Raw genomic sequence first — 61567 nt, forward strand, 5'->3', positions numbered from 1 at the left:
ACGCTAAAAGTTAATTTTAGAGTTCACAATTGGAATAAATTACCAAGACAAGATTGCACTAAGTAAATAGATACTCAACATGTCAAACTTTAAATTTGTGTGTGCCTGTGAAATGGCAATAAGCTTCAGTAGCCTATGTTTTTTTTTTTTTTTTTTTTTATAGACGTTGCGTTTAAAAGTCCCCTATAGGTCATCAGTTAATGGAGGTCTGGTGCTAGAATAGTTGCTCTCACTTTGGCGTGCATGGCGATTATGTAACATGTATTGCAATCAACGTTTTCATGCATAGGCACCCTTTATGTGTGCGTTTATGTTTGTGCGTATATATGTGTGGGGCTCAAATTTTTTTTTGGGGGGGGTTATGTGCTTTTTTTATTTTATACAATTTTATTTTTTTTTTATAATTTTTTGTTTTTATAAAGTCTCCTATGTGATGATTTTTGGTGATAGATTTTCTTTAATGAGACATCAAGACCTTGCTGCATGTTTCCTCTGCTTCACTGAGTGTAATGCAATGCAGATTCCAGTGTGGCAGGGAAAACTGACATTTGGACCTGGAAGAGACAACAAAAACATTGCCTTCCGGGTCAGCTGCAAGGAGGGGCGCAGTTTGCCGTTTACCGGGGTGTGAGGAAGCAATCGCAGTGCAGCTGCCCGAATGTTTCCACCTTACAGGCAGGAGTCTGCTTGTTCGATTTTTGATAGCCAGCCTCCGGGAATGTGTAAAGCCCCTCGCTGTCAGGTCCATATGATGTACGGATCTGGCAATGAAAGGGTTAATCTTACAAGTGCTGGGTGGTCATGATTGGTCTTGTCTGTTACAGGATGATGACACCAACTTCCACATGGATTTCATTGTAGCTGCTTCTAATCTGCGGGCAGAGAATTACGACATCCCACCTGCAGATCGCCACAAGGTAAGTAATTGGTTGGGTTCCTGATCACCTGATGCTTATGTGCAATAAAATCAAAGCCCTAGAGGTCAGGGTTCCGCCCTTAACTTATTTCAAGGTGTAACTAGATTTTTGAGTGGAATGAACCTTCTGACTTTGTCTCTGAGCGACAGCATGGAATGATGGCTTTCTTGGGGTGAATGTCTTAATTTTTCATTGAGGGTGAAAAGATTATTTTAACATGTATAATGTGGTCTGTAGGTAAAACAGTACTCTAGATTATATGCTGTACAGCCGATGGTATTAAAAGTTTGGGGATAAAACACCTTTATTGGAATTAATGGCTGCTGTGTGACAGATTTTCATTTGTCCCATCTTATGTTTTTGCAGAGCAAATTGATAGCTGGGAAGATCATCCCAGCCATTGCTACAACCACAGCTGCAGTGGTTGGCCTGGTGTGTTTGGAGCTCTACAAGATCATTCAGGGACACAAGTCACTGGAATCCTTCAAGAATGGGTTCATGAACCTGGCTTTGCCTTTCTTTGGCTTCTCTGAACCCATTGCTGCCCCCAAGCACAAGGTAAGGCCTCTGCTAGGTCTGGGAAGTACTGGTGAGATCTGTACCTTTTTTTTATACCTGGGCCTATCTGACAGTTAAGACTGATATTTGTGGTGGGTAGAGAGATCCAGGTCATGGGCAGTAATGGGGCACAAGCCCTGCTTTGCTTCATCCATAAAAAAAAAAACCTCTTTAAAGCACATCTCTGGCCCAGTTTTTTTTTAAGCCCTGATTATGTTGACTGTGACATATCTTCCTTTTCTAGTACTATGAGAATGAGTGGACTCTGTGGGACAGATTTGAGGTGACTGGCATCCAAGACAATGGGGAAGAAATGACACTGAAGCAGTTCTTGGACTATTTCAAGGTGAGTCACTTTCCTAAGTCTTACATCCTTGAAAGACAAGGAACCTAATGTACAAGTTGCTTTTATTTTGCGTATAGTAAGGGCAGGCTTTCTTAACTGTTTGCCTGCAGCCCCATAGCAGATGTACTGATACAGGGTGGCTGTGCTGTGCAAAATCATGTAAATATTTGTGATTTTGCATTTCCGCGCACCGCCCTACTTATGCTGCTATTGGCTCCTGAGGATGTCAATCACCGGGACTTTGTGATGGTCAGCGAAGCTGAGAGGGGAGAGATCTGTGTGTGAATAACACAGGTCTCTCTCCTGTCAGCATGGACGTGCTGCTTTCCATCTCTGCACAGCACAGAGATAGAAAGCAACAGGTCTTCTTAGTAAAACACAACACAGTACACAGTCTAATCACTCCCTAACACACAGTTAACACTTTTGATCACCCCAGATGTTAACACCTTTCTGCCCAGTATCATTAGTACAGTGGCAGTGTATTTTTATTGGCACTGATCACCGTATTAGTGTCATTGGCAGTTCCCACTCAGTGTCAAAATTCCTGCCGCAGTCAAGCTATTAATCACCGATTGCTGCCATTGCTAGTATACAAAAATAAATCATAATTCTAGTATATTTACCGCCATTTGTAGACGCTATAACTTTTACGTAAACCAATGAATATGCACTTATTGGGATTTTTATTTAGCAAAGACGTAGCAGAAGAATACATTTTGGCTTAAATTTATGAAGAAACCTTTTTTTTTTTTATTGGATGTGTTTTATAGCAAAAAGTCACAAAAAGTGTGTGTGTGTGTGTATATGTATATATATATGTATATACAGTGGGGCAAAAAAGTATTTAGTCAGCCACCAATTGTACAAGTTCTCCCACTTACAAAGATGAGAGAGGCCTGTAATTGGCATCATAGGTAGACCTCAACTATGAGAGACAAAATGAGAAAACAAATCCAGACAATCACATTGGCTGATCTGGAAAGAATTTATTTGCAAATTATGGTGGAAAATAAGTATTTGGTCACCTACAAACAAGCAAGATTTCTGGCTCTCACAGACCTGTACCTTCTTCTTTAAGAGGCTCCTCTGTCCTGCACTCATTACCTGTATCAATGGCACCTGTTTGAACTTGTTATCAGTATAGAAGACACCTGTCCACAACCTCAAACAGTCACACTCCAAACTCCACTATGGTGAAGACCAAAGAGCTGTCCAAGGACACCAGAAACAAAATTGTAGACCTGCACCAGGCTGGGAAGACTGAATCTGCAATAGGCGAGTAGCTTGGTGTGAACAAATCAACTGTGGGAGCAATAATTAGAAAATGGAAGACATACAAGACCACTGATAATCTCCCTCGATTTGGGGCTCCGTGCAAGATCTCACCCCGTGGGGTCAAAACGATCACAAGAACGGTGAGCAAAAAACCCAGGACCACACGGGGGGACCTAATGAATGACCTGCAGAGAGCTGGGACCAACGTAACAAAGGCTACCATCAGTAACACACTACGCCGCCAGGGACTCAGATCCTGCAGTGCCAGACGTGTCCCCCTGCTTAAGCCAGTACATGTCCGGGCCCATCTGAAGTTTGCTAGAGAGCATTTGGATGATCCAGAAGAGGATTGGGAGAATGTCATATGGTCAGATGAAACCAAAATAGAACTGTTTGGTAGAAACACAACTCATCGTGTTTGGAGGAGAGAGAATGCTGAGTTGCATCCAAAGAACACCATACCTACTGTGAAGCATGGGGGTGGCAACATCATGCTTTGGGGCTGTTTCTCTGCAAAGGGACCAGGACGACTGATCCATGTACAGGACAGAATGAATGGGGCCATGTATAGTGAGATTTTGAGTGCAAACCTCCTTCCATCAGCAAGGGCATTGAAGATGAAACGTGACTGGGTCTTCCAACATGACAATGATCCCAAACATACCGCCTGGGCAACGAAGGAGTGGCTTCGTAAGAAACATTTCAAGGTCCTGGAGTGGCCTAGCCAGTCTCCAGATCTCAACCCCATAGAAAACCTTTGGAGGGAGTTGAAAGTCCGTGTTGCCCAGCGACAGCCCCAAAACATCACTGCTCTAGAGGAGATCTGCATGGAGGAATGGGCCAACATACCAGCAACAGTGTGTGCCAACTTTGTGAAGACTTCCAGGAAACGTCTGACCTCTGTCATTGCCAACAAAGGATAAATAACAAAGTATTGAGATGAACTTTTCATATTCACCAAATACTTATTTTCCACCTTAATTTGCAAATAAATTCTTTCCAAATCAGCCAATGTGATTGCCTGGATTTGTTTTCTCATTTTGCCTCTCATAGTTGAGGTCTCCCTATGATGCCAATTACAGGCCTCTCTCATCTTTGTAAGTGGGAGAACTTGTACAATTGGTGGCTGACTACATACTTTTTTGCCCCACTGTATATGTGTATGTATATATATATATATATATATATATATATATATATATATATATATATATATATATATATATGTGTGTGTGTATATATATATATAATATGTATGTGTGTGTGTGTATATATATGTGTACACACACACACACTTTTTTTCTTTCAATATATGGTAGTTTTTTGTTTTTATAGTGGAAAAAAATGCAGAGGTTATCAAGTGGCAATGAAAGAAAACTCTGTTGGGGGAGGACATAAATTTAATTTATGTACCGTGTTGCATGACTGCGCAGTTGTCAGTTAAAGTATCAGGATCAAATAGCCTTTTTTATACAATGCGAAGCATTAGACCCTTGGGTTTCACAGTGAGTATAACAAGCATGCTTTATTGCATGTACAGACTGATTTTACTGTTGTGGGTTTAGTAAGACTTTTAGGATAATAAAACATTTGATCGGTCACTGCCCACACAGCTTGCAGTCTGGAAGCCAATTATCTTGCCACAGTGTGTGTTTGTGCCCATTTCTTCCAACTAACCAGTAGAAAACATACCAATTCTGTATGAGGTTTGTGCTTGGAAATGGGTGTTGTGGGTACGGATATTTAAACTCATTGTGTGCTTTCCTTCCTTCTTTCGTTCTCTCTTTGTTTTTTGTTTTCCGTTGTATTTTTTACTCCTTTGATTTTTCTGTTCAATTTTTTCGGTCTCCTTATTTTGTCAGAGGACTATCTGAAACTGCCCAGGTTTACTGACCAATGGAATATGTTCTACCCTACTGGGGTTGTGTTCTCTTGTTTATAACATCATTGGTTGATGCATTCTTATGTGCCTATATACTCGATTAATCTGTTTGCCACAACTCACCATGTAGGTGGGCTATGTTTCCTATTTTTCTGTTTACACTTTCTACAGTTTTTCAATAAAAATATTGAAATACAAACTCATTATGTGAGAAGGCAGTAGTGTGTAGTAACTCAGCAGAACTTAAGTGTGGAAGACCCCAACTCTCTCCTTAATAATCTAAACTAAATCTCAGATCACATGTTAGAAGGTGGAGGCCAGGGTAACTGATACAAGTGAAAATACTCAGCAGTTTGCTGTCCTTGTTTTCTACCAGCTAGAACGGACTGTAGCCTGTTCGGCTTGTAGGTTGGACTAGACAGCTTCTCTCCTGTGTGCTCCCTTTCTTCTTTCCTCTTGTGATGCCTGTCCTCTACATTCCCCTCTGTTACATATTCCCCATTGTCTGACTATTTATATTGAGACTTTGTTTATTGAGCCACCCCATATCCGTATTTTTTTTATACGTTGCTCTTGCTCATTGAAGAGCAACCTGATGCTGAATAATATCATTGATCAGTGGTGGCCAGTAAGGCCTTCTCTGCTGGTCAAAACCGTGCCTAAAGAATCACTGACTTACGGTTTAATATATTTGTTCCATGAATGTTCTCTTCATTTCATAGCTTTTCTTTTGGTTTCACTGCTTTCAGTAGTGGTAGAGCTTTTACCCAATCATATTTCAGTCAAGATGGCCACCATGTGTTGCCAGGGTTAAAGAAATCTGCCTTGAGGCCTTCAGAATCCACTGTGCAGGTGCCTGTAGCTGACAGTAAATGGCAATGAAACTGTAGCTTTAACCAGTCATATTTTGAGTTTGTGACATCGGGCCTTATAGCCGATGTTTGTGACATCGGACCTAAATGTGACAGATCAGAGGTAACCTGATGTAAATGGAAACAGCAGTCAGCTGCGTATACCTCCTTCTGTAGCCTCCTGGGATATGTGAAGGTTTTATATAAATAAAAGATAATTATTGTATGCACCCCTGTTAGTGGTAAATGGTTTGTCTCATCCCTGTAAACTAATACATCTGCGCGAGAGCTAATTTTTTTGAAAAACAGACTTGCTTACTAGATCAAAGAAAATTAAAAGACTGACAGCTTTAAAAAGAGAACCAATGCAGCCATCACATCTAAGAATTGGTTAGCTGCAATATAATTTTTACTTTTGGATTTAGTGCCGCTTTAAGTAGTTTTGCTGCTGCATAGGTAATCCAGGACCTGCTTTTTCCCCCACCATTTTTTCCATTCTGAGTGTTTTAGGTTACAGCCAAAATATGCATGGGATTTTTCCAACCAATTCTGCTCCAGACAAATGAAAGCACTTCTCACTCTCTAGGCCTGATCGATTTTAGAGATGTTGGAAGTGACAGTCTACGATTGGTCTTTGTAGGCTGTATCCAATGCTGGCATCTTTTGTTTTGAAGTAACAATCATGTGTGTGTTCTGTCTGCAGGATGAACACAAGCTTGAAATTACAATGTTGTCCCAGGGGGTCTCAATGCTGTACTCATTCTTCATGCAAGCTGCTAAGCTGAAAGAGCGTCTCAAGCTACCGTACGTATCACACTTTTTCATAAATTCTGTAGCTATAAAGATTAGCCTCATTTATCATGAGACTACTGCCTAGGGCAGTAAGTTTAGAAGACAACCTCCAAAAGTATTTTGTAATTTGGTGCTTTTTTTCTTTTCATTCTGTAGTTATTTGGTGTACTTGATATATTGGATATATATGTTCTAGTAGGGCCTTCTTACTCCCCTCCTTGCCTATTTAACACACTTGTTCTGTTTGCAGGATGACTGAAATTGTAACTAGAGTGTCAAAGAAGAAGATTGGGAAACATGTTAAAGCTCTGGTGTTCGAACTGTGCTGTAACGATGATCTTGGAGAAGATGTGGAGGTCCCTTACGTGCGTTACACCATTCGCTGAACATAGAATACTGGTTTTGATGCATATGTCAGGGGATTTGAGGCGGCATGGAAAAAGGGCACTCTACCCAAGTACCCTTCTAGGAGTGCCCATTTCAGGCTCGGTCTGCTTCCCCTTGATGTATCCAGATTCATTGGCCCAAGAAGTGCCAGCCTGCAACACATTCTGTTCCATGTCTTTGTCTCGTTAACTTGTTTCATTCTTGTTTTGTTAGCTGTGTAGTGCACACATTTGCTTAGTGTTTCTAAACACAAGACTTTTAGATTTGGATGGAGTGGAGAAGGGTTAGAACCTCTGTCGGGGTTTTTTTTTTTCTGTCACCTCTGGGAAGTTTAACCCCCTCTAATTGTTCTGGGGACCATTGTCATAGTGACATATTGTGATGGGAAATCTAAAATGGATGTGTCTTCACATTGGAGGGATTTCTCACTTCACGTGTCTCCAAGGGAAAGCACCTAAAATTGAATGCAAACAGAAAAAAAGCTCTCGTACTCTATCCAAAACTACCAAACAAAGTTTTGAATTTAGATATACTTTAACCCTTCATACCTGCTGGCAGAAGGGTTAATGACTGACTGGAGCTTATCCACGCAGAGTTCTGGTTGTACAGCTGCATGGGGGAAGCATCCTTGTCTTGCCCACTCCACCACCCAGAGCGTGCCAGTGATCTGAGGGCCTTATCTTATAGAAATGTTTCTTTATACTGTGAGTTCTGAAAAGAAATTAAAAAAGGTATAAAACTCAAGCTGTTGCTTCTGAAGTCTTTTGTAAGTGTCTGGTCCATCTTACTGAAAAGGTGCATTTATAGAACTGCAAATTAATAGTGTGTATGTAAACCAAGGGCGGCAGAAGCTTTTGCCATAATGTGTTTTGTCATGATTGCCTCCAAAGTTTGCTCTCTTTCAGCAAAGACAGCGCTCCACTGTCCCTGGCTATCTTTACTGGGGCTTCTGTTAGCCATGGGCTGCAAACTGCCCAAGACAGTCAGATTTGTAGAATGCCCTGAAACATCTCTTATCCCAAAGAATAGTTGTGCCAGTACCTCCATCAAACAGGTTCAAAGGATTGTACTCAAACCTGTATACGGTACCAACGACCAGTAGGAGTATTGATCCTGTTCTGAGCTTAAAATCTTGTTTAAAATTTTTATTTATTTTTTTAACATGGAGTCCGCAAGGTCAGTAATTTCCTCTCTACATGTTCCCATTTATGCACCTTATCGTTTTCAGCCCTTCGCAGTGGCAAGCAATCTTCAAGTTTGTTGCAATGCCCTGTCCTCTGCTCACAGAGTATTCACTAAGGTCCTAGCACCTCTTCTCACCCCTCTCAGAACTTGGAGCATCTAGGTCAAAGGCTATCTAGACTTTTTCTTGAAGGACATTCACAGAACAGTTTAGATGCTCCAGACTTTTGATTGGATGATCAGTTTCTAAGAATGCTCTTCAGCTTTCTTCAAGCAATGTAATACATGGGTCTGGTCCTTGACACCTGCCATGCGAACGTTTTTCTTTCCAGAAAATAATTTTTTTATTTTTTTTTGGATTTCATTGAGATTAAAGCGACATCCCACATTAAGATTCTTTTGAGAATTTTAGGTCTCACGGTAGCCTCTTTCAAGACACTACAATTTTTCCCAGTTTCATTCAAGAGCTCTCCAGAACACATTCTGTCAACCTGAAACAGACATGAACCTTCTCTCGACCTACTTATGCTCCTGTCTAGCCAAGCAAGGGACTCCCTGTTTTGGTAGATTGTAAACACAGCCCTAACAATATGGAGGTCTTTTTCTTTCCTATCATGGAAAAGTGATCACTAACACTAGTTTTTCACGCTGGGGGAGGAGTGTTCCAATCTCTTGTGGTTCAGGGAACATGGTCACGGGTGGAAACCAAGCTCCCTATCAATGGCCTGGAGCTCAGAGCAGTTTGGTTGGTTCTACTGGGCCCCCTTTCTGCAGGAACATCCATTTGGTGCGGTCTGACTATTGCCAGACTGCACAGAATGTCTGTGTCCTACATAAGCCATCAAGGGGGCACCAGGAGTCATGCAGCCTTAGAGAAGACAAGCTAGATTATCTCTTGGACAAACTCTGTTCAGTGATCTCTGCCAAGGAATTGAAAGCTGAATACCTCAGTCGCAACCACTGCCTGGATCAAGGGGAATTGGCCCTTCACCTAGACATCTTCAATCTGATGTAAAAATTATGGGACTTTGGATGTAGATACCCTAGCCTCCAGATTCAGCAAATGTCCCTTGTTTTTAGCCAGGACCAAGAATCCTGTAGCCCTGCCTTGGATGCCTTGATAATTCCCTGGTCTCCTTTTCGGGCTAACTGAAGCCTTCTCTACAGTGCAAATTCTGCTTCTCCTGCTCCAAGAGATAAAGCAAGGGAGGAAAACTGATTTTAATTGCACCAAACAGAAAAACCTGGTCCACAGACATAATCAGATTTCTAGCAGAAGATTCTTGGCCTCCTCCCAACAAGCAAGATCTGCTATCTCTAGGCCCTCTATTCCATCCTGCTGGATAGTCTCTTGCTTTAACAGCATGGCTGTTGAAGCTCAAGTCTTAAAATATAGAGGGGGCTAAGTGTCTGTTCTTGCCTTACTGTAAACAAGAAAAGCAAGTTCCAGGAAGATCTATTGTACCTGAAAATTCTACTTTGCCTAGTGTGAACACAGGTACTTCAGTCCCAAAGATTCATCTGTGTGACAGTCTGGCTTTCCTACAATTGGGTCTTGAACAGAACCTGGCCTTGAGTACCCTTTTAAAGCTGTAGTAAAGTTTGCTTTCCCACTTATACCTACATTGTTTAGGAGATAATTACATTTGTAGTGGCCAGTGACATCACCGGTGCACTGTGCTCCTAATGGACAGCACTCTTGAGTGTGCCATCCATTGAGAGCAATGTGCCGTGATTGTGACTTACATGTGCAGAAGTTACTTAATCGTCATTCAAGTGGCTGGAACATAGGAACCCGGCAGGAAAACTGGGTGAAGATGGAAGCCCTCTCAGCGGTGACAGTGCTGCTAAAGGGATCCGCTTTACAAGCAAGTCTGTCATAATGTGCTAGTCTGAGGTGCACAATATGTTGTAAACCTCCAAGGGAACCGCTTTAAAGGAGAGGTCTCAGTCCATTCTTTTTTGAAGACCTACTTTCACTCCCCCCATGTAAAACTTTCCTTCAAGGTGTATCTTGCGTTAAATCTCCATTGAAGCACCCTGTGCTTGCTAGGTATCTCAACTTGGTTCTCTCTGCCCTGCACCTTTTAACTCATCAGGGATATTCCCTAAGAAGATCTGTCCTACAAAGTTGTCTTTTTGGTTCCCATCACATTACTCTGAATTGGCGGCCATCTCCTGTAAGGAGCTCTTCCTCATACTTCATATTGATAAGATTATTAGTGCCTGGTCAATGAGGATATGGTCCTACCATCCTTATGCCTTGCTTCAAAACCTCTTAAGGAAATCTCTCTACATTGCATGGACCTAGAGCCATTGAAGTTTACTTTAAAGCTACAGCTTCTGTGAGACAGATTCCCCTTTTTGTCCTGTTCACAGATCCTCATAAGAGACACTGTTTTCCAAGTGTACCATCACAAGGTGGATTAGAGCGCTCAAGGACAAATCTCCTGTGCTTGTACCTGCCCATTCCACGAGAATAATAGGAGTCTCGTGGATATTTTGGCACTAGGCCTCTGTACTCTAGCTGTGTAAGGCCCCTACCTGGTCCTCTATTCATACTTTCTCAAGGTTCTACCCAGTGGATGTCTAATCTTCTGCAGATGCAGCTTTTGATCGCAAGGTTCTTGCAGCTGCGCTTTAATGTTGAGTCTTTTTGACGCTTGTTGGCCAGGAAACCCTCCCTTAAATTCCTTGGTTATTCTGCTCTGCTTTCTACAAAAGTGAGGATTCATGGAGTGGGTTAGGGGTATAGGGTGGCACCCAGGGGGCGTGTTCTTGCAGGCTCTGCCAATGTCCAGATACTTGAAGGTATAAGCCTATAACCCAGGCTCTATGAATACCTTCCTGTGTTCTGTACTGTACTCCACAAGATAGAATTTACAGTTAAGTCAAAATTCATTTTGCTAATCATACTTTAAGGGGCACAGGATGTATTCAGGTAAATAATTATGCTGTTGCCTTTCTGGAGATTGAACACGGGTAAAGAAAATTGTTAGTGGTTTTTTTTTTTTTTTAATAAAGACTTTTTTTTTCCTACCAAGATGCTTCAGTTGCTGCAGATCCACTGGGGGTCATGTTTTTAAGCTTCTGCTTCAGCTGATCGGCATAGCCTTGAAGGCTGAACCCGAACCCCAGAAGCAGAGTAGGCTTTTAGTGTGTGCTCTAAACACTGGCGTTTGTGCTGGAGGCCCTACTAGACACCCTTGTGTAATGTGTTAGAGCAGTGGTTCTCAACCTGTGGGTCGCGACCCCTTTGGGGGTCAAACGACCCTTTCACAGGGGTCGTCTAAGACCATCGGAAAACACATATTTCTGATGTGTAAAGAGCAGCTGCTGTGTAGAAAGCAGCTGCTGTGTTGAAAGCAGCTACTCTGTTAAAAGCAGCTGTTGTGTTGAAAGCAGCAGTATTGGAGGTAAAACGACACTTCATGAATTATAATTACTGGGTAAACAATTTTATGGTTGGGGGTCACCACAACATGAGGAACTGTATTAAAGGGTCACGGCATTAGGAAGCTTGAGAACCACTGTGTTAGAGGATCTCAGAAACAGCTAAAGTATTAGCAGGCTCCTTGACTTGTAAAGCATTTTTCAACTAAGAGGTTAACTCTTGGCTATTGGTGGCTGCAACACTTTCAGTTGCATGCTAGTGGTGGAAGGAAGCCCCCATGCTATTTTGAAACAATTACAAATAGCTTATTACTGGTCTGTGCAGCCACATGTGCACACCATTTTTTCTGGAGACTGCAAACACATCTAGCCATGGACAGAATTTAACACTTCCTGCTCTGCAGATGCGTGTGAATACCCCTTTTGGGAATCCCTCAAATCCGTGTTGCAGATCATAAACTGGCAGTGGACCACTGCCAGCTTAAAATCTATCAACCTTTCTGGGGGTTGCAGCATTCTTTTTAAAAGACACTGTCCCCTGCCTGAGTTGCAGCACTCCTCAGACTCCTGTATAACCCCTTCAGGGGTGACTCCCTCCTTTTTATCCAGGAAAGAATTCTGGGATATTATGGCTAAATTTGTGGGGAAATTTTAAGCCATGTTTGGTGCCGGGGCAGAAGGTGTGCATCCTGGCCCTATTCTCTAGTGTATCTTTGAATTCCCTGGAGCTGCAGATGCTCCTGCATGATTGAGGATAAGGAATGTACTCTGTTTTGATGACTTGGTACATGAGTCGTCAGTCTACCTCCATCACCTCAAAACTTAAGAATACTATTTGTCTTAAATCAACAAGGCATATATATCTAGCTCTAAAAGTTTCTGCGTTGGCCAAACCAAAGGTTACCAGCCTGTAAAACCTTTACTGCCCACACACTATTATGACCTGTCTTTTGTAGCAAGTGACCTAATCCAGAGAGAGTCTACTCCCAAACATTTTTCTCAGTAAAATCCTATTGATCATTGAAAAGTGGGTCTTTCCCATAATGGATCTGGCCATTTCCAGTGGCTAAGTGGCTTGAAGCTTCTTCTGAGGCCTTATGCTCTCACAGGCCCTGCCCTTCAACTGGGCATTGCTACAATGTCCCTGAGATTGTGGCAGCTTGGTCCAAGTATGTCTTGGGATTGCAGATCTGTTTTCCAGCAACTGGAGCTTATGGCCCTTCACTGTGCTTTTATGGGTTGGCAGATATTGTACACCTAATATCCAGAAAAAAAATCTCCTTTTGGTACACAAGTGGAGAAGTTTATAGCTCAGTTGTGCTCAAAAGGTTTCATACCTTTGGAGAATTGGTAATAAAATTTACTGTTTTTAAAGGAAGCACGAGTGAGCAGTCAAAACACATTTCTTTTCTTATGGAATTCATATTCAAGTAAAGTTCATAACACAATGGCACAATCACAACAAAACATGGCAACAAGTAACCAAATGAAACTACCCCTGTTCAAAAGTCTGCATACCCTTAATTCTTAATACTGTGTGTTACCCCCTTTAGCATCAAAGACATCGTGCCGTCTTTTTTTTTTTTTTTTTTTTTTTTTTTTTTAGTTGTCTGAGGCCCCAAATTCTTACAGGTGGTATAGCTGCCCTTTAGTCTTGGCAAAATGCCTCCAGGTCATGCATAGTCTTTGGTCTGTACAACTGCTGTAGCCGTCATTTGGCTATAGCGCGGTTGGCAAGTGGTTAAGGTTGTGACCATAAAACACTTTTTTTGCTCATGTCACTCCAGATTAGTGTGCCAGAAGCTGTGAGGTGTGTCAAGGTGTTGTCGGGCATATTGTAACCAGGCTTTTTTTTGTGACTTTGGCGCAGTAAAGTCTTCTTTCTGGCAACTCAACCATGCAGCTCATGTTTGAGCAAGTATTGTGCTCCTTTAAAACAACCACACTGTCTTTTTTTCACAGCAGCTTGTATTTCTCCAGTGGTTGCCAAATCTTTTAGCAGTTGTGGCTGCAATCTTTCTTGGTCTACCTGACTTTACCTTGGTATCAAGAGATCCCTGTATATTCTACTTCTTAAATAGTAATTGAACAGTATTGACTAGCATATTCAAGGCTTTTGATATCTTTTTATATCCTTTTCCATCTTTATAAAGGTCCATTATCTTGTTACACAGGTCTTTTGACAGTTCTTTTCTGCTCCCCCATGGTTCTGTACCTAGCCTGTTCAGTGCAGAGCTAACAAACTTATTGAGTATGCATACACATACGCTAATTACCATTTAAAAAGCCACAGATGTGGGAAATTAGCTTTCAATTGCCAATTTAACCTGTGTGTGTCACCTTGGGTGTCTGTACCAAAGCCAGACATTCCAGGGTATGTAAACTTTTGATCATTTGGGTGATTTCTGTTATAATTTAAAAAGGAGCCAAACAACTGTGATGATTCCATATGATCACTATACTTAAGACAGTTGTTTTTTTTGGCATGATTGATTTCATATCTGCAGGGTATGTAAACCTTTAAGCTCAATTTGTATATTTTTTCATAAGTGAAAGTAATGAACACGTGAAACCCTTGGAGTCTATTCATGCCAGGCAGGTCAGTTGCAGTGCATGAATGCTACTCATGATGAACGGCACTGAAGCTCACCAACACACAATGTAAATGGGCCCCTGACAATACCCTTATTTGCGTTTTTTTCCAAAAGGTCAGGCATCATCCAGGGTCAGCATCTTCCTGGACTGATATGCCATTTCAGAGATGACATGATCATGTAAATCCTGTGGCCACTTCAGTTCTTGGTTGCGTTGACAATTCCCAAAGTCAGATCAACTCCCGCTGCAACCTTTCACATGGCCAAGAAGAGACTGAAGAAATGCTTGCTGCTACTTGTAATAGGCTGTTTACATCATCACAACATAAACAAAGTCCCTGGACTGGAGCTGAAGGAGTACTTTATAACTAAAGGTTTGGCATTACAAAAAAAAAATAAAAAAATTGCACTGTAGCAGGGAACCTCCAAACTTTCAAAACACCTCTCCTTCAGACTTTGTGGGGAGGGCAAACTGTAGCCAGTGGGAGTAGAAAATGCCATGGCATCAGTGGGAGTCCTTCCCCAGGTTCACCTATGACGAAGTTGGAGGATGAAACTCATTGGGGCGTGGCAAGGCAGCAACCGGATATGACCACAGAATTGTAACAGGAAATGATTAGCTGGGAGTTCCAGAGAGGATGAGAGGTGGCTAGAACCTACATGTCTGGTGGTACACAGTTCATGAAATGAACCTTTAATTATATCCGCTTGTGAACTTTAATAAAGAAGAGTTTTAATCCTACACTATGGGGACTGTTCTTTTCCTTTTCATGTGATATTACTTTTTGTGCAGGTTTGCAACAAGACAAGAGGGAGGAGTGATATAACAGCAGCTCCACAGACCTGTGAATGATTGCAAGTCTTTCTTTTTTCTTGGCCAATCATGTCTGGATGGATGTCTGGGGAGTTTTATCCTAGAGCAGTGGTCTCCAAACTGCGGCCCGGGGACCAGATGCAGCCCTTTGCTTGCTTTTATCCAGCCCTCGGGGCAAAATTTAATCCACTGATACCAACAATGGGGCATAATTCCCCCCATTGACACCAATAAAGGGGCACGATTTGACCCAATGATGAGGCACAATTTCTCCCCCTGACACCAACAATGGGTCACAGTTCCTCCCTATGACACCTATGATGGGCCACAATTCCTCCCAATGACACCAAAGATGGGGCATTGTCTATTCCCACTGATGTCAGGACCTTTTCTACTCCCAATAGCCAAAGTCTGGCTCCCCTAAAGTCTCAAGTACAGTAAACTGGTCCTTTTCGTTTAGAAAGCTTGAAGACCCCTGGCCTAGAGGGAGAGATGTCTCATGTTCATATGTGGTGAATACAAGAATATTGGGTGGACATCTAAGCACTTTCCATCACAGGATTTGGACTTTTTAGTTACACTATTCTCATTATGTTTATGCTATTGGTGAATTATCTGTGTATTACAGCACTGCTTTAAAATTGGAATAGCAGTGGGTTGCAGTCTTGTTTTAAAGCATAACTTTACCCATAAAAATGTGATAAAAAAATGTTCTTTAGCAAGGGACATTCATTCCACAATTTATGCTACCAAAATTAGTGTGCTGTAAATTGCCTCGACCATTCTTCTTGGACTTGAACTGTAGTAGAATTCATGAATTTATTTGGATATTTTTTAACTGCTAATGATGTACTGCACTGTACATTGAGGATTATCCACTATTGCATATTTTGCACAATATTTTTAGTAGGATTGCATAACGGTTGAATGCGTTTTTTTTTTTTTTTTTTTGACACAGCCTGTTATTTGCTGTTTTTCTACTGTGAGATTGCCTATTTTGCACATTATTACTTTAGATGTTGCACAGCAGTTTAAGGATGCTGAGAGCTGTTTACATCACAAATTGATTTGGGACCAATAGTGTGAACATTTTTAAAGGGACAGCCCGCTTTTGTTTTGTTTTTTTTTTTTAGGAGGTAATGCAAATGATTTGGCTATTTTTAGCACATTAGCAATTCCTCTGTTTTGCTGTGTGTCAGCTGTACATCCAGTTTGTGGTTCAGCCGTCCGGCGGGTCCTTTGCACCACAGGTGCTCAATGTATTGTCATCTGTATTAGCTTTGTTGTACTCCCAGGACAACCCTTGTGTAATATCCAGATCACACAAATGGGGGATGCCTTTTGTGTGATATCAAGATTCCTGCTGAGGAAACCATCACCACGGGTTCTGGCTAATGATATAGCCCGGACTGTCCAGATTTTGCAGAGGTTCTGCTGGGCACCTTCATAAGCATTGTAAGTGATTTATCATTTGAATTATCTGGGTCTAACCCTAGATATGCCTCAAGCCAGAGATTTTTTTTCCCCAGAAGAAACCGTACACTTTCTGCTCCTAGGATCAGACTCTCTAGTCCAGCAGTTGCCCAACTCTTTGCTTCTGCATGAAAGTACTGGGATTGATGGTAGCCTCCTTTTGAGGCAATCCCATTTTTAAAGTTTCACTCCAGGCACTTACAACAGAACATTCTGTCTCATTGGGACAAGTAAGTTTAGTCCTAGGACAGAATTATTCATGTGGCACCATACATTAGGTTGCAGGATCGAGATAGCATTCCAGTGATTCTCATTGCTCCATATTGGCCCAGGCAGATGTGGTACTGTAACCTGATCGGACTGCTAGTGGATACTCCATGAGCACTTCCAGATCATCTGGATGGGGGGGGGGGGGCTTTGCAGTGCTCTAAAAGTGATTGGTCAGCTGCAAAGCCACCTGGATCACTTTTACAAGAAAGCCAATCACTGGCTGAAAAAAAAAAAAAATAGACCTGGTTGCCAGAGGAAACCCTTCTCTCATTTAATCTGGAGATCAAAGTAATTTGTCCTTTTCAGTTGCAAGGCTCAGGGAGCAACAAGAAGGCTCACAGCTCAGAGAAAAGAAGCAGCTGGTCAGATCCTGGCTTGGGCAAAACCTCATGTTTTATCCTGTCTGCTGTGCACATCCCAGGCATGAAGAATTGGTAGTCGCACTTCTTTAGTCCTCAAAGTCTCAACTCTGGAGAATGGTCTGGTCTTTTCTTCCTGAAGTGACCTCTATTGCAGGTAGGGGACATCTGAGCAGGTTTGTTTCCAGGTCCAGGAATCTTCAAGCCTTCACAGTGAGTGCTTTGGTGACTCCCTAGAATCGGCACAGCCTGCTCCTACGTGTTCTCTAAAATTGCTTTATCTGCTCCGCAGGATCGAGATAAAGGGCATTCTGGTGATTCACACACTGAACTGGCCCGGGCAGCTACGGCACTTGGACTTTGTCAAGATGTTCTCTTTCAAGAACTGGTCCTGAAGGATAAGAGCTTGTTTAATTCAGTTATCCCTACAAAAGCTAGGAAATAGACTTTTCACAAACTCTACTATCGCACCTGGAAAGCATATTTCTCATGGTGCAAGGTTAAGAAATTTCATCCCAGAAAGTACTTAGTGGGACAAATCCTGTCTTTTCTCCAGTCTGGTCCAAATAAACATTTGACCTTAAAATGGAAGTCCAGGTTAAACCTATCTAATCTTAGACCAGCTCCTACCTCCATTCTAACTTGCCTATAGAGGAAAGATGTCTATAATTCTCTATTCTAAGGGTGCTCCAGTTCGGTCATGCAGTCGGCTCCCAGCAACAACTTCAGGGGAAAGGAGAGAGCATCGACAACTGCTAAAGTGTCTGGGCAGTGATGTCACAGATAAGCTTACCATGGGGCATCCATTGTTGCCTGGTCCTCCTCCCTGAAGCCAGCACTGGGAGCTGATCATGTGACCAGACCAAAGCGCCATGAGAATTTGTAAGTATAGACATCTTTCCTCTACATGCTAGTTAGTACAGGACTTTGAATGGAGGTGGGAGCAGGTTTAAGATTAGGTTTAGCCCAGACTTTAAGGTCAAATGTTTATTCGGACCAAACTGGAGAAAAGACAGGATTTGTCCCACGAAGTACTTCCTGGGATGGAATTTCCTAACCTTGCACCATGAGAAATATGCTTTCCAGGTGTAATGGTAGTTTGTGAGGTTTAGCCCACACTTCCACTTTACCGTCAAGGGTCAAACCTTGGCCCTAATTTGCTTTACTACCTAGTGAAGGCCTTTGTATAGACTGTAGCTCACACTGTTGTCCCTGTATTTGTGTATTAGTTATGTCTGTTTTCAAAACCACCTTTTTAACTGCAGAGGGATATTCCAGTATCTACTTTTATTAAGGCAAATCTGAAGTCAAATAAGTAAGGATTTTCTTACAGGATAAGTTCACCTTAGGAAACATGTTACATGTTCCCCCGCTCCTGCAGCTCTCCCCCTGATCCCCACCCCCTCATCCCCATGACATTGAGCCGGGGATCTTCTTCAGGTACCCTCCTCACATTCTGAAACATGGCCAGCTCATTAATCCACAGAGTTTTGAGAATGAATGCCTACAAGTACTGTCAGCCTTCGCAGCTTACTGCTTAGTTCTTACTGAAGGAAATGGTGAGCTTTCTCATAATCCATCACCCTAAGTTCACACCTAAGCGTTTCATGCAGTGTTTTGCAGAAATGCTGTACAGTCCATATAACATGATTTCCTATGGGACAGGTTCACATCTCCGCGTTTTCACACGGAGCGTCTTTTGGAAAGGGTAAGGGACTTTTTTTAACGTAAAGTGTTCTGTTTTTTGTTCTATAGACTTCAATGGGAACGCTGCAGAAAGGTATGTATTGCGTTTTTAAAATCTACCTAGCAACAAGGAAAATAAAAATTAAAAAAATGCGTCAAAAACGCAATGCAGAAATGCCTCAAATGCAACCTGCATAGGTGTGAGCCTAGACCTAAGCTTCCTAAACTGAAGTAATTGCCTGCCTGTATGAGATATACAGGCAGAAAGCTACATTGGCAGTCTGTAGGAGCCTGACATTGTACTCACGATCTACTGATTGCGGGTGCAGTGCTTTCAAGGCTCCTAAAAAAAAAAAAATTAATACAATAGTAAATGCGCATTTGTTACTTGCAAAGCAATGTGCATTTAGTTTTTGTTTTTTAAAAGTGAACTTTATCTCTTAAGGCTACATACACACGGGTGTTTAGCAATGCGTCGAGTCTCAGCAGAAAGAATCTAGTGATTCTTACAGCTTTGATTGACAGTTGTGTGCGAATAGCTAGGCCACTGAGCCTGTGCAGTGCAACAGGTTGTCAGCTTCTGTACCTATTTGATTGTTCGCACAGCCAGCGATTACCTATGATGATCATGGCTGAACACACACAAAGCATATCTAGCCATGATCACCACATAGACTGTGCAAACAATCACAAAAATCTGCAGCTGCTCAGTCTGCCATTACGCTGTACTGGTTCATTGCTCATAGCTCTATTCATACAGATGTCAGTCGGAGGTGCAGGAATTGCTAGATTCTTGCTGTTGGGACTCACACTGCGGCTATACACCCATGCAACTGTAGCCTTATTGAGGAGGTTAATAACATCTTACAGTCGGAGAATGCACCCATGCGACTGTAGCCTTATTGAGGGGGATTAATAACATCTTACAGTCGGAGAATCCCACTTCTTGAAAAGTGACAGACCATGGATCCTTTAAGGCCAAGCATTCCACACCATCCCATTTCATTCATTTAAATGGAAACATTCAGACAGACCCTTTCTCCCTCCAAAACTTATTTTGGTCTTTTATCCCTTTGCTGAGGATTTCTTTGGGCCGGTTGTCACAGTTCAAGCAAGGCTACAACCATCCCAGTGGATGTTGCTTCTTCTTTCAAGAATCCCTATAAAATAATCTTTTTCATACTCCATGTAATGCTTAGCAATTGGCTTTGACTTGCTCTCCCAAACACTTGCTGATTGGTCCCATTTCTGTGTAGAGGTACGGTAACTCTAGATTTTGATCCGCAATTTATTGAGTATATGGATCAGATTATTATCACTCAGAACATTGTATGCGGCAGCTTTAAAATCCAGCTGTTTGTTCTGTTGAAATACAACAGATTTACTAATCTGGATCACCAGATGAAAATAAAGGAAATAAATCCAAAAAAGAAAACTAATCCAGCTAACACATCTAGGTGCCCATTTATACCAGGACGTGGTGCGGTAAACCCGCATTACGTGTGCGTTTCCTGCACCTTGTTCAAAACGCATTGCAGCTGCAATCTGCAGCGTGTGTCAAACATTAAGTTGACACCCCAAACACAGGTCACAAATGCAGTGCATGTCACCAAACCAAATCACTTGGTACAGAAATACCATGCGATCCAGTTGCAGTAAGTCTCCAAAAGTAATGCGTGCACAGAACTGCACGTGATTCACACAGCGCGTCCCTGTGTGATTCCCAATTTGAACTGGCCCTTAGAAATGGAAAGCTACATTATAATAAATGTTTGTTTTTAGGTTTCATACTGCTTTAAGGGTGGGCAGACACTTGGCAGCCTTTGAGATTTGGATGGTTAGCATATCAGACTTGTGGGTGCAGGTGGTGGCTTCCCAGTAGTATAGAATTCAATTTTCTTCCTGCTTTGTGCTTCTTTCTCTTAAATCTCCCAGTGTTCCCGTAGCATCTAGCAGACTTAACAGGAGAGTTCAAGGCTTGTTGTCCCAGAAGGTCAGTGGTCTGGTTCTGAAACAAAAAACAGGCATTCAGCCCATTTTGGACTTTAAAGCTCTCTGTCTTTGTCCATCCCTAAAGGTTCACTTCTGGTTGACTTGAACCTCAGATTGGCCCAGGAGAATTTAGTATGACAATTTGATCCATCTGTCTACCCAAGCACCGCATCATCTACCAGAACTCTTAGATCTGTTGCCCCAAAAAGCAACCTTGAACCTCTATTTTGATTTGCTGGCTATAATGCTTAAGGCACAAATTGCCACTTCCCACCAGATTTTTGCTTTTAGAGTCAGAAGGCTCATTTTCGCTAGTATGGGTCTCAAGGTTTTCACCCTCAAGTCACCTCAGTAGGATGTGTCCTCTACTTTCTTGAGTTGATAATGGATCTGTAGCTAGCCCTAAGCCACATTAAGGGTCAGATGACAGCTTGGCCATTCTCTTTCAAAGGTGATTAGCAACCCATTCCTTCCTTGTACTTTTATTCAGCAGGTTACTCACATGGCTCCTCTTGTCTGTCTTTAACCATGGAATTTGGACCTGATGCTTTCAGTTCTTCAGAAACCTCACTTCAGGGTAATCAGTGATGCTCCCTTGTCTTATATTTCTCATAAGAAGGCCTTCTTTGTGGCAATGACATTAGCAAGGAGAGTTTGTGTTGGCAACGGCCTTAATCTGTAAGGGACCCTTTCTTCATTCTTTACAGTAATCAGGTTATTTTTAGGCCCTGGTATCTGCATTTCCACCCAAATGGCATTATATTGCTTTCCTCATTTCTAGCACTACCTCATCCCACGGAGATGTTTCTCCATTATGTAGATTGTGTGAGAGCTGTTAGGTTTTATCTGAATACTTCAGCTTGTTTTTGGATGTCAGTACAGAGGCCCCCCTGGAAGGGTTCTCTAGTTTCTATTTCCATCCTTTGCCGGTGGATTTTCCAGATTATTGTCCAGAAATATGGTGTGCGGGAGAAAGTCCCTCCTTTTACTATTAAGGCTTGCTTAAAAGAGAATTATGACCAAAGATTGTTTCACCAAACTTCTCTTCTGAGTCACAGGACTGCACTTCCTTTTACATTACTGTGACCCAGAATCTGCTGACAGCAGGCTAAAGCCCACTGTCAGCTGAGATCACAGCCACTCCATGCTTTGGAAGGATCCCAACTATATTGTTAGGGTCCACCTAGCTGTCTGATGGACAGCTGGCTCCTGCTCTTAGGGTGCCGCTGTGCCTGTCCCCTATCCAGCCTGGCAGTCCAGTGAATGCTGGAGCAGGAGAGCGGTGACTGACAGTCACCACTCTTCACTCCGAGAAGACTGAGAACTTGAATGATTAACGGTCGTGTGATTGCTCAGTTCTCAGTCTTAGAGCTAAGTGTGACACAGCTGCAGCATTGAGGTAAGTATATACAGCAAACTTCTCCTTTTCAGCCTTTTGTCATCAAGAGTCTTTTTCTCCAGTCTGTAAGGCTGCAACCTGGTCTTTAGTTCACACTTTTAGGGCCAGTTCACACTACATGCGTTTCAGTTGCGTTTTTTTCTGCATCCAAAACGCACAAAGTAGGTTATATGGTTGTCAATGTCATAGTTCACATCAGTGCTTGCAGTTCTAGTTGCAGAAAAAAAAAAGTACTGGAACGCAGTAAAACGCACTGGAACGCATGAAAACATGCATGTCCCTATTTGAATTGAAGAAAAAGGGGAAAAAAATTAACTGGAATGCTTGACACACTAGAACGCGTCAAAAATGCACCAGAACACTCCAAAAATGCGCATGCAAAAACGCATCTGCACTACATATAGTGTGAACCAGCCCCTAGGCTACTTTCACACTGATCCATAGAAAAAAAACATGCGGTTTTTGACGGAGTTTGTGTTGTGTTTTTTTTTATTTGGGGGGGTTTCTTTAGGACATGTGACTGCAAAAACTCCGTGCAGGTTTTTGCAGTCACACGTTTGTCGCTCGTTTTTTTTCTATTTTGTTCTTACTGCACCAAACCTGCACAAAAAATGCAGCAAACAGGATTTTACAAAAATGCAGAGGACCTGCGATGGATCAGTGTGAAGAGTTCCATAGGATTACATGGTCACATGCTTTTCTTCCACTTTTTTTTTTTTTTTTTTTAATGCAAAAGTGTAAGAAAATTGGATCAGTGTCAAGTGGCCTGTGTGGATCTATCAGCCTTCGCCAATGCTTTTTTTTTGGCCACAAGGTTTTACAGACAGCACTGTGAATTTTTCCCAATTTTTGTTTTTCTTTGGGGGCTGCTTTGCCTGTTTTGTTGGGGTGTCCCTGCCCCTCTATTATGGACTACTTTGGACATCCCATGGTATCTGAATGGATAGCGGTGTCCCTCAAGCAGAGTAAGAGCGCAGGAAATGGTTAGAGCCCATCAGGTGTTTGTTTTTTTTTGTCTGTGTTCCATTGGGAAGATTTCCCTTTGCTTTCCATCCCAGTGCCACCATGGCAAAAAGGGAGGGTGAATTTTCCAAACTGTGACAGCGACAGCAGAAACAACGTAACAGGGGTTCTTATTCTTTCCCACACTAGCCGAGGTCTGTCACATACTGTACATACACAGATTTTAGCCAGCTTTACTCTAGATCCTTACCACCTGCTGTCCTGTAGATCTCTGAAAAGGCCATGCCACTGCTCTTACTGAAATCTGGAAATGCTACCCTGTGGGGCTGCCACAACAGAGAGTGCATACCAATGGTGTCATCCAGCTAAACTGAGAGGGTGAAGGGGCAGGCTCACTAAATAAGCCCCTCCAGTGCTAAAAGAGTTTGCAGATGCAAGAAAGCCTGCTGGTGATCGACCACCAAGAGCATCTACAGCCTGTAATCACTAGACTGTGGTTTGTAAAACTGATCTATTGGCAACCTTGCCCGAAGTACTGCCCTCAGCCTGCAGTGTGCCAAGCTAATGTAAAAGTAAATACATTGGATGCAATGAATGATTGTTTATGGACAGGTAGCTGAAGTCTTTCAAGCCCACTCGGAGAAAACCTGTGCTAAGAGAAATTGATGAGGATAGTCTCTTCTGAACAATGCTAGCTGCTTGGCACTCATGCTGATCATTTGTCTTCCAAACTTTGAGTTACTGTGCCACAACCAGCACCAATACCTATAAAATCGGGCATTCTCATCTGCAAACTTGTTTTGGACCAGTTACAGTACTTAAAGGGATAGTTCACCTTCCCAAAAGAACTGCCTAGACTTGTAAGGGGTGTCTGTGGATAAAAACAAATTGTGTCTCTCTAACTAAAGTTGAATAATGTCCTTGCTATACATGTAGGCCATTTTTGGACCTCGTGAAGCCTGACTGGAATACTCCCTGGACATTGCTAAGTGAGGCCTAGTCATTACTGCTCACCTCCACCATCACATGAGCGAGCTTTTTCTCTGATTCAGACTCCCTCACATGCTCTATCTTTCCCCTGAAAAAGTAGCTCTGAGCTCAGCATCTGAGAGCTCACTCCTGTGATGGAGGAGGTGAGCAGTAACATGTAGGCCTCACTTAGCAATGTCCAGGGAGTATTCCAGTCAGGCTTCATGAGGTACATAAATGGATTGCGCCTATAGCAAGGTCATTATTCAAGTTTAGTCAGAGCTGCACAGTTTATCTACCTTATCTGCATATGCAGTTTTTTCGTAAAGGTGAACTAACCCTTTAACCGCTTCCCGCCCACCATATAAGGAAATGATGGGCGCAAGGCGGTTCTCTCGTTCTAGGAGGATGTCATATGACGTCCTCCCACTCTAACCACGTGTGAGAGGCTCTGGGGGCGCGCAGCGCGGCGATCGATGGTGATCACCGATCAACGGAAAGAGCCAAAGATGTCGGCTCTGTCCTGTGATTAGCTGTGTCCAATCACAGCTGATCGTATGTAAGTAAGGAAATGCCGGTTATCGGCATTTATCTCCTCACGAGTTGTCACACTGACAGCTCATGAGAAGAGCTGGTAATTGGCATTCCTCAGAGGGGACATGTACACTGATCATCAGGGCACTGATGATCAGTGTAGCCCAGGGGTGGGCAAACTTTTTGACTTGAGGGCCGCAATGGGTTCATATATTGGACCCGGGGGCCGGACCAAGAGTAGATGAATGATGTGTATGTGTCATCCATAGTAAGCATAGTAATTAATCCCCCATAGTAATTCATCCCCCCCATAGTAATTCGTCCCCCATATAGTAATTCATCCCCCATATAGTAATTCATCCCCCATAGTAATTCATCCCTCATATAGTAATTCATCCCCCATATAGTAATTCATCCCCCATATTAAGTCCCCCCTGTGTCAATTCACTTACCTTTGCTCCGCGCGTTCCACGGCGTGCCGTGTTCCCGCGCCGTTCCGGTGTAGCATGAAAATCTGTCTCCTATGAGGATCTGTCCCCCTCGACGTATCTGCGCATGTGCCAGTTTCAGGCATTAGCAGCCGATCGGCGATCTCCGGCACGTGCGCAGATACGTCGAGGGGGACAGATCCTCACAGGAGACAGATTTTCATGCTGCATCGGTCTTCAGGGCAGACTGCGAGAGGAGCCTAGCGGGAGCCTAGCTCCGCGGGCCGGATTAAAAGGTCCGCCGGGCCGTAGTTTGCCCATTGCTGGTGTAGCCCCATCAGTGCCACCTGTCAGTGTTAATCAATCCCAGCTGCCAGTGCCCATCAATGCCTGTCAGTGCTGCCTAACAGTGCCAGTCAGTGCCATATATGAGTGCCCATCACTGCAGCCTCATTAGCACACATCAGTGAAGGAGAAAAATCACTTATTTACAAAATTCTATAACAGAAACTAAGAAAAAAAAAATTTTTTTTCAAAATTTTCTTTTTTTGGTTTGTTTAGCAAAAAATAAAAAACCCAGAGGTGAGTAAATACCACCAAAAGAAAGCTCTATCTGTCTTAAAAAAAATGATAAAAATTTCATATGGGTACAGTGTTGCATGACTGTGCAATTGTCATTCAAAGTGTGACAGCTCTGAAAATTGGCCTGGGCAGGAGGGAGGTATAAGTGCCCTGTAGGCAAGTGGTTAAAGAGGAAAATCACCCTACCTATGTAACATTTTAGTTCTAGTTCCTGTTTTTTTTTTTTTTTAAAGAAAAAAAAATATGTAAAACACAGTGGGGCAAAAAAGTATTTAGTCAGCCACCAATTGTGCAAGTTCTCCCACTTAAAAAGATGAGAGGCCTGTAACTGGCATCATAGGTAGACCTCAACTATGAGAGACAAAATGAGAAAAAAAAATCCAGACAATCACATTGGCTGATTTGGAAAGAATTTATTTGCAAATTATGGTGGAAAATAAGTATTTGGTCAATATGAAAAGTTCATCTCAATACTTTGTTATATATCCTTTGTTGGCAATGACAGAGGTCAAACATTTCCTGCAAGTCTTCACAAGGTTGGCACACACTGTTGCTTGTATGTTGGCCCATTCCTCCATGCAGATCTCCTCTAGAGCAGTGATGTTTTGGGGCTGTCGCTGGGCAACACGGACTTTCAACTCCCTCCAAAGGTTTTCTATGGGGTTGAGATCTGGAGACTAGCTTGGCCACTCCAGGACCTTGAAATGCTTCTTACGAAGCCACTCCTTCATTGCCCGGGCGGTATGTTTGGGATCATTGTCATGTTGGAAGACCCAGCCACGTTTCATCTTCAATGCCCTTGCTGATGGAAGGAGGTTTGCACTCAAAATCTCACGATACATGGCCCCATTCATTCTGTCCTGTACATGGATCAGTCGTCCTGGTCCCTTTGCGGAGAAACAGCCCCAAAGCATGATGTTGCCACCCCCATGCTTCACAGTAGGTATGGTGTCCTTTGGATGCAACTCAGCATTCTCTCTCCTCCAAACACGACGAGTTGTGTTTCTACCAAACAGTTCTATTTTGGTTTCATCTGACCATATGACATTCTCCCAATCCTCTTCTGGATCATCCAAATGCTCTCTAGCAAACTTCAGACGGGCCCGGACATGTACTGGCTTAAGCAGGGGGACACGTCTGGCACTGCAGGATCTGAGTCCTCGGCAGCGTGTGTTACTGATGGTAGCCTTTGTTACGTTGGTCCCAGCTCTCTGCAGGTTATTCACTAGGTCCCCCCTTGTGGTCCTGGGATTTTTGCTCACCATTTCTGTGATCATTTTGACCCCACGGGGTGAGATCTTGTGTGGAGCCCCAGATCGAGGGAGATTATCAGTGGTCTTGTATGTCTTCTATTTTCTAATTATTGCTCCCACAGTTAATTTTTTCACACCAAGCTGCTTGCCTATTGCAGATTCAGTCTTCCCAGCCTGGTGCAGGTCTACAATTTTGTTTCTGGTGTCTTTCGACAGCTCTTTGGTCTTCACCATAGTGGAGTTTGGAGTGTGACTGTTTGAGGTTGTGGACAAGTGTCTTTTATACTGATAACAAGTTCAAACAGGTGCCATTGATACAGGTAATGAGTGCAGGACAGAGGAGCCTCTTAAAGAAGAAGGTACAGGTCTGTGAGAGCCAGAAATCTTGCTTGTTTGTAGGTGACCAAATACTTATTTTCCACCATAATTTGCAAATAAATTCTTTCCAAATCAGCCAATGTGATTGTCTGGATTTTTTTTCTCATTTTGTCTCTCATAGATGAGGTCTACCTATGATGCCAATTACAGGCCTCTCTCATCTTTTTAAGTGGGAGAACTTGCACAATTGGTGGCTGACTAAATACTTTCTTGCCCCATTGTACTGCTCCGGTGCTACCATCTTCGACTGATATCCTGCATGTGCACAGACTATAGGCGTTGAGTCCTCTGTACCTGGAAAAGCCAGTGTCTGTGCATACACAAAATTCTGCTAAACGGCTGCGCATGTATTGGTACCCCCATAGGAGCCAGCCATTAGATAGGTCCCTGAGGTATTTTCCCGTAGAGAGGCCTTAGGCCCCTTTCTCACGGGCATTCCGTATGTCTGTTTTTCATCTGTCCGTTTACAAAATGACACCCATATATTTCTATGGACTAGCGGATGTAAACAGATGATCATCTGTTAACATCCGTTAATGTGCGCATCCGTTAACATCCAGGTTTTTTTTAATGGAATAAAACTTTATTTTTCTTCCGTTAAAAAAAAAAAAACAGGACGGACTAATAACGGATGTAAACTGATGAAAACTGATGTGAACTGATCTGGTTTTTCTTGGAAAAAACATGCCTGAACTGATGAAAAAAAAAACGGAATGCCCGTGTGAAAGGGGCCTTAGTCTCCATTCAAAGTCATGCGACTCCAGAGTAGCGAGATTTCGAGTGCAACTTTGATAAGACTTTGACCAATGATAATGGACAACTGTTGCATTTATAACATTCAAGTGTGACTTTAAAGCAGAGCTCCACCCAAAAGGGGAAGTTCCGCTTTAAGGACTTCTCCCCCACTCCCCATTAAGGATTGGCACCTTTGGGGGGCAGGGGGCAGCGGGTACCCGAATTTGACAGGTACCAGCTCCCACATCCGGTCTGATCTCCTAGGCGATCGGAAGCAGAAGGTGTCCTTCCTCCCTCCCTTGTAGTCTTTTGGGACACGTGACAGGTCCCAGAAGACTACAGAACCATTCAGGTAGTGCAGCGCTGCTCGTGCATGCGCAGTGGGTACCCGGCTGTGAAGCCGCAAGCTGTCACAGCTGGATGCCCACACTGAAGATGCTGGCTGGTGAAACTGCCTGTGGGGAACACACCGCGGAACCGAGGGACAGGTAACTGGCTGTTTTTTTTTTTTTAAATTAGCAGCTGCAGTTTTTGTAGCTGCTGACTTTTATTTTTTGACAGCGTAAGTGGAACTCTGCTTTGATGTGACATTTTGATGGTTTATACTACAGTCTGTCATTCAAACAGCTTGAAATTCAAACCATAGTAGTGCGGGAACCTTTTTAACCCCTTCACGCCAGTGCCTCCAAGTCCTTTAATGGGTTTCTGAGGCCGGGAGGCAGGGTTAGGGTCATGTGACCGCCGTGATTGGCTGTCACGGCAGTCACATGATTGGAAAGGTCCTGATTGCAAGTAGAGGGGACCTTTCCATGGGACGCGACACATGTGCTGGGCGTGCACTCTCAGCACGATTGTTTACAAATGGTACGCAAATATGCGGCCGCTCGGTGTGAAAGCCCAGCCGCTGAGAGGCTACATATTTACATACTGTCGGCATGAAGAGGTTAAAGTTGCAAAGATTTGAATGGCTGTCATTGAAAAATGTGGAGTGCGACTTTAGTGTCCAAAGTTGCACAAGTGTGAACAGAGCCTAACCCAGAATTGCAATGCCACTGCGAACAGCGTGACAAACTGAATGTACCTAGCAAAAAAAAAAAATGCAGTGCAAGTGGATAGTGAGCCAGAACTTCATCTATGGCTAGCACCAATCTAGGAGGGTGCTACGCTTCTCTCCTGGGCCCCAAACTCCATGCTGCTTTCTGCTCATGCACTGGGGCTTTGCAGGATCTCCATGGTGCTTTGATATGCTATGGGGCTCTGGCAGGTCCTGTAGGCCCATATCATGGCTATGTACAAGATATGCTCTTCATGTCATCCCCACCCAGGTGAGGCTGCAGGAAGTTGAAAGAAAAAAAAAATATTTCATGTCATGCACTGGGGTTTTTCCGGACAAAATTGTGTGAGAGAGAGGGAGACATAGGAAAAGAATCATTTTTATTGGGTAAAGATATGACAGCCAAGCAACCAGCATTTTCAGAAGGAAAGTTTAGTGGCAGTTGCCATGGGTTTTTTTCTTTGTAACATAACAGAAACCAATTACTTCTGTAACGGCTGTTTGTCCTTTTCTCAGCCAAGGGAAGGGAGTGATGTGACTCCACCCTGCCAGAACTGCACACAGCTCCGCCAGGCCCCTGTCCTATTACATCTTATAGACGCTTTTCACATTCCAACATGGCGCCGATCACCTGACCGGCGCTTTGATTTGACGTCACTGCCTAATACCTTTTGGGACTGGCGGGTCTGTCAGGCTTTCGATTGGCTTCTTCGAGGCGTCAATCCCTCCCTCTTCCTGTCAGTTGTACGCTCGTGTTCTGGGCTTCTCTATTGGCTTCTGCTTCTGTCAGTATTGGGCGGTGGAAGCTGTGATTGGAGGGCAGGGCGGAACGCTGGACACGTCACGGCTGGTCGGACGGGTGGAAGCAGCGGGATAGAGCTGACGGTAAGCGGATTCTCTCCCTAGAAAACATTACCTCAATCCAAGTCTATCCCACCTTGTGCGAATCACGGCGGAGAGAAGCCTACTCAGGTGACCCGTGTGCGCGGTTTTCGGGTGTTTCCCGCTCGAGGGTGTCGAAACGTCACAAGAGGGTATGACGTCACTAGGGACTGGGGGGGGGGCACAGGTGGTGTAATTGAATCGCCCGGGGCGGCGGAGGGCTGTTATTTCCGGACTTCTGAGTATGGAGGCAAAAGTTATCGGTGACGTTTGAGGGCGGGGCATCCAGGGGGCAGATGATGACACCCATACAAACTATGTGCCTGAGTCCATCACCTCTGACCCAAGAGGGCAGCTCATGCAGGAGCAGAGACAGGAACAGATTTTAGCCCTTCATTCACACCAGATCACCTGTTGTATCCCAAAGAGGGTCAGGGCCACACACAGCTACCCGCAGCCCAACTTCTCCAGATGACACCAGAGGGGGGATTACTGAGCATTGGTGTCATCCTCTATAAAATAGGACTTCCATCATACACATGTCACATCACTACCCAACAAGTGTTATACTGGTGTGACATCAACGCCCTAAGTTATGTCGCACCGCTGTGACATCACCGCCCTCCATCTAAGTTATATCTCACCGGTGTGACATCACCGCCCTCTATCTAAGTTATGTCGCACCGCTGTGACATCACAGCCCTCCATCTAAGTTATATCGTACCAGTGTGGCATCACCGCCCTCCATCTAAGTTATATTGCACCGGTGTGACATCACCGTCCTCCATCTAAGTTATATTGCACCGGTGTGACATCACTGCCCTCCATCTAAGTTATATTGCACCGGTGTGACATCACCGCCCTCCATCTAAGTTATATCTTACCGGTGTGACATCACCGCCCTCCATCTAAGTTATATCTTACCGGTGTGACATCACTGCCCTCCATCTAAGTTATATCGCTCCGGTGTGGCATCACCGCCCTCCATCTAAGTTACAGTTGTGACCAAAATTATTCAACCCCCACTGAAATTGAGTGTTTTGGCCAGTTTGACATTGCTTTTGATCATTCAGTCATCTTGCTTACATTTACATTAAAGAGGCACTTGTAGGTCAGACAAATATAACATAACAGTTATAATGAAATAACCACAAATGTCTTTTCTGTGCTCACAGCATTATCAGTTTTATTCAACCCCCAAGTGACATTCAATCTTAGTACTTAGTACAGCATCCTTTTACAGTTATAACAGCTTTTAAACGTGAAGCATAGCTTGACACAAGTGTCTTGCAGCGATCTACGGGTATCTTCGCCCATTCTTCATGGGCAAAGGCCTCCAGTTCAGTCACATTCTTAGGCTTGCGCACTGCAACTGCTTTCTTTAAGTCCCACCAGAGGTTCTCAATCGGATTTAAGTCTGGTGACTGCGATGGCCACTCCAAAATGTTCCAGCCTTTCCTCTGCAACCATGCTCTAGTGGACTTGGAGGTATGCTTGGGATCATTGTCCTGTTGAAAGGTCCAACGTCTCCCAAGCCTCAGGTGTGTGACGGACTGCATCACGTTTCCATCCAATATCTCCTGGTACTGAAGAGAATTCATGGTACCTTGCACACGCTGAAGCTTCCCTGTACCTGCAGAAGCAAAACAGCCCCAAAGCATGATTGACCCTCCACCATGCTTCACAGTAGGCAAGGTGTTCTTTTCATCATAGGCCTTGTTCTTCCTCCTCCAAACATAGCGTTGATCCATGGGCCCAAACAGTTCTAATTTTGTTTCATCAGTCCACAGAACACTATCCCACAACTTTTGTGGTTTGTCCACATGGCTTTTGGCATACTGCAGTCGACTCTTCTTATTCTTTGGAGACAGCAAGGGGGTACGCCTGGGAGTTCTGGCACGGAGGCCTTCATTACGCAGTGTGCGTCTTATTGTCTGGGCTGAAACTTCTGTACCCACATCTGACAAATCTTTTCTCAGTTCCTCAGCAGTCACACGGGGACTTCTCTCCACTCTACGCTTCAGGTAGCGCACAGCAGTCGAAGTCAGCATCTTCTTTCTGCCACGACCAGGTAGCGTTTCAACAGTGCCCTTTGCCTTGAATTTGCGAATGATGCTTCCTAAGGTGTCTCTTGGTATGTTTAACATCTTTGCAATCTTCTTATAGCCATTGCCCTTCCTGTGAAGAGAAATCACCTCTTCTCTTGTCTTCCTGGACCATTCTCTTGCCTTCACCATGTTTGTAACCACACCAGTAAATGTCTAGAAGGAGCTGAGTATCACAGTCATTTTAAAGCTGCCTAATTGGTGCTTATTATGCTTGATTGCTGCTCGGTGACATCCACAGGTGTTTTCAATACCTGATGGAAAGCACCTGTATGAACCTCTGTTCTTCAGAGTGGTAGTCTTTAAGGGGTTGAATAATTGTGGCAATGAAGAAACCACATAAGAACCATTTACTACTGTATTACATAAACAATTGATGTCATTTTAGTTGCATTTGGGTAGTTACAACGTCCTTGTAGGATTTGATTCTGAATACAATTCCAAATGTACACTATAGTCCCTAAACCCCTTTACAGCATTGGGGGTTGAATAATTTTGGTCACAACTGTATATTGCACCGGTGTGACATCACCGCCCTCCATCTAAGTTATATTGCACCGGTGTGGCATCACTGCCCTCCATCTAAGTTATATCGTACCGGTGTGACATCACCGCCCTCCATCTAAGTTATATTGCACCGGTGTGACATCACTGCCCTCCATCTAAGTTATATCTTACCGGTGTGACATCACTGCCCTCCATCTAAGTTATATCTTACCGGTGTGACATCACTGCCCTCCATCTAAGTTATATCTTACCGGTGTGACATCACTGCCCTCCATCTAAGTTATATCGCACCGGTGTGACATCACTGCCCTCCATCTAAGTTATATCGCTCCGGTGTGGCATCACCGCTATCCAAGTTATATCGCACCGGTGTGACATCACCGCCCTCCATCTAAGTTATATCGCACCGGTGTGACATCACCGCCCTCCATCTAAGTTATATCGCACCGGTGTGACATCACCGCCCTCCATCTAAGTTATATCGTACCGGTGTGGCATCACCGCCCTCCATCTAAGTTATATCTTACCGGTGTGACATCACCGCCCTCCATCTAAGTTATATCGCACCGGTGTGGCATCACCGCCCTCCATCTAAGTTATATCGTACCTGTGTGACATCACCGCCCTCCATCTAAGTTATAGCGTACTGGTGTGACATCACCGCCCTCCATCTAAGTTATATTGCACCGGTGTGGCATCACCGCCCTCCATCTAAGTTATATTGCACCGGTGTGACATCACCGCCCTCTATCTAAGTTATGTCGCACCGCTGTGACATCACCGCCCTCCATCTAAGTTATATCGCACTGGTGTGACATCACCGCCCTCTATCTAAGTTATGTCGCACCGCTGTGACATCACAGCCCTCCATCTAAGTTATATTGTACCGGTGTGGCATCACCGCCCTCCATCTAAGTTATATTGCACCGGTGTGACATCACCGCCCTCCATCTAAGTTATATTGCACCGGTGTGACATCACCGCCCTCCATCTAAGTTATATCTTACCGGTGTGACATCACCGCCCTCCATCTAAGTTATATCTTACCGGTGTGACATCACCGCCCTCCATCTAAGTTATATCTTACCGGTGTGACATCACTGCCCTCCATCTAAGTTATATCGCTCCGGTGTGGCATCACCGCCCTCCATCTAAGTTATATCGTACCGGTGTGACATCACCGCCCTCCATCTAAGTTATATTGCACCGGTGTGGCATCACTGCCCTCCATCTAAGTTATATCGTACCGGTGTGGCATCACCGCCCTCCATCTAAGTTATATTGCACCGGTGTGACATCACTGCCCTCCATCTAAGTTATATTGCACCGGTGTGACATCACTGCCCTCCATCTAAGTTATATCGCTCCGGTGTGGCATCACCGCCCTCCATCTAAGTTATATCGCACCGGTGTGACATCACCGCCCTCCATCTAAGTTATATCGCTCTGGTGTGGCATCACCGCTATCCATCTAAGTTATATCGCACCGGTGTGACATCACCGCCCTCCATCTAAGTTATATCGCACCGGTGTGACATCACCGCCCTCCATCTAAGTTATATCGCACCGGTGTGACATCACCGCCCTCCATCTAAGTTATATCGTACCGGTGTGGCATCACCGCCCTCCATCTAAGTTATATCTTACCGGTGTGACATCACCGCCCTCCATCTAAGTTATATCGCACCGGTGTGACATCACCGCCCTCCATCTAAGTTATAGCGTACCTGTGTGGCATCACCGCCCTCCATCTAAGTTATAGCGTACCGGTGTGACATCACCGCCCTCCATCTAAGTTATATTGCACCGGTGTGGCATCACCGCCCTCCATCTAAGTTATATCGCACCGGTGTGACATCACCGCTATCCATCTAAGTTATATCGCACCGGTGTGACATCACCGCCCTCCATCTAAGTTATATCGCACCGGTGTGACTTCACCGCTATCCATCTAAGTTATATCGCACCGGTGTGACATCACCGCCCTCCATCTAAGTTATATCGCACCGGTGTGACATCACCGCCCTCCATCTAAGTTATATTGTATTGGTGTGACATCACCGCCCTCCATCTAAGTTATATTGCACCGGTGTGGCATCACTGCCCTCCATCTAAGTTATATTGCACCGGTGTGGCATCACTGCCCTCCATCTAAGTTATATCGTACCGGTGTGACATCACCGCCCTCCATCTAAGTTATATCGCACCAGTGTGGCATCACCGCCCTCCATCTAAGTTATATCGCTCCGGTGTGGCATCACCGCTATCCATCTAAGTTATATCGCACCGGTGTGACATCACCGCTATCCATCGAAGTTATATCGCACCGGTGTGACATCACCGCCCTCCATCTAAGTTATATCGTATTGGTGTGACATCACCGCCCTCCATCTAAGTTATATCGTATTGGTGTGACATCACCGCTATCCATCGAAGTTATATCGCACCGGTGTGACATCACCGCCCTCCATCTAAGTTATATCGTATTGGTGTGACATCACCGCCCTCCATCTAAGTTATATCGTATTGGTGTGACATCACCGCCCTCCATCTAAGTTATATTGCACCGGTGTGGCATCACCGCCCTCCATCTAAGTTATATCGTACCGGTGTGACATCACCGCCCTCCATCTAAGTTATATCGCACCAGTGTGGCATCACCGCCCTCCATCTAAGTTATATCGCTCCGGTGTGGCATCACCGCCCTCCATCTAAGTTATATCGCTCCGGTGTGGCATCACCGCCCTCCATCTAAGTTATAGCGTACCGGTGTGACATCACCGCCCTCCATCTAAGTTATAGCGTACCGGTGTGACATCACCGCCCTCCATCTAAGTTATATCTTACCGGTGTGACATCACCGCCCTCCATCTAAGTTATAGCATACCGGTGTGACATCACCGCCCTCCATCTAAGTTATAGCGTACCGGTGTGACATCACCGCCCTCCATCTAAGTTATAGCGTATTGGTGTGACATCACAGATTTCCATATGCAGCGAGTAAAATAACTATTGAACATGTCACCATTTTTTTCAGTAAATATATTTCTAAAGGTGCCATTGACATGAACGTTTCACAACGTCGGTAACAACCTATGCATTCCATACATACAAGGAAACCAAAACAAATACGTTCAGAAATTTAAGTTATGTGTAATAAAATGGAATGACACAGGGGAGAAGTATTGCATTGCTCAGGTGTGATTTTGTCCTATTCTTCAGATGTTGAAGGTTCCATGGGCCTCTTCTGTGAACTCTGATCTTTAGTTCTTTCCATAGATTTCTATTGGATTCAAGTCAGGTGATTGGCTGGGCCATTCTAGCAGCTTTATTTTTTTAAATCCAATTAAGAGTTTTCTTGGGATCATTGTCTTGCGGAAATGTCCACCCTCATTTTATCTTCATCATCCTGGTAGATGGCAGCAGATTTTTATCAAGAATGTCTCAGTACGTTTTTCCATTCATTCTTTCTTCAGTGATATGAAGTTTGCCAGTACTATATGCTAAAAAAGAGCCCCACACCATGATATTCCCACCTCCAAGCTTCACTGTTGGTATGGTGTTTTTGAGGTGATGTGCAGTGTCATTTGACCTCCAAACATGGTGTTTATTATGGCATCCAAAGAGTTCAATTTTGGTCTCATCTGACCAGACAATATTCTCCCAGTATTTCACAGGCTTGTGTAAATGTTGTGCAGCAAACTTTAAACAAGCTTCAGCATGCTTTTTCTCCGCTATGGAGTCTTGCGTGGTGAGCTTGCATACAGGCCATGGTGGTTGAGTGCATTACTTGTTGTTTTCTTTGAAACAATTGTACCTGCTAATTCCAGGTCTTTCTGAAGCTCTCCACAAGTGGTCCTTGGCTCTTCGACAACTTCTGATAATTCTTTTCACTCTGTCAGAAATCTTGCGAGGAGCACCTGGTCATGGCCGGTTTATAGTGAAATTGTGTTCTTTCCACTTCCGGATTATGGCCCCAACAGTGCTCACTGGAACATTCAGATGTTTAGAAACCCTTCTGTAAACAGTGCCATCAGTATATTTGGAACAATAAGGTTGTGAAGGGCTTTAGAGAGCTCTTTGCTTTTACCCATCATGAGATGTTTCTTGTATGATACCTTTTGGTAATCGGACACCTTTTTGTAGGCCATCAGTTGAGACTGAATCAGCTGATATTAATTTGTACTGACAAGGAGCAGGATTGCTTTCTAATTTCAGCTGTCTGGCTTTCCATGCCTTTTTGTACCTCCCTTTTTTCATGTGTTCAATACTTTTTTCCCTGTGTCATTCAATTTTATTACACATACCCTGATTTCTGAAATTATTTGTTTTGTTTTCTTTGTATGTATGGATTGCATGGGTTGTTTCCGACTTGTGGTGAACATTTCATGTCAATTGCACCTTTAGAAATAATTTACCTAGAAAAATGGTGACTTGTTCAATACTTATTTTACCCTCCTGTAAGTTATATTTTACTGGTGTCATAACACTCTCTCCCTATATTAGTGGTGTGACATCACTATGGCTGCAACTAACAATTATTTTCACAATCAACTAGTTGACCAATTAATGTTTCGAATAATGGAATAAAAACCTCAAAGAGTAGTGTATAATTTAGTTAATATGTAAAGTTTAAAAAAAATATATTTATTCTTGATAATCTGTATGCAGTGGTAAATACAAATCACCAGCTACAGTGCTCAGCGTAAGGGCTCATGTACACTGCTGCTAAACTCGAGTTTAGGAGCCGTTCAGCGTTTTTTTTTTCCAGCAGCCCCTGAACTCACCCTAATGTTTTCCTATGTATCCATGTACACATCTTCGTTTACAGTCATTTACAGGCAGTTGAGTTTACAGTCGTTTTTTTTTTAACGCAACAAACTTGCATTCAGACATCGATTTTAACAGCGTTTCAAACGCAAAATGCTTGTATACGCGTCTAAACGCTGCAAATCGCATTTATAAGCGTTTGCGTTTGAATTTTTTTTTTTTTTAACTTATCCAGTTTCCAATGCTGACCAGAGCCTTTTTTCATCATGAAAAATGCATGCAAAGCGTTTTCAAGGTACTCAGGTGGACAAAACACTGAACACAGGATGTTCCTACCAAGCTTGTCACACATTGGAATGACCAATTCACACCTCAGACCTCTCCCACCCTTGGAAACAAAAGATATGTTAATGCCCATTCACACCTCAAATGCCTCATGAAGACCCCCCCGCCGTAATGACTTATGCCACCAGACACCTTTCCCACCCTTGGAAACAAAAGAAATGTTAATGACCAACTCACACCTAATTATCTCAACACATACTTCTGTCTCTGCTTCTACTCTCTCTGTATTTCTCTGAAACAGTCTGAAATAGTTAATAATTTACCACTTTTCAGTGCATTCTGGGCATTTGGGAGGCTCTCCTGTGCTTATGTTTAAAAAGCGCTTCTAAACGCAAATACGTTATGCAAACGCGGCTAAACAGACGTTTTTTAACCTACGTTTTCCAGCAGTCAGTTTCCATCGTTCAGAAACGTCCTGTGTACATGGGGTCTAAGGCTTCATTCACACTTGTGCGACTTCAAAATCGTGAGATTTTCATTGCAACACTACAGTGCAACTTGACTCAACTTTGCATGAGTGCGACTTTGGCTTGTACAAATGATAATTGTTTCTGCTGTACAAAGTTGCACACAAGTCACATGTACAACATTCAGGTGTGACTTTTGAGGGTTTACAAGTCTATGGCCCTCAAGTTGCATGAAAGTCGGATCAAAGTAGAGCAGGAACTACTTTGAAGTCGCACAGATATGAATGGTACCCATTAGGAAACATGGGGGGGGGCAACTTGTCATTCGACTTTGGACCCCAAAGTTGCATGACAAGTCACATAAGTGTGAATGGAGCCTAAATGAGTACACCCCAACAGATTTGCCAGAAAACCTTTTACTTTCCTTTCAGAATCAACATTTTCTGTGGGGCACTATACTACAAAGTACTCCCACAAATGTGGGCCATTGATTGCAAACAAGATTTGTTAATTTGCACACACACAAAAACAGTATTTTTCATAACAAATTAATTCAAGACCATGTTGCAAAAATTAATACACCCCAGCAAAAGTCTTGGGAGCAAAGCTAAATTTTAGACAAAATCCTAATTAACAAGAATTCAACTGCAGGTGAGTCTAATTATAAATTAACCGCTTCCTGACCGCCCTATAGCAGAACTACTGCGGCAGGGCTGTGCAAAATCACGTGTGTATATATACGTGATTTTGGATATCCAGGTAGCGCATGGCTACAGGTGTTGATCACCGGGTCCCGGGCAGAGATTCCCCGGCAATCTCCGGAGTATCACTGACAGGAGAGGCCTGTGTGCAAACAACACAGGTCTCCCTCCTGCCAGCAGTAACATGCTGCTGTGTATTTCTCTGAAAAGCAGAGAAATACACAGCATATTTCACTAATAAAACACACACAGTAAGCCAGCGCACAGTTAACCCTTTGATGGCCCCAGATGTTAACCCCTTCCTGCCCCTGTGTCATTAGTACAGTGTCAGTGCTTTTTATTAGCACTGATCACTGTATTAGTGTCATTGTGATGTCAGTGGCAGTTAGTTCCCCCACAGTGTCAGAATGCCTGCCGCAGCCCTGCTATAAGTCGCTGATTGCCGCCATTACTAGTATTTTTTTTTTTTACTGGATATGTTTTATAACAAAAACTCAATATCTGTATGTGTGCTGCTGCAATGTATGTACTGACATATATGAACAGTGTACTGGGCTGTATGTGTGCTGCACTGTGTATACTGGCATCTATGAATGATGTAAGTTATGTTACCAATACAGTGGAGCCTATCCAATGCAAAAAAAAAAAAACGGATATACCAGTGAAAACAAAATAAATGCAGATTCCAAATTATGCAGTTCCCCCTTCCTCCCACCAACCCCCTCTCCAGTTGCCCCCCCCCCTTCCTCTCACCAACCCCCTCTCCAGTTGCCCCTGTCCACATCCTATTGCCTAGTATCTTTCTCCTCTCAATCTTCTCTCTATATCTATGTCCCTTCCCTCCCACCTCCACTCTCCCTTTTCAGATACTCCATCAAACTCTCTAGACTTTCCCCCCTAAACTCCAACCTGTTCCGGATATCTTTTTAGATGGTTTGAAGTTTAACCAACTACTCCATGTTTTCCTGAATGTTTCTGTTTTATCCTCTATAGCAGTGGTTCTCAACCTTCCTAATGTCACGACCCTTTAATAAAGTTCCTCATGTTGTGGTGACCCCCAACCATAAAATTATTGCAAAACGGTCGATCATTTTGCGCCCTGGTCAGTCGACTGAAGGAATTTTATGGGAACGTAAGTTAATCTGATTGCCAATTGGATCAGATTGTAAAATTGAAGTGTGTATGGCCAGTATTCCTCCCCCTCCCCCCCAAGGATATCAGCCCTATCCCACACCAAGTCGTCTGTCCTGAGGCTCCTTGTATGACCCCGGAAAGTTTGGGAGTGCTGGTCGCTGTGTACTTCCCTCTAGCAGGCCGGGTGCCCCAATGCCAGCCCTCATACAAATGCTGTGAGGAGAAGCCTCCGTGGGAGGTGAGCGGTTGTAGGGCACACGCGCTGCGGGTAACCAGATCCCCCCTCCCCGGAGAGAAAGGGGGGCCCGGCTCACATCTATCCAGCTGTTGTGAGCAACTGCCCGCCCGGGGAAACATGCAGCAGGTACAAGGGCAACCAGTGGGTGGCAGCGGGGCACCTCCGACCCACCCCTTGCAGGGGAGGAGCCTCCAGCCTGACCGGCCTCTCATAATGCACAGGGAAGAGGGAGCGAGTCAGTCAGTCAGTGTGCTGGTGTTCAGTGTGAGAGGCTTGCAGAATGCGGGACACCCTGCCAAGCCCCTCCGGCCGCCCTCAGCACTACCTCATAGAGTATCTGCATGTGGGCGGACCTGCCTGAAGACAAAGGAGCGGTGTCTCGGTTCCTAATGCAGGCCATAGATGGGGAGAAAAACTGCAGATTTTTCTTTTAAAAAACGAAAAATCGGTTGTTCAAGTGGCCGACGTTACCATCAATGGTAAAAAAAATCGGCCGATTTTCTACCCGTCTAGAGCCGGCAAAAAGTGTCCCTGCAGAGAGCTCTGCTATTTCTTTGACAGTTCCTTGACATTTATAGAAGTTGCAACAATGTATCTATTTGTTTCCATTTAGGATACAGATGTTTTTATTCGGAAACAAATAGATACAATGTTTCAACCGCTGTAAATGTCAGAGAACTGTCAGAAATAGCGGAGCTCTCTGCAGAGACACTTTTTGCTGGACTGGAATTCTTCTTATTTTCATCCTACTTCTTCTTCTTCTTCATCCTCATCCTCTTCTTCTTCTTCTTCATCCTCATCCTCTTCTTCTTCATCCTCATCCTCTTCTTCTTCTTCTTCATCCTCTTCTTCATCCTCATCCTCTTCTTCTTCATCCTCATCCTCTTCTTCATCCTCATCCTCTTCTTCTTCCTCATCCTCTTCTTCTTCTTCTTCTTCATCCTCTTCTTCTTCATCATCCTCATCCTCTTCTTCTGCATCCTCATCCTCTTCTTCTGCATCCTCTTCTTCTTCATCATCCTCATCCTCCTCTTCTTCTTCATCCTCATCCTTTTCTTCATCCTCTTCTTCATCCTCATCCTCTTCTTCTTCATCATCCTCATCCTCTTCTTCTTCTTCTTCTTCTTCTTCATCCTCATCCTCTTCTTCTTCATCATCCTCATCCTCTTCTTCTTCATCATCATCCTCATCCTCTTCTTCATCCTCATCCTCTTCTTCTTCATCCTCATCCTCTTCTTCTTCTTCATCCTCATCCTCTTCTTCATCCTCATCTTCATCCTCATCCTCTTCTTCTTCATCCTCATCCTCTTCTTCTTCATCCTCATCCTCTTCTTCTTCTTCCTCTTCTTCTTCTTCATCCTCTTCTTCTTCATCATCCTCTTCTTCATCGTCTTCCTCTTCTTCTTTTTCTTCTTTTTGTCTTCCTCTTGCAGGTCACTGCTCATGCGCAGATTTTTTATCAGTAAAAAATCGGCCGATTTGCCCACTAATTGCCGCGAAAATCGGCCGATCGGCAAAATCGGCCGATTTTTTTCCAACTTTACCGAAAAAAAAAAACGGCCAAAATACCGAAAAACGGCCGACCAAATCGCCCACTAACGATCCGAAAATTGGCCGATTTTATTTTCGGCCGAAAAATCGGCCGATTTTCGACCCATCTATGGCCTGCATAAGACCATCGGAAATATGTGTTTTCTGATGGTCTTAGGCGACCCCTGTGAAAGGGTCGTTCGACCCCCCAGGTTGAGAACCGCTGCTCTATATGATATATGATACTCCTCCATCCTATAAATATTTTCAACTCTATTTATCCAGTCATTTATTCTTAGTGGCTCCGGAGCTTGCCAGAACTTGGGAATCAAGCCCTTATCCGCACTGACTAAGTGATATAATACCCTGTTTTATGCAGTTTCACAGAAAGCTCAAAATAATAAAATAAACACATCCACGGGTCTTTCTGTATGGTGATTCCACATATTTCCTGAATATAGTGGATTCTTTCTTTGAAAGTCCAGTGACCAGTATGTGAGAGCGATAACACCAAATTAAACACACCTGCTCCCCATTCACACCTGAGACCTTGTAACACTAACGAGTCACATGACATCAGGGAAGGAAAATGGCTAATTGGGCCCAATTTGGACATTGTCACTTAGGGGTGTACTCAGTTTTGTTGCCAGCAGTTTAGACATTAATGGCTGTGTGTTGAGTTATTTTGAGGGGACAGCAAATTTACACTGTTATACAAGCTGTACACTCACTACGTCACATTGTAGCAAAGTGTCATTTCTTCAGTGTTGTCACCTGAAAAGATAGAATAAAATATTTACAAAAATGTGAGAGGTGTACTTACGTCTGTGAGTGTGTGTGTTACAGTGGCTAAATGGTTAGCACTTCCACCTGGCAGTACTAGGATTGTTGGTTTGAATCCCAACCACGGCACCACCTGCCTGGAGTTTGCATGTTCTCCCTGTGCCTGTGTGGGTTTCCTTCAGGTACTCCGGTTTCCTCCCACACTCCAAAGACATGCTGTTAGGTGAATCGGCACTTGTCTAAATTGGCCCTAGTATGTGTCTGTATGAATGTGAGTTAGGGACCTTAGATTGTATATTCCTTGAGGGTTAGGGACTGATGTGAATGTACAATATATATGTAAAGCGCTGTGTAAATTGACAGCACTATATAAGTACGTGTAATACACACACACACACACACACACACAATTTCCATTAAAATCACCAAGACCTGGTGGATCTATAATTTGGAGAAATTGGCCCCATGTGGTTTAAATATAGACCTCAGTTGTTTTACTGCTAATTTCTTATGCAATTTTACATCAGTTTTATATGTGTTTTTATATTTATTAGAATTGTTTATGCATTTTCAGGTTTATGATATTGTATTTGCACTTGTATAACAAGATTGTATTATGGAAGTGCTAAACTTGTGAGCGCCCACTTAATAATTGTATGTGTGTGATTTTAGAGCCCATATATTGGCCTTAGGTTGGATTGTATTGGAGTGGCCTGTGGAGTAAGTCTAGGTTCACACCTATGCGTTTTGCAGAAATGCACAGCAGGCCATTTAACATGTTTTCCTATAGGACAGGTTCACATCTCCTCGTTTTCACCCAGTGCGTTTTTTGGAAAGGGCCAGGGACTTTTTTAACCTAAAAATGTGTTTTTGGTTGTAGAGACTTCAATGGAGATGAGGGTGGATAAAAATCAATGATTTTTTTTAAAAAAGCTGATTTTTTTTTATTTAAATCGGATTTTTTTAAATAAAATGCTTTTTGAGGAAAATATATTACCATCCAAAGGTTATTCCATCATGAAATAAAGATTAGTTTTTTAATTATGTAGAATAAGGCTGTATATGTTTAATTTTTTTGGTAAATAAATTCCATGAATCCATTCACAATGTCATGCTCTTCCAGAGGTTTTTGTAAGATTATTGGGCAGTTTCTCTGCCTACAAGATATTATCACAGATGATTGGTTTACTTTGCAGTTCTCAAAACTGAATTGGACTCAGCGGAGATCACATGCCTCTTCTTCACAGCAAAAATGTTATAACATGAACAGAGTTAAGAAAAAGACCTTCATCCTAACTTCTACAAACCTATGAATACAGAATCAACCCCTTCACTGCTAAGTTTCAAGAAGTTCAGTGAATAGAATAGAAACAATATTTTTCTGATTGTTTGGAGTGGAATAGATCTGCACAAGAAGAAAGTGAAACTAAGTGTGAGGAGGAAGGGGCTGACAGTCTAAGTTTCTTAAACTATATAGATTTTGTTTAGCCAAATTAGTTAACAAACATGGATGTTTAAGCAAATAACATATGCTGGAATGTTATTGTTTCAGTTGAATAAATCTATTTAAATTGTTATTATTAAGGTAATGATTATTTTTCTCCTTCCTAAGTACAACAGAAAAGTTGTCCAAATATGAATGATTAACCTATTAAATTGGGGATACAAAAACTAATATGAAAAGTTGTTATTCTAAAAATCTTCATCTACTTGCATATTAAAGTTATACCAGCAAGAATTAGTCTATGTAGAAAACTAGGATTTAAATCAAGCCTTACTGACTAGTGATTTAAATCGGGATTTAAATCAGTTTGATTTAAATCAAATCCACCCTGATGGAGATACTGCAGGAAAGCATGTAGTGTTTTTGATGCGTTTTATTCTGCCCAGCAACAAGTTGAGGAAACCCCCCCCAATAAAAAACGCTGTAAAAAGCATTGCAGAAACACAGGAAACTGCATAGGTGTGAACCTAACTTAATGGAGCTTCAGGGCTTGTTAGCGGGTGCTTGTTCGTGAGTACAGAACCACACTGGTGAACGCCTGCTTAATGGTTGTATATGTGCAATTCCAGAGCCCATACGCTGGCAGATATCTGCCTCACATTGGATTGCATTATAGTGACCAACAGAGGCTTGGTGATGGGTGCTTGCTAGTGAGTACAAGAGATAGAGATTTTTGCCTATTACCCATGCTATAAAGCTAAAGCTGTGCAATGTATATGAACTATAGCACAGGAATAGTAATAAAGGAGGAACGTGAGACATGGTCCCTTCATGTCACATTCCAGAAGACATCATCATGACAAAGTGCTGCGTTAGGGTGGGCTATCAAGTAGCGACGTCATCCCGTTGCCACGGTCTGGAGGGTGAGATCTAATATATAAGCTTGCGCTGCAAACCAGCAGTTGCAGCGGAGCCATTGGTTGATGAGATTGAGTACTTAATCCCGGGTACAAGCTTGTGCACTATTTAAGTTGAGTGAGCAATTGTATATTTTACACTATGTAAGTTCTCCATTTTTTGGTTGATGCTTAAACCGGGAGAGTGCATTTGGTTGGAGGAGAAGGAGTGACTGGTCTGGTGCTTCCTTCCCTTAAAGGGGGGAAAAGCTCTTTATGACCCATATTGTATCAAAGGGTCGTGGGTGTCCAGTGATTTGCTTGTGTACAAGGTGGTGGCACACGAGTGTCGTGTTTTTTTTGTTTGTTTGTTTTTTTCCATCTCACCATCGAATTAGTTGATTCCTTGAAGTTTATTGAAAAGCACAGAGCACTGCATGGACAATTGTAATGGACACTTAATTTGCTTTATCACACATGTTTGAGTATATGGGTATATGCAGTAGGGTGACTTGCACAAAAATGTTTATTTTATATTGTTTTTGCTATCAATTTGTAGTCTGAGGAGTGGGTTGTTTGATTTGGTAACACACCAGTATGAGCAAAATGTGATGGAGCAGCCATTTGGATAACATTCTCGCACTTAGGATACAGAATGAAAGCTACAAGATGATTTGTTGCATTTTTTCCTTTGGTGTATTAACTGTTTTCTTATTCTACTTGTGTCTTTTTTTAGGCTCCATACACTTTTAGCATTTTTTTTTTTTTTTAGTTCCTAGCTATTAGCATTTTTTTTTCTGCTCTTAGAAGGTAAATCCTGTTATCCTATGTGTCCATGCACACTGCTTTAGGCTATTAGCATTTTTTATAGCTTCAATGTCTGGGAGCAGAAAAAAAATTGTTTTTTTTAGAGTTGTTTTGGATCATTTTAACAGCAGAATGCTAAACACTACTAAAACGCTCATGACAGCTTTTTTTTTTTTTTTTTTCCTCTACATGTACTGTTAAAATGCTGACGCTCCCGAACGCTACTAAAACACTACAAAAAACGCTATTACCAGCGTTTTTTTATCCAGCATTTTTCCCAGCGTTTTTTCGGCTTAAAAAAACTGCTAGTGTGTATGGAGCCTTACTAAATGTATGACTGACCTTCCCTCTCTACCTGCAGTAATGGCTGCCATACGTAAAAAGCTTGTGATTGTTGGGGATGGAGCTTGCGGGAAGACCTGTCTGCTCATCGTGTTCAGCAAGGATCAGTTCCCTGAAGTCTACGTGCCCACCGTGTTTGAAAATTATGTAGCAGACATCGAAGTTGATTCCAAACAGGTAAGGAAAAATGTGGGGCTGGGGTCTAGTTTAAAGTAATCTCTTGTCTTTTTGTAGGCCCTGTTGATATAGGAAAGTCCAGAGGCGGTCACGGCCTTTGGTGTCTTGACCAGTGATGGTTAGTGTATTTTGGAACATGTTCTCTGTCATCCAGTCTATTCATCAGTCATCACACACTTTATGTCAGCATGGTACTATTGCAACAGCAGGTGGTTGGACTGAAGGAGAGTTGGGTGTAGCATACACCAGAGTTCTGAGGAGAGAAAAACAAGAGGACATTTGATGGAAGAAGAAGAATACAAAGACTAGGTTACAAGGCACTGGATGGGTGACCCTCAGCTGAGTGGGAACGTTTCAGGAAACTTAGCTCTCTCCTATCCTCCTAGTTCTGCTGTGAGAAGAAGTAGGTATCTCATTTAAAAGTTTGGTCTAACCAGAACTGATATTTCAGTGTTTGGTGTATTCTGGAGAGTTAAATCACCCAAGCTTTTTTTTTTTTTTCTGTCTCTCAGGGATGCTATTGGTGAGATCACTGTGATGAGTTCTCAGGTCTACCTGGCCCTTGTGAGCCCCCATCCCTCCTAGATCATTTTTTATTATATTATGTTATATGCTGGAGCTGGAACACACAAAGGTGTAATTCCCAAAGCTCCCCAGTTGGCAAGAAGAAAGTCCAGAATAATGGCAGGGAGATCTCTGGAGTCAGAAAGTTTTTCCTTGCCATCCCCTGGAAGATCCTATCATAGGACATTAGCCTGTTGAGCTGGGGAGGTGGCATGGACATCTTACCACTGCAGGGGGCATGATCATCAAAACTTTGTCTTCTAATCTACACCCTGTAGTTTCAAGGGAATGTAGTTGTTTCTACACCACTGGATCATCCCCTTGGTGGGTCGCTGGATTTGTCATGCCCCAACCATCAAAGGAGTTACAGGGGATCGTGGAGCAAAGAGAGGTAGTTTGGATCCTGTTTTCACATTCCAACACTGTTCACTAGTCTCATTTCAAGTGTTCCAGGATCCGTGTTGCTGATGGAGATCGCTGGATGTGAGTTCACTGATATCCTGGTTAAATGGTTTGCTGAGCAGGTTTGTCTCCAGTTGCAGGAATCCTCTACTTGGAGTAGTGGAAGCATTGCTCACTCTATGGGATCTATTTGCCTGGATCTTCCTCCTTATTGCTTCTTCCTTTGTATGCTTTGCAGACCCAAAATGGAAGGCCTTCTGGCAATCTTCTTTGCTCTGGGTTGAACCAGGTGAATGTATTTCGCCTGCATGGTAAGGCTCCTGACTCTGGTCCAGTGGGCTCTAACCGATCTTTGAATTGAGGGAATCGGGAGCATCTCTAAATCTGTGATGCTAGGATGGATTTCCAGCAAAGTTTATCATGGGGTTTCGCCCCATGAGTGTTATCCCCTTCTTGCAGATAGGTTAGTGCTTGGTTCTCAGCTCTATCAATTCTGGCTTTTTTCTTGCTGTTCTTGTTTACCGTCTATGCTTGCTGTTTGTTTACCATCTATTCCTTGCATACGTCCTTTTTTGGGAGTTCTCATGTACCTTACTCTGTTCCATTTGAATCATTCAGATCAAACATTGGTTCTTTTTGCATTCAGAAACTGCCATTGGGTCTCTGAGAGAATTCCATTCTTCCTTGTAGTCATTGGGATTGTGGGATTGTCTGAGTGTATAGCCTTTTACATGCATGAGACCCCTTTTAGGTTTGAACCTGTAGTAGGATTAGGTGAGTTAAGACAGTTTGTGGATTTTTTTTTTTCCCTCAACCAGGACATTGTCTTCAGTCCATCTGTCTAGCTCCAGTTCTCTGTAGTGGAGCTAATCTCCCATGTTCGACTATGGTATCTCATCAACTGATTCCCATTTGGTCCTCCAGAATTAACCTGTCAGGTGATTCAGGTTCTTGCCCCACCATGCTGGGTAGTTTAGATAGACCAGCTGCAAGTTTGGTTTTGGGATTGGGTTTTTCCTTTCCCTGTAAAGGCATACTTCACTGTCTGTGAGTGTGCTTGATCTTTGAACGTAATACATCGGTTTTCCAGTGTTAAGCTACCATCTGTTCTTACCTTTGTTTGCTACCAGGTCGAGGTTGCGGCCTTGTTGCATGCCATTTTGAGGTTTACGGTCCTTCAGGTGGCTTTTGAGCTGCAGGCAGTCTGAGTTTGTTCTCTTGCTCATTTTGGGCCTGTTATAAGTTGTTGCCCATCGCTCGGTTGGAATGCTTTTGAACATCTTGAAGGTGAAAGACTTCCTGTGTTACTAAATGGACAGGAAAGAATTAGTATATCTTATTCGAACAGTACAGAACACAGTACTGTTTATATGCCGATACCGTCAGGTGATTGGACACTGGCAAAGGCTTTGCTTGCAATGCCCACCAACCCCCCAGTGTACCGTCTTAGAATCCCACTTTTTTTTGGGACTCCAGGTTTTCGTTAGTGTCTTTGGGTGGTGGACTTCTTCTCTGGAAAAGTTTCTACACCAATAATTTTTTATTTTTTTTTCGCTACTTCAGCTGACATGTCTATTAATATCCAACTGCTTATTGCCTCAATGCTCACTAACAGTTTCCATATTGGTTGCCCTCGATGTACCTTGCTCATTAGAACCTGCATTGATGGGGCCAGCCTGTTATCTTTGTTTCGAGCGCTGGAACCTGCATTTGGTGCTCCTCTTGACACATGGTGCAACATGTGTATTTAGCCACAGAGTGTTATACAGGCTATTATACAGATCCTAAAGACCTCTCCACTACCTGAATGTATTCAGGATTATGACCCTGATCTTCCTAACCTCTGCGAGAAGCATATTGAGGGTTTGGTGGATGCTACAAAAAAATCCCATAGAGGAATTTTTATCTTCTGCAATCTGAGACACAAGCTTCATGCCATATGCGTTTTACCGTGAGCTTCCAAAACCCTCCAAGCCTACCCAGAATTCTTCACAATGAAATGGTGCCCTCACTCTCCAGATTGAGGGGGGACATCTGTTGACCTTTGTGTCAGTTTTCATTAGAGACATCCCAGACCTCTGGATCCAATCTGTCATTTGCAGGGGCTGCAAAATAGAATTCCTATCTCTGCCCCGCCTCAGTTCCTAGCTCCCATTCTCCTAACTTCACTTCAAAGATAGGCAGATTTGTGGGCTGCCCTGAGTCAACTTCAGGTACAAGGACTGGTAATCCCAGTTCCTGCAGAAGAAAAGTTCAAAGATTTATTCATGGTCCCAAAATCGAACTGAGGCATTGGCCTCATTTTGGATTTAAAATCCATTAACGGATGTCTACGTGTCCCCAAATGTTGCCTGGAGTCCGCAAGATCCATCATTGCCTCTCTCAGAGCAAGGGAATTTCTGGCATCTGTAGACTTTGAAGACGCCTATTTTCACATTCCCTTTTTTTTCCTAAACATCAACGATTTCTATGCTTTGCTATGGGAGACTAGCACTTTCAGTTTGTGGTCCTTCCTTTGTAATTTCTTCCTCACCAATTTTCTACGCAAATTTTACATATAACATTTTTTTATGGCTATTATAATAAAATGTGGTGATGCAGGGAGGTGACACAGAAAAGACCAGGGATGCAAGAGTGAATAATGATGTTGTCCACTTTCCAATGGACCAATTGTGTGTAAATCACAAGGCTTTCGGAACAGAAATGTGAAGGTATTCTAGCTATTTGGATAGGTTTTGCTTTCAGAAAGGCCAAAAAGCATAACTTTTTTTGTTTTTTCAATTTGTGCAGGTGGAGCTAGCATTGTGGGATACAGCCGGCCAGGAAGACTACGATCGCCTTCGACCCCTGTCATATCCCGATACTGATGTCATTCTTATGTGTTTCTCCATAGACAGCCCTGATAGTTTGGGTGAGCATACAGAACAAGCCACTTCCTCTTAAATGTCCATCACACTTGCCAAATGGTTGAAAAAGAGTCAAGAGTATGGTACTCTTATACCTTTCACTGCTGGATTTAGTTAGAAATTCTCCCAGAATGGTTTTATTTATTTTTATGGTTCTGTTGAGTGGCGAGTGGTCAGAACCTCTGAGGTTTATAGGGCTGTCTGCAACTTGGTTTGGGGGATTTATCACTGTTACTAAGACAAAGTGAGGGACAAGCTAAAGTATTAGCTTTTAAATAGAACAGAAGTAGTGGTGGCAGTTCTCAAAGGTGAGATTTCCTCTTTGTTCTTATTGTGTTTTTTGGACAAGAAAATGAGGAAAAAAACTCTCCATGACTATAGGGACAATAGTAAAAATCAGACCGAGGTGTTAGTCCTTCCCTACTCACTCCAAAACTACAAAAATAAAAAGTTGCTATAAATAATAAATACTTGTGAGCTATTATAAATGAGGTCTTCAGTGAATTATAGATAATTAATAAATAATTATCTACTAGTGTCATGCGCTTGGTGCGCTGGCACTCACACAGACTCACTTACTAGTGTTAATACAATAATAAAAATATTAATAGTGCCGCGCTCCTATTGCTATATATATTATAAATTCAATCTACTCTCTTTCCAATGAATATATATATTGAAACCTCAGCAAAATCCATAAATCACTATACTTATTGGGTGAAATATAATATATAATCACTGTGACTGGTGAATCAAAAAAAATGGTTGTAAAAGAACCTTAATAAATTAGGCTGATCTCAATCAATTAATAGTAACCAATAAATTGAAATTAGAGTGTGTATAAATACTTGGTGCCACTCATCAATCCATCAATATTGTGCAAAAACATATATTAATATTAATGTGCAAGTGCAAACATAATAATACATGAATAAATAAATAAAGAGTCTTTTGAAGTAAGTGCAATGTGCAGGTGAGTTCCTTATTCCCTTTTGCCTCAGGTGCCTTGTGATCTCCCTATGCGCTCACCTTAATATTTGCCCAAATAAATTCAGGCAAATAAACTTTTAATCCTTCCAGGATTGATGGAATAATGCTGATGTATAGGATGTTCCACGAGGTAAGTGTAGATCTATTATGGATACTCCTGTACTCTCCTCTCTCTCCTTAGGCTGCTGCTCATAGGTGAGTATTTACACCAGCTCTATAGGGATCTCCTTGTTATCCATTACACTTGACCTGCTAGCAGATCCCACAACAGGCTTTAAATCACTGGAGAAAGGAGGATATGAGAAGGAGGCGACCCCAGGAGGGGAACAAGGAGATCCCTATAGAGCTGGTGTAAATACTCACCTATGAGCAGCAGCCTAAGGAGAGAGAGGAGAGTACAGGAGTATCCATAAGGGCTCGTTCACACTAGGCTGTTTTGCCAACGCTTGCCAAACGCCCCTATAGCGTTTGGCAAGCGTTGGTCCGGTGTTTGCGGAGCGTTTTTAACGCTCGGCAAACGCTCCGCAAACGCCGCATGCGCGGTTTAGCGGAGGTTGCTAGGCGTTTGCCGAGCGTTAATAACGCCCCACAAACGCCTATAATGCATTTGAGTGGTGTTACCGCTCCGCAAACGCCCCCCAACCGCACCGCAAACGCCGGGCGTTTGCTGAGCGGCACCATAGACGAGAATAGGAGGCTTCAAAGCCTCCTGACTCGACCAGAGGCGTCCGTTTTGCCGCGACGCAAACGCTCCTGTTAGAACAGCACCATGTGCTGTAATGTGCAGAGTTGGCAGAGGCGTTTGGGAAGCGGTAAAAACGCTTCCCAAACGCCTCTCTGCCGCCTGCACACAAGGCTAGTGTGAACGTAGCCTAATAGATTTACACAAAAATAAAAAGTTTTGGCAGGAGTTCCCCTTTTTGGTTAATCTTTTGGCTTCTGGCTTTATGCACGTATGTGGTAGCATGTCAGTGAGCTTTAACACCATTAAGCCACATATATGTGTACAGCCTGTGTCACTGTTTCAGAATTACTTAGCGCCCCCAGCACTCGACCAAGCTGTCACTGACAGCTCCCAGTTGCTGCTTACGATCCAGAGCCTGTAGCACAAAGCTCCTAATCACTTGACCACTGTGACAGCCAATCACAGTGATCACGTGTTTGGGAGTCCACCTACTGTCATTTTAAAGGGCCAGCTGGAGCCATGGGTATAGGGTTAATGATTATCTGTCAGTTTAGTTAGACCCCGTTGTGCATGTTGGCCACTCTCCATGTCCCACATCTCACAATTATCTTTTTGAAAGGAAATCTTGGAAGTCCAAATGGTGTCCCTGTACCTATAGGGTTTAATAACATTTCCTGTTTTTGTGAATCTACAGTAAATTATTGTCCTTCAGAATGTCTGAACACAAAGGAATTTATGAAAGAGGTATTAACCCCTGCCCCCCCCCCCCCACCATAAAAAATTTATAAATTGCAGCTTACCAACTCTTAGATGCGGTGGCTGCATTAGTTTTCCTTTTTTATGCTCTTCTACTCTATTTCCACCAGGTGATCCACTGAGTTTAATAGACCAAGCTGTTCAGACAAAGTAGCAGTTAGAGCGGCATCTTTCAATCATGGTGCCTTTGCAAAATGCCTAAAAATTGCCCAAAACTGTATACAAGCTGGCGGGTGGCTTAAGCCTGCCTTTTAGTTACCCGAAGCCTCAGGTTTTCATTGTGCACCATTACTACCTTCCTTCCGCCAGTGTTCTAACCACAAATTATGTCATAGGTTGATAAGTAGGACATTGGGTGCCTGAACAGCATCTTTGTTTTGCCCTCCCCTGCCCCTCTCCATCAGCACTGGGTTCACATTAGATGAGTGAAGGAGAGAAACTGAGGGAGAAGAGAAACAATGGAATACTAGTCAGTACCAGTGTGCAAAGGTGGAGTTGCTTTGAAAGAAGAAATCGTCTCTAACATTGGGTGTCCTGTGTATGTGGATGTTACTGCGTTATGTAAAACTATTAGTTTCGTTTTTCACATTTTAGAAACTGGTTTCCGTGGAGAATTGTGCATTGTTTTAAAGGGTGCCTAGACTGAAAAAAGGTTAAGAAACACTGAGCTTTTAGGATTCAGACAAATTATTTAACACTGATGGGTGCATACAATGATCAGCTTTTATTCATATATGTAAAACCTATATCCCAAAGGGAAAAAAATACTGTAACTGCTTAAGTTTTCGCTGGAGTTCATCTAAATCTGCTAGGGCTAGGCTAATACTATCCCCTCCCTGGACTGACATTGCTGCTGTCCAAAGGTGCCTGCATACTACCTCATCCAGCATACCAAAACCTAAGAGAGGTAGTGTGTTTATGATTTACTTCTGCTTTGGGCTTCAGCAAAATGGCAGCCTCCAGCAAGAAGAAACAGGAACAATGCCAGAGGCAGTTTACAGCACACACTCATTTTGGTAGCCTAATTATTAAAGCAGAACTTTACTCATAACAACTTAATTATAAATAATGTTCTTTAGCAAGGAACATACATTCCACATTAAGAATTATGCTACTGAAATGAGTGTGTGCTGTAAACTGCCTCCAGCATTGTTCCTGTTTCTGCTTGCTGGAGGCTGCCATTTTGCTGAAGCCCAGAGCCCCTGAGCAGCAGTTAAAGCAGAACTAAACCCTTCTATCCTTTTAGCCAAGGAAGCTGCCATCTGTTTGATCTGCAACTGCCATGGTGCTGCACATATGATCAGTTATAACACCAGTCATTTGATAGTTTGACAGTTTGTTTGAGAACACAGGCAAATGTGACAGTTAGCATTCATGTTCGTTCTGCTTTAAGATTTATGCAGGCCATAGATGGTTCAAAATCGGCTGATTTTTTTTTTTTTTTTTTCTTCCTGCCCAAAAAAAAAAATCGGCCGATTTTTCGCACCGTTAGTGGGTTAATTGGTCGGGCGTTTTTTGGGGTTTTGGTACATTTTTATCATCGGTAAAGTTGGAAAAAAAATTGGCCCATTTTGCTGATCGGCTGATTTTCCCGGCAATGATGGGCAAATCGGGCGATCATTTTACTGATTAAAAAATCTGCACATGAGCCGTGACCTGCAAGAAGAAGAAGAATTCCAGTCCGCTATTATATTTGACATGAAAAAGTCTTGCGGTTGCAACAATGTATCTATTTGTATTCGAATTAAACCGTCTTTATCCGAAATGGATACAAATAGATACATTGTTGCAACCGCAATACCTTTTCATGTCAAATATAATAGCGGAGCTCTCTGCAAGGGACAGAAGTAATTAAATGCCGGCCGTAGACCGTTGGTGATAACGTCGGCCAATCGAACGACCAATTTTTTTGTTTTTTTTATAAAAAGATGGCCAGTTTTTGACCCATCTATGGCCTGCATAAAACCATCAGATCAGATCGGCCTGTACAAATTCGGCACAGTGCCTAAAAATGCCTAAAAGTGGAGGGCGACTGAACATGTGCAGAGCAGGGTGAGACATTGTATTATTGGATTTTAAACAGTATAGGCACTTATCTTTAATGTTTTACATAGCTATACCTGCAAATGGGACCAGGCTAAAGTGATCTGGCAGGACTTAATTTTCTGACTAAAGTTACACTTTAATATGGAATGTATGTTCCTGGCTAATGAACATTATTTTTAACAAGCTGTTATGAGTAAAGTTCCGCTTTAAGTTAGAAACTGGCTACTGTACACAACTGCTCCAGATTTTGTCTGCTCAAACTTTAGTACATTTCCTCACTAGAATGTTCCTTACTATAAGAAACCAAATATTTGTACTGCAAAAGGTGTAACTGTGATGCTACTGTTGGGCAACCCAGGCAGTTCTTATTTCAGACACTCAAATGAACCCCTACTATTGCTTTCCAGGTTCTCCTTGTAGTTTTGTAGCACTGTGGCAGCTGCTGTTTGGAAACGCACTGTAATGTTTCTTATTGTGTCTTGTGCAGAAAATATCCCAGAGAAGTGGACTCCGGAAGTGAAGCATTTTTGCCCCAATGTGCCTATAATTCTAGTGGGAAACAAGAAGGACTTAAGGAACGATGAGCACACTCGTCGTGAGCTGGCTAAAATGAAACAGGTGTGTGTAAGGCAAATTATCATAATGCTATACTTTTTAACTACTTAATGCTAAGCGACATAGGGATATGTCGTCCAACTTTGAGTGGTTATACTTGGATGATGCCTGCAGCTGCAGGCACCATCCCGGTATCTGGGTTTTTTTCATTCAGTGGCTGACTTTCTTGCAAAAGCACTCCTAGTGGCTAATTAGGTAGAAGCTAATTTTACCGCCTTCCCAGCCTTCTCAGGCTCTCTCATCCCACCAGGGAAGCCAAGAGTGCAGCTGACGGTTCCACCAGCTGTCCATAGAGCTGATCGGGGACCAAAACAGATCGTCTCCATGGTATGAGAAATCGGAAACTATGAATATTTAGTCACGTCTGGTTTCACTGGATGTCAACAAACCATTATTGCTTTGAAAAAAATCATTGGATCACACCGATCTTAGTATGATCCAAAGCTTTTAAGGGCAGAGGAAAGATCTGGGGTCTAATAGACCCCAGATCGCTCAGTCAAGAGTACCTGTCACTGCTTATTTTTAACACAAGGGATGATTAATGAACCCTGATCTCGCACACATGTGTCAACTGCAATTGCACCACACATGAAGTATCACACGAACATCAGATCTCAGGCAATAATTCTAGCACCAGACCTTCTGTGTATATTTAAAGTGGTAACCTGTAATGAATAATAAAATGTACGTAGTTTGTCTCAATGCACAGTTGTGGGCATTTTAAATCATGACATGTTTGGTATCTATTTACTCTGCTTAACATCAGCTTTTATATTTTAACAAACAACTGAGTATTGTATTATGTTTTTGTACATTAAACTTAATTAAAGTGTATTTTTTGCCCCCAAAAAAATGTGCGTTTTTAAAACCGCTGCACAAATACCATGTGGCATTAAAAATTGCAACACCCACCACTTTATTCTCTAGGGCCTTTGCTTTAAAAAAATATCTAATGTTTGTGGTTTTCAAGCACAAAATACTGATATTTACATGTAAACAAAAATGTAAAAAAAAAAAAAAAAGGCCCGGTCTTGAAGTGGTTGAGAGTTTAGAGGAAGGAAGAGTGTTGTTATTGTGTAATAGGAGAAGTAGGCTGGTAAGGTAAAAAGGATAGGGACTGGGACTCTGGAAGAGGGGAACGGAATGGGGACTGGGACCCAAAAGGTGGATAGGGGTAAAAGGACTGGAAACCAGGAGGTGGAAATAAGTATAGGGACTGGGAACCAGGAGATGGAATGAGGTATGGGGACTGGGAACCAGGAGGTGGAGAGAGGTGTATATAGGGACTGGGATCCAGGGGATGGAATGAGGTATGGGGACTGGGAACCAGGAGGTGGAGAGATGTATGGGGACTGGGAACCAGGAGGTGGAGAGAGGTATGGGGACTGGGAACCAGAGGACGGGGAAGAGGTATGGGGACTGGGAACCAGAGGGTGGGGATGGGGAGAGGTATGGGAACTGGGAACCAGGAGGTAGGGAGAGGTATGGGGACTGGGAACCAGGAGGTAGGGAGAGGTATAAGGACTGGGAACCAGGAGGTAGGGAGAGGTATGGGGACTGGGAACCAGGAGGTAGGGAGAGATATGGGGACTGGGAACCAGGAGGTAGGGAGAGATATGGGGACTGGGAACCAGGAGGTAGGGAGAGGTATGGGGACTGGGAACCAGGAAGTAGGGAGAGGTATGGGGACTGGGAACCAGGAGGTAGGGAGAGGTATGGGGACTGGGAACCAGGAGGTAGGGAGAGGTATGGGGACTGGGAACCAGGAGGTAGAGAGAGGGATTGGGGACTGTGACATGGGAGGAAAGAGGGATGGAGCTGTGAGCTGAAAAAAGTTGTGATGGACAGGTCATGTTTCTGGATAAATTAGAGTCAAAGAAGATATAATTGTTACATTTTTGTTCTGCATGCATGTGTCTAGAATACATCTTATTTAGGGAAGAAATGCAGATTTTTTACAGTTGTTTCTGTCTCTGATTTTCATTTCTGTGTAGGAACCAGTGAAGCCAGAAGAAGGCCGGGACATGGCCAATAGGATTGGAGCCTTTGGCTACCTGGAATGCTCTGCCAAAACAAAGGACGGTGTGCGGGAAGTGTTTGAGATGGCGACAAGAGCTGCTCTACAAGCCAAGCGAGGGCGTAAGAAAAACACGTGCAATCTGCTTTAAGATGCAACCAAGTCTCAAAAAAAGGAAACAACCTCCCCCCACCACCCCTTTTCCTCATGCACTCCACCTGCTTCCCCTCTCCAACATTGCAACTCCCACCTGCAAAGTGGGCCGACGAGGGGTCCATTGCAAAAACTGCGTGCCTCTCTTTTAATGTCAGCCACACTGCCTTATTCTGAGGAAGCCTCCACGATGGGGAAGGGGAAGCCAGTGCCACCTTCTGTGGGTCCTCTCCACGTTGGACACAGGTGAGGAGATCTGCTCCACCACCCATCCTACAGGACCTTTTTCGAGCAAGGGTTGCTCTCCTGTGCTATGTGTGCCATGTGTTCTAGGACTCTGAAAGGAGTTGGGTAGGCAGGTGCCATTTTATTTTTTTGTTTTTTTGCAGGATCTCTTTTTGGGGGGTTGAAGGGCAGCACCCAGTGCTGTTTAGCCTCTCCAGAAGCTTGTGCTTGTTCTGGGATGCATAGCAGCATAATTTTTTGGGGGGGAACTTTATTCTGCTTCACAAAAACTGATCTTCCCTTTCTATATAAATATATATGTCTCAGATGTTTGTACATTGCTTTGCCGGGCCCAATCTCTAGCTGTCGTCAGTGTATGGGCTCTCCAGCTGGCATGGCCATGCTGGGACTCCTATTCCTTTGCATCAGGAGAGCCAGAAGCTGGCAGTCTCTGTTTAAGGCAGATGGTTGTTTAGCTTTGCAGGCTCTGCTGTACGGCCTGCGTTGTCAGGATGGGGTTTCAGAAACAGGAAAAGGAAGTGGTTATCACAGCCAGGCGTTGGCGATCAGTGCTTTTTGTTCTGATTGTTTCTGTACCATTAATGCTCCATCCTCTTTCCTCCTGCCTCCTCGAAGTTTGAGCCTGGCCACCGCTATTTCTGTGTGTTTTAAAGATGTCTAATTTTATCCCTCCTTTTTAATGTTGATATTTTTTTTTCTTTTTTTCAAAGATAAATTTACTGAATACACCGTTTTCTCAGCAAGCAGAATTTCACAATAAAATGTTGTAGTCATGTTTAGTAAATTGCCTGTTTCCTTTACAGATATTGAAATATTTTTTTACTGTAATAACTAACTTGTGTGTCCGGTATCATTTCCTGCTTACCATGTTGCCGTGCTATTAATTATAAAGATATTTTCAAAGAGGTCATGGACTACATTGATATATGAAGTTACAGAAAATTTAAAAAGATCAATAATCTTCAATGTAAATTTAAATATTCTTTGGAGGTATATCCTGTAATATGGCAGAAGTGACAGATGATTTGTAACAAACGTAGAGACACACATACACAGATAGATATACTTGTGTGAATGGTAGGCAACCTAAGACTGTGTCAGTGGCGCAGTAAAGCCACATGCCTCTTTGAGAAATTTGCCTTCTTGAGCAGATCATCCTGATTCAGGGAGTCTGATGGAACTTCATGTGGTAGTGGAAGGGACTTAAAGGGCAAGGCTTCTTTTTGCACTGCTCTGTTAGAAAAATGTATTAACGCATATGGGTTTCTGAGTTTTTTGTGTTTTTTGGTGCGTTTTTTGATTGCCCGATTCCAATCATGCACCTGTGAAACATAAACATGTGACTCAAAAAGTGCACCAAACACACAACTGTGGTGCATTTTTTTATGCATTTTCCATTAATTTCAACGGGGAGGTGCATTTTTGTGCGGTTTTTAAACATGCACCAAAAATGCAGCATGTACTTTTAAAAACATGCCGCACCTTCAGCACATTGGTGTGAAGAGTTCCATAGGATTTAAAGGAATACATTTTTATGCATTGTTGTTCCACTTTTTAATCACCAAAATCTCATCAAAAATTGATCAGTGTGAAAGGGCCCTTACTCCACTTTCATAGAAAATAAATAGTGAGTGAAACAAAAATTAATGTAGCATATACAATGGCTACACAAGCCATATTGTAATTTAATGTTAGTAAAAAATACCTTTTCCTTTTTTAAACTCCAATGGCCATAATTATCTAAAAAATCAATGCAATGTGGCTTCTGGAGGCGTTCCATACACAGTTGGTGTACAGAATGCCTCCAGAAATGTCCTTTCCTGCTTGTGTAAAGAACGATACACTAAGATACAAGTCAGGCTTTAGTGCATCCTCTGCAAAAAGAAAAATACAATTTTTGGTGAGATACCGCCTATAAGGATTCATCACATCTTAGGCTAGGTTCACACCTATGCAGTTTGTGTTTGATCTGTTTTTGCGGTGTGTTTTGCATTTTTGGCGCAATTTTTAATGCGTTTTTTTTTTTCTCGTTGCTAGGCAGATAAAAACGCACTACATGCTTTTCTGCAGTGTCTCCATTGAAGTCTATAGAACCAAAAACGCACCTTTTTGCGTTTTAAAAAAGTCTCTGACCCTGCGTGATGTCAGAATATCTTTTGTACTTTTGCCCTGTATTCAGGCTCTGTCTCCTTGAAATGTGTTTTCTACTGTCAAAGCATTGAGCACTTTGCTGGTGGAAATCACAAAAGTAAAAGAGAGCCAAACTTCCAGTAACCAGGTGTATTGAAAGCATAGCAAGTAGTTGAGGCTAATGAAGGATTGCAGCTTTTTTCACTGTAGCCGGCATTTAACATGATGGCCATCAGTCACTTCTGACACCTTGACTACAATTGCGGTTCTGGACATTTTGAGAGTGAGTGTGCCTGAAAAGTGTCTGTTACCGTCAGCAGAATTGTGTGCTCCCTGACTCTGACATTGGATTCTAGCATTCTAGATGGACTTGTCTAGCCCTGGCTATTGGCCTGTTTAGGTTGCCTGAAGTACACACCATCAAGATAACAAAAAGGGAAATGAGAATGTACTCTCCTTTTATCTTTGTTTCTAAAACTTTCCAAAACCTCCTCCTAGATAACGTTTTTTTGTTTATTGTTCCCTTTATGTGAACCAGGCAGTAGATTAGATGTGTTGGTTCTTGAAAGAGGAAACCTATCCCAAGGGAGATATGGAGATTTCTGACCCCATTCAACAAATTCTAAAAAACATGGCTGTCATGCCGATTTCTCTGTCTTTGTTAGTAGTTGACAAGCTGCTATGGTATTGTTAGTAAGTGCTGCCAAACTTCTAGTGGTTCAAAAGGTAGAATGTTTTTCACCTTAATGCATTCTCTGCACTGAGATAAAAAAAAAACCTATGTGCAGCTCCTGATTTATCTCATTGCAGCCCTCTGCACTAGAGCAGTGGCTCTCTCCTCACTCTCACTCCTCACTGGATAGAGAGATAGTAGTGGGAGCCATTGGCTCTTGCTGCTGTCAGTCACAGCCAATGAGGAGAGAGTGGAGCGCCGGGCTAAGCCATGCTTTGTGTGTCAGTTGCCACACAGCACGGCTCAGGAGCAAGCTTGGACCACTGCCCCTGTAGCAAGCATCTTGCTTTGGGGGGCACTTGACGGGGGAGGAACTGGGAGCGCTTGGGAGGGGGACCTGAGCTGAGGAAGATTGGGGCTGCAAAACCATTGTATCCCCCAGGTATTCCAAATATGGGGGACCATGTAACTTTCTCACCTTCCTCCCAAGATGCATTGCTCAAGCACTAGCAGGCAATCACCACACCTGAACAGACAGAGGGGGTGCAGGCGGTATACAAGTTTGGGTCCTAGTGGTGAGGCATTGATTTTCTAAGGGTTTCCCTTATTCTTGGCCCTTTCTCCCAGTGCAGCCGAAGGTTCAGATCACTGCTACATTGTCATCTATGAGCAGGTCTCATCTGCAGCCGTAACAACTGCTACATTCTCCTCTACTGGCCCTGGCATGCTGGCCTGATAGCTGAGCTTTTTGTGAGTTGCCTCTTTTGTTTCACAAAATGTTACTTTTTTATTACACAAGATCCATGCACTTTTATCTGTTTTACTGCCAGGAGAGTATGATAAAGGCAAGTATCAGTGGATGGGTTGGGGTATAACTTGTGAAAAGAACCTGTTGCTTTAAACTGAATGTGTGCAAAGCAATGTATAGTAAGATTGTGCAAGCTGCAGTGACCAGATTTCATTTAAAGTGTAGTAAGGCATTCTAGCTATACCCACTTTGGAAGCTAAGGGATTAATCAACTGCATTGTGTAAAAAGGCTTTTTGATCCTGACCTCTCTGATCCTCCCCTTCTTCCAGTGTCCCCCTCTTATCTCCTGATAAGACATATCGTGTGGAGTCACTCTGCAAATGCTCAGTTTGGTGTGTATTGCTAGAGAGGATTTTTTTTTTTTTGTCCTGAGAGCGCATGTGGATCAGCACAGGGCCAATCAGCACTGTCCAGACAGAGACCAGGGGTTCTGCATCC

The 61567-nt window shown here is 43.1% G+C and overlaps 2 protein-coding genes across 6 annotated transcripts in view; both read left to right on the forward strand.

Moving 5' to 3' along the window:
• The window catches only part of UBA1 (ubiquitin like modifier activating enzyme 1), an 81180-nt gene extending 73425 nt beyond the window's left edge, over window positions 1–7755 (forward strand). For all 4 annotated transcript variants that reach the window (XM_089675251.1, XM_089675253.1, XM_089675250.1 and 1 more), the window contains exons 22-26: window positions 825–917; window positions 1284–1475; window positions 1720–1821; window positions 6536–6636; window positions 6875–7755. In XM_089675251.1, coding sequence (XP_089531377.1) covers window positions 825–917; window positions 1284–1475; window positions 1720–1821; window positions 6536–6636; window positions 6875–7010 — 624 coding nt within the window. In that variant the 3' untranslated portion in view covers window positions 7011–7755. The remainder of the gene's footprint in view (window positions 1–824; window positions 918–1283; window positions 1476–1719; window positions 1822–6535; window positions 6637–6874) is intronic.
• Window positions 7756–29796: 22041 nt separating this feature from the next.
• On the forward strand, window positions 29797–58301 carry LOC149463662 (transforming protein RhoA). Of its 2 annotated transcripts, none has more exons than XM_089675254.1 (5): window positions 29797–29954; window positions 45980–46137; window positions 49894–50014; window positions 54974–55104; window positions 57096–58301. In XM_089675254.1, the coding sequence occupies exons 2-5, from the start codon at window positions 45982–45984 to the stop codon at window positions 57267–57269; spliced, it is 582 nt and encodes a 193-aa protein (XP_089531380.1). In that variant the 5' UTR covers window positions 29797–29954; window positions 45980–45981; the 3' UTR covers window positions 57270–58301. The 2 variants fall into 2 exon arrangements, with proteins under 2 accessions (XP_089531380.1, XP_089531381.1); XM_089675255.1 differs by lacking the exon at window positions 29797–29954 and adding an exon at window positions 30080–30103.
• Window positions 58302–61567: the final 3266 nt, after the last annotated feature.

The sequence above is a fragment of the Staurois parvus genome, unplaced genomic scaffold, assembly GCF_062004578.1.
Source record: "Staurois parvus isolate SC_StPar_1 unplaced genomic scaffold, SC_StPar_1.0 ptg000154l, whole genome shotgun sequence".
NCBI classification, from domain to species: domain Eukaryota; kingdom Metazoa; phylum Chordata; class Amphibia; order Anura; family Ranidae; genus Staurois; species Staurois parvus.

What these genes read in the sequence shown, in the direction of transcription:
- LOC149463662 (XM_089675254.1), top strand. Translation starts at nt 45,982, where the DNA reads ATGGCTGCCATACGTAAAAAGCTTGTGATTGTTGGGGATGGAGCTTGC. An exon ending in TCGAAGTTGATTCCAAACAG is followed by an intron (nt 46,138 to 49,893) that starts GTAAGGAAAAAT and finishes CAATTTGTGCAG; the next exon opens with GTGGAGCTAGCATTGTGGGA. An exon ending in AGCTGGCTAAAATGAAACAG is followed by an intron (nt 55,105 to 57,095) that starts GTGTGTGTAAGG and finishes ATTTCTGTGTAG; the next exon opens with GAACCAGTGAAGCCAGAAGA.